Genomic DNA, 70567 nt, shown 5'->3' on the forward strand with positions numbered 1-70567 from the left:
TTTATTAATATTATTAATTTTTCTGATTTAATAATTTATTTTTATAAAAATAATAGTTAAAAAAATTTATTCTTTAAATACATATTTATAGTTTAAAATTTAAAATTTTAATCTAATAAAATAGATTTTTTACACTATATGGATTCAAAATTATTTTATATCTAAAAAAGAAATTTATGCCTTCAATAAAAATATAAAAAATTAAAAACATAATATATATATATATATATATATATATATATTAAATCTATAGAATTTTTTTATATTGTAAAATATAATATTGTTGTTAATGTTAATAATTCCTATACAAGCATATAAGCAATCAAACAATACATCTACTAAATATCTCTTATATATATTTTTTATTCTCTTTTCTTTCTTTGGATCTGGATTCTCAATTTGTACAAGTAGCGATGGATGCAAATATTAGTATATTAAAACAAATAAATAATAAATATAATTATTACAAAGACTTAAATAAATCAAATTTATATAAATAAGATAAATAATTAATATAAGTATTTTTAGAAAAAAAATTGAGAATAGATTTTACTAAAAATTACCTTAAAATATCAAGAATTCATATCCAGAGAGGACCAGTTGTGAATCAAGGTCGAAATCAAACTCCAAGGCATAAAACTATACAATTACAAAGACTAGAGTTTTTTGGTTAATTAGAGAGTGGAATTTGAGATCAAACTTGTGAGAGGATTTTTGAGAGTTGATTTCATATGATTTGAAGGCATATTGAGGTTTTGAGGGCTTTTCAAAATAAGAAATGTATTTAGTAGATTTGGATTTTGAAAAATAAAAAAAAAAAATACAAATTTGAAGATTGTGTGAATGTTGTAGTATATTTATAGGTGAAAATTTTTCACTTTGTAATTATGCTTTTTTTGAATGTGTATAAAAAATTTGATAAAAATTGAGTGGTTAAATTGAAGGTTGTGAAAGTTTTTGTGGATTATGGTCTTGGATAATTGAAATCTAGAATCAATAAGGGCTTTTTTTAATCTTGTAATATTTTTTGGTTTAATTAAAGAAATTTTTTTGAAAGACATTAAGACTTAGAAATCTATACACCAATGAAATTGTGAAGCAATTTAATGATTTAGCAAAGAGAAATCATTGTTGGAAGATCAACATTTAAGTTGGAAAAGAAGGGCAATCAATATCCAAGAGGTTTTGGGAGCTTTGCTTTCAATTGATGACTTCAATTCTACTCAAATTTTGTATGCTTATTAATTACATATAGATTGAAATTTGAGTAAAATTTTAATGAAGATCAATAGTTCAATTAATATTTATTGAAGTTTTAAAACAGCTATAGTAATTAATTAATATTTAGTTAGGATTTTCTTAAAATTATTTAGGATTTGATTAGAATTTGGTTAGACTTTGATCAAGATTTGATTAAGATAGAATAAGATTTAAAATTTGGTCAATATTTGATTAGTATTTTATTAGGATTTTTTAAGATTCCATTAGAATATCATTAGCATTTGGTTTAGAATTTAATTAAGATTTGTGTAGTATTGTTAGAATTTCATTAAGATTTTATTGAAGCTACATCAAGATTTGATTAAAATTTATCTAGAATTTACCTAAAAATTATTTAAGATTTATATTTTTAGTATTTAAAAGTATTCTTTATTATTTTTTTAAAAATTTATATTTTTAATATTTCTTTAAATTTATAGATATTTCTTTAAATATTTTATTTTTAAATTTATTTAGGATTTTTTTATAATTTAAAAAAATTGGTTTTTATATGTTTCTTTGTAATTTCTTTTAAATTTCTTTTGAATTTGTTAAAGTTTAATTAAGGTTGTTAAGGATTATTTAGAGTTTATTTAATATTCTATTAGACTTGATAGGATCTTATTGTTGTATCTTCTATTTATCTTCTAAAATTAGGTGTCTAATGCATTCTTAAGTAAGAATTCATGTTATGTAATATAATTAATAAATTTGATATGAAAGCTTGAGGTGGAAGGTGTTAGAGTTTGTTAATTTTTTTTTTAATTTAATAGAAAAAGAGAGCAAGAAATTTGATTGAGCTATAGAAAGAGCTTCAATTAGAGCTTCAAATGGAGTTGCAAGTAGAAGTTCAAGTGGAGTTTTAATTGAAGAAAAAAGTATATATAGATCCAGCCATTGTAAGTATGTTTCAAGCTTTTATATTGTCTATAGAGCAATAGAAAAGCAATGATTGCAAAGAAGATTTGGCAACCAAAGTATTGCAAGCACTTGTGAACAAAGTTAATCAATTTGATGAAAGAGACATTTCAAAATATTTTGAATGTTATGTGTAGAAAATGGAATTAAATCATATTTTTGAAAAGAAGATAATTGAGCTATTTAAACTTGCCATGGTACCGGAGATAAGAAAACATGCTACATTAATTATAAAGTATTATAAAAGTTTATGGAAGACATTTTTATATGCATTAATAGATAAATATTTCTTAGAAGATATTGATTGTATTACTAAAAAATTATTTCTAAAGTAGATTGAGTAGTTTAAGAAAAATATACCATCAATAGAGCTATTAAGAGAATTAAATTTTGAAGTACAAAGGAGATATATTTCTACATGATTTAGGTGCCTTTGATGCAAGCTTTATTGATATTTTTGAAAATAGAAATATTATATATAAAAAATTAAAGATTTAAAATGTATATATATATATATAATATTAAAAAATAATTATATAAATTAGAAATATTAGAAGATGATTAGAGGATTTTCGGTATTTATGAAGAAAATAGATTGGAAGATTTTTTAGAATTAATTGCATCTATTGGATTAGGAGATAATAATAAGGTTGTAGAAATTTACTCAAGAAAGATTTATTCTATACTTGAATCTTTTGAAGTACTAGAAGTTATTGTAGAAATAAAATATACAATAATAGATAAGAAAATAAAACATGTTATCTGACCATTACTAAAAGTTTTTATAGAAAAAATAAAAGAAGCATCAAAGAAAGAAAATTTAATAGATTCAAAGAATATTGGATATTATCTTATAAAAGACTTTTAAAGAATTAAAGATTGGATGTGATAGTTCCTTGTTTCCAACAAAAATTGAATATTTTAAAGAAATGCTTGCAAAATAAGATAAATCAATTGCCTTTGGACATCATGAAATATAATGTGTGAATCCTAATATTTTTTCTTTTATGGTTATCTTCACAATAATACATGTGCCTTAAAACTTAAAGCCAATTCTTGTATTAAGAGCATACTTGCCTAAATTGGTCGAATTATTGAAAAAAAAGATATAAATGAAGATTTTTGATCCTTCTTTTTATCTATATTTTATTCATTAATTTATAATACCTAAGAAAAATGGACTATTATGTATTATTCAAGATATAAAGTTAGTCAATGCAATAACTATTAGAAATGTAGGTTCAGGATTTTTAGTAGATAAATTTAAAAAAGCATTTCTAAGAAGGAAATTTATTCAATAGTTGATTTTTATTCAAGTTATAATCAATTTCAACTTGCTCATAAAAATAGAAATTTAATAACAATGAGAATTATACTTAGACTATTTAAAATGTGTAGTCGTCTATAAGGTGCTGTTAACTTAATTGCTCATATGATAAATAGGATGAACAAGGCATTGAGAAACTTCATTTCTAAAAAAACTATGTCTTTTTTAGTTGATTTTTTTATCAAAGGATGTAAAGAAGGAAAAAAAATATGAAACTTTAGTTAAAAGGGGGTGCCACAAGTATATTAATAATTATATACAAGATTATAAAAAGATTTTAATTCAACTTGAAGAAGTTTATTTTATACTTTTGGGAGTAAAATCTATGTTTAAAGCATAAGAAGTTATTATTGTTGGACATTTTTTTATATTTTATGAAAAAAATCCAAATCCAAGCAAAGTTGATGTAATTGAAATAAAGAAGAATATATGTGATTTTTTAACAAAAATATGCAGGTTTTTAGATGCTTGTATATTTTATTATGTATAGATTCTTCATTATGCTTATATAGCAAATCCATTGTATAAATTATTACATAAAATTTATCAATTTAAATAAAAAAAAGAAGCATATTGAAGAAAAACAAAGGCTAAAGGTATTATTGTTGATACGTCTAATTTTAAGAAGAATTGATTATGAGTATAATAGATAAATAATTCTTATTGTAGATACTACTCCTATTGCTATTGGATGGTTTGTAGATCAAGTTGATTCAAAAGAAAATAGATTTGCAATTCAATTTAGAGCTAAAGTTTTAAGTACTTATCAATGTACATATTTACAAGTCAAAAGAGATCTATAAAAAATTATTTTGGCTATGAAAGTTAAAAAAGATTATTTGATTGGTGTAGTGGTAGTAATTGAAATAGATTTCTTACCATTTCTTAAAATGATTACTAATTATTCAACACCAAATATTGCAATGCTAAGATACATTATGTATATCAAATTATTAAATCCAAAATTTAGATATGTTGCTAAAAAGATAATTTAGTGGCAGATATATTGTTTTGAATAAGATATAAAAGAAAAGTCAAGATAGTTGAAGACATTGATGATATTGGAATAAAATTCCTTTTAATATCAAATCTTAACAAGAAAGAGAATTTATTTTTTGAAGATCTTTATGAAGGATAATTATTGGATATTGTTTATTATTTGAATACCTTAACTAAATATTAAAATATTAATAAAAACATTAATTAAAATTTATAATAGAAAGATTAGAGAATGGCCTTGACTTTTGTTATTTATATTATAGACTGATCAAAAAACTTATAGTTTAATAATAAGATATATGCTTATTGAGCTTATGATAAATCAAAAAATTATTATACCAATTAAAGAGAAAGTACTCATTTAGAGTATATTACCATAGGAAGATGAATTAATAAGAGAAATTTTAGCTATTAGGATTCAATAACTTGAGTAAAAATCAAAATATGTACAAATAGTATTAGAAAGGTTAAAAAAATAATATTATAAAATAAGGCATAATTAATTAAGACCTAAAGCAATTAAAAAAAGTGATTGGATTTTATTCTATGATAGTAGTTTAAATAATTAACATAATATTTTAAGAAAGTTTTTTAAATGATGGTTTAGATCATATGTAGTGATAATTATTCATGATAAAAAAATTCCATTCATTATAAGAGTTAGATAGAATAAGGTTGACAAAATCAATTTTAGAGAAGCGAGTAAAGATATTCAAAGAAAGAAATATAAAAATAAATATAGAAGACCTTACAAAAGATATAAATCTTCCAAGATAAAAAGAAGATTTTAATTTAGATAGAAAAATAATGAAGAAGATTTAGATGAAAACATAAAAAGCATAGTATAAATCAAACAAGATTTGGATTATTTGGCGCATACCAAAAGATGCATAGATTTAGACATGATGGATGTCATATGGTAATATCACAATATGATAAAAGAAGAAAGAAAAGATTATAATGTAGAAGAGCTTTAATAAAAAAATTTTAGAAAATTATCTTAAAAATATAGATAATTGACAAGGAGATAATAAAAATGAAATAAATACTAATATTGCCTTTTCAAATCAGAGACTTATATTTACTTTGTAAGGGCTTAAGTGAATCAAATCTAAATAAATAAAATAAATAATTGATATAAGTATTTTTAAGAGAGAATTGAGAATATTTTTTATCAAAAACTACATAAAATATCAAAAATTCATATCCAAAGAAGACTAGTTGTGAATCAAGATCAAAATCAGACTCTAAGGCACAAAACCATGCAACTATGAAGACTTCAAAGTTCTTTGATTAGTCAAAGAGTGGGATTTTAGATCAAACTTATAAGAGGATTTTTGAGAGTTGATTTCATATGATTTAAAAGCATATTGAGGTTTTGAGGGCTTTTCATAGTGATAGATGTATTTGGTAGATTTGGATTTTGATAAATAAAAAGAAATTTACAAATTTAAAGATTATAAGAGTATCAAAGCATATTTGTAGTTGAAAATTTGTCAATTTGTCATTGTACTTGTTTTGAATATATGTGAGAAATTTAATGTCAATTTAGTGGTTAGATTGAAGGCTGTAAAATATTTTATGGATTATGGCCTTGGATAATTAAAATTTAGGATCGATGAGGATAATTGTGATCTTGCAACATTTTCTGATTTGATTAAAGAAAAATTGATAAGAACCATTTAGACTTAGAAATTTATACAACAATAAAATTTTAAAGCAATTTAATGGTTTAGCATAGAAAAATCACTATTAAAAGATCAACTTTTAAGTTGGAGAAGGAGGGCAGTCAATATGTAAGAGGTTTTAGGAGCTTTGCTTTCAAATGGTGAATTTGATTCTTTTCAATTTTTTTATACTTATTAATTATGTATGGATTGAAATTTGAATAAAATTTTAGTCAAGATTAATAATTTAATTAATATTTATTTAATTTTTAAAACAACAATGATAACTAATTAATATTTATTTAGAATTTTTTTGAGGTTTTTTAAGATTTGGTTAGGATTTGGTCTAAAATTTGGTTAAATTTCATTAGGATTTCATTAGAATTTGGTCTAAGATTTAATTAGGATTTGATTAGGATTTTATTAGGATTTTGCAATAAGATTTTATTAGAACTACATCAAGATTTTATTAGGATTCACCAAAGATTTATTTAGGATTTATCTATGATTTATTTAGAATTTATTTAATATTTTTTTAGAATTTATTATCATTTTTTTAAAGGTTTTATTTTTAATACTTCTTTTTAGTTGTTATTCCTTTAAGGATTTTATTTAAGACATCTTTATTATTATCTTTTGAAATTAATTTATAACTTCTTTTATGTTTTTTGTATAATTTCTTTTAAAATTTCTTTTGGATTAGTTAAAGTTTCATTTAGGTTATTAAAGATTACTTAGAATTTACTTAAGTTTCTATTAAACTTGGCAGGATCTTCTTATTGCATTTTCTATTTATCTTTTGTAGTTAATTATTTGGTACATTCTCAAGTAAGAATTCACGTTATACAATAATGTATTGAGTGCCTCAAAATAGATTCTGATAGAGAACATTTTTCTATTGCATTCATCAACTATTTACTCAGTTGTAGGATACAACCACAATTTACTATGGCTCAAAGTCTCAACAAAATAATATCAATGAATGCAAGAATAGAATTGTAATTAAAATAGCTCAATTAGTGGTAGCCATAATCAAGTACCTAAGCTTTTTTTTAAATAAATTAGTCAATACCACAAAATATCTAGATAATATTAATTATACAAGAATAAAGAATTAAATCACACTAAAATAGAAGTACTTGAATTAAAAATCTTTAATAGAATACCTTTGCATTTTTGAATCTATAGCTTATTTATATACATCAAAAGAAGAGCATTCTAAATTACAAAGAAAAATTACCTAATGTTACTTCTTGGGCTATGTCAACAAAAAAAAAGCATGGCAAGTATTCAAATTGTTCACAAATCAAGCATACATAGGCCATGATATAAGCTTTGACAAAAATCAAGTGAGATTCAAGTTGGTACAACTATATACTACAACCTTTAATAGCTTAGAAATACTTCGAGCGGCACACATTACCTTAGGAGATGACAAAACAATAATACAACCACAAGAATTGCCTACACAACAAATTTCATAATCTGAAATATTTACCAATATCAACAATCTTGCATCTTTTGCATTAATTACAAACAATGACATCCAACTTAAGCAATTTGGTATTATTGCAAAGATTTGCATAACTCCAAATAAAATGAGACAATCCATCATCAAATATAGAAAAAAATTTATGCTCAATACAAAATATACCATTGAATCTAAATTATATTTAAAAGCCATCGAATACTTAAAATAGAAATATGTGATTTGATAAAAAAAAAAATAGATTTTATTTGTAAGAATAAAACCTAGATACTTATAGACCTACATGTAAAAAAAGTAATAGTAACTTTTACATCTAGGTATAGAAATTATATTCTTAAATAAAAAAATCATAAAAGATAAATACATTAATTTACTTCCTTGATTTGATAATAAACACAATAATGGAAAGATGTGCAAATTACATTGAGTCTTTTATGGATTGTAGCAAGTACTTTAAACTAGGAATAATAGAATAGATGGCTTTGTTAATGAATGAGATTTCTGGCAAAGCAAAGAAGATCCAAACTTGTATTTCAACATCAAAGCTAAAATATATATTATAGTATTTCTATGCTTTGACATCATAGTCACTAGTAATAATTTTGACAACATTACAAAATTCAAGTACAACATAATAAACACCTTTTAAATGATTGACTTCAACAATGCCAAAATCTACCTTAAAGTTGAATTGCATTGTAACAAGACTAGAATCTATTTTGACCAAAAATAATATATAAATTGATTTTTTAAAAGTATCAATTTCATACACTATAATTCATCAAAGGTATTCTTGAATCCAAAAATAAAATGTCAAAAAGATATTCTAACATCTTTCATAGACCCCACTATGTACAAAAGCTTAGTAGGAGGCCTTATATATACTATTAATAGTCAATAGAATATACAATACGATGGTAGCAAAAAAAATCTTAGATATTTGAAAGAAACCAAGGAGTTCGGCATCTTCTATTTCACCAAAGACATCAGAGGACTGCATAATCTTTTCAAAGGCAAATTGAGCAAGAGATGTAGATTCCTAAAAATGTACATCTGGGATACTCTATAAGCTGGGCTCCTCTCCTATAGCCTAGTCAAGCAAGCTGCAATCAACAATTGCCCTTTCCTCCACCAAAGCGCAGCATTGTATACTCTCTGAAGCAGCCCAAAACATAACATACTACAGGAGGTTGCTGAAAGACCTACAGTTCAACCAAGACAAACCAACCCCACTTTTATGCAATAACATGAGTAGCATCAAACTAGCAAGGAACCTAGTAATGCATAACAGCACCAAACACATTGAACTTGACCACCATTATTATATGCAAGAGAAACATCAGAATGGAAGTCTCCAAGTTGGATACATTCCATCCCAAGCACAACAACAAGACATCTTTACAAAACCCTTGAGAACATTAGCCTTTATTCAAAACAGAGAGGCAGCGGGACTCAAGAAATTACCAGCAGAGATACAAAATTTTGCAAAGCTGCATTCTTTCGTTCTACAAGAACAACAATAACTACGGAACACAAACCTGTAACATAATAACGGGAGAAACAAAACAACGACAAAACTAGGGGGGGCTGTCTTGGGTAGACTGACTGACTGACTCCATGAATGACCCAGGATGCTAGCAGCAGTAGCAGCAGCCCTCCAAGGGTACAGTGTTCACTCGAGCTCGAGCATGCGGTGACTGGAGGGTGGCACCGCAGATGAGATCAATGCACCCTGCTTGCTTAAGACACTACGCGACGGGCTCGGGAGGCGCTCAGCGCCTGACAACGCTAAACCTTGTCGGTTGTCATAGAGAAGGGTTGAATTTGCCCGGTGGAATGGTAGCGTGCACCTGAAGTCAATGAGACTCTACAAAAGAGAGAGAAAGAGAAGGAGAGAGAGTGTGTGTGAATGAGTGAGAGAATGATAGCGAGAGTAAAGTCCAGGTGAGGAACCTGAAAATGAGTGGACGAGAGGAGGATCTAGGCATAAAGAGGTTGGACATGTTTTGTTTGCGGGCACCTGCATCGATTGCACATCAAGTAGAGGAAGACGAGAGAGGAGGAGAAAAGACGGCGGGCTCCTGCCTGCATCCTGTTGTTGTAGTTGATTCGGAGTGTAGGAGGTATTCTGGCATGGCTTGACGAGTGTTTGATTACGCTAACTGTTGCAGCTGTGCCTCTATGAGAATTTCTGGTCCCTTTGACCGAGGTTTGATTGTAAGAAAATTTCTGAACTTGAGTCCGATCTATTCGTAGCAACACTGGTTTCACTGTGTTACCAGACCTGTAGCCGTCGCCAGCTAGTCCACACAAGAAGATAAGATCGAGAGAATTTTCTGGTTGTTGGGAATACCCAAAGCTGTCATCCTTATGATGTTGTAATCATTCGTGCTGAGTGACAAAGCTGAGGAACTCTTCCGAATCTGTTCAACATAGTATACGCCCCACCGACACTGCCCTTCATGGTCCTTGGTAGGCCGTTTTATTCAAAGAATCTATTACGACCTCGGATAAGAACTGCACGCCCGTCCTTTCTTTTACGTAGTTATTTGCAGTTATCTGCAGCTATTGAGACAGCCACAACGTTGGCGTACGTGAACCGGCTGGTGCGAAAGATTCGTGAAACTTGAAGAATGCCAACCCTCAGTTGTAGGATTTTGCTATTTCTGACAATGGTTCCTTACCTGGCTGCTGCTGGTCGCCCCATACCCGGTGAGTTCTACAGCCAAGTCTCGAAAACTCACATCACTTACCTGGTTTCACGTTTTGAGAGAGATTTCAAGGAAGACATTCCATAAGTGTTTACAATGAAGTTGGGGTGATCCAAATTTTTGGCACCGTACTGTGGAATGTAGTGTGTTTACGCGTTTGATAAATATGATGGACACCGTTCGTCTGATACAATTGTCCTCGAACATGATTTCAGCTCCACCATTGATTGCAAGCTCCACAACCACACCTCAAGTCAAGTTAACTTGGGGTTTAACGTCTGGAGAAGATCTGGGAATTGCAGAACTGACCTGGAAATATGGTAGCCAATATCAGGTACGTTTCGGTGCTGATATAGGAGACAATTTTGGATCCTATCAACCAACGATGATTGAGCCTGCGACATTATTCACAAATTGTATGTGCTGGGAGATGTCTACTTAGCAAGAAGCAAGAATAATATGCATGATGAATTTTAGTGAAATTTGATGTTTCTTGAATGTTTTCAATTAACGAGATGTAACGATTGCAAATCTAAGTTTTTTAGTTGGGCCGTCATGCAGGATTCAAGTCCACCATCTCCTCGTGTAGCCAGTTTCCGCGGCAATGTGAAGAAGATCTACAGAGACGGTTCGATCTTTGGTCACCGAATATTGCTTGGCTCAGCTCCTCCTTCTTGTCAAGGGAAATGCGGATTATGTGTTCCATGCAACCCAATTCATTTTTCCCTCGGCGGTCCGCACGGGTCAATATCGCAGCAAGAATACTATCCGGAGGTCTGGAGATGCAAATGTGGCAACCACTTCTTTATGCCGTAGCGCCATTCCCTGATTGCAGTCCTCCGGTTTCAAGTCCCACGGAAGGACGGCTTTCGAAGAAAAACTTAAAATAATTACATGGAAGAGAAGACACACAAATATCGCGCTTACTTCTAGGCTAATTCCAATGAAATCTAGTCATTTGGAGCATTACTTGGAACCAAACTTGATCCCAGATTATGGAAACAAACCAAAAAAAAAAAAAGGTTCCCTGGGACGGTACCACTGATTGGATCTCTTGGTACGACCTCTCAACATGAACAAGCTGAAGCAGCTCTTTAGACTTGGCCTGTTACAAAGTCGAACTGGATCTTAACTTCTCGTGTACAGCTAATTTTGAGGGTTTACCAGTATATGCACTGATTTGTTTTCACTACTTGCTACTACGATATGGTGGCAATGTAGACGATTAACTTGGAAGATGTAGGTGTCGAGCTCCAAAGGATTCATGTAGAGCATTGTATTGTAATGACTTTGATAGGATTTATATAGTAGAGGAGTTGAGATTGAAGCTGTAAGATGCATCAACGCACAACCTGCCGGTGCAAGTGTTGAATAATTTTAAGCCAAGATTGGTCCCTCACACCATATTCTCTGTTGATACGTAGAAGGTATGTACAGACTCTGAAGTATTTTCCAGATACACATGTTTGGGGTGCCGGATACAGCATTATATGTAATAATGCCCATATTGTGGCTGGCCAATTATATCAGTGTGGATTAACTCCCACCTATTAGAATTGGTAAAGATTATCTGTATTTTTTTTTTTATTTTATGCTCGTTTTTAGAAACGGCCTTGTTGTCTTGCATGTGCAGTGGGGTGTACTGTTTGAACAATGATCATTGCTATTGCTAATGAGCGGAGGAAAGATTCGATTCAATTCAAGCGTGGCAAACTATTTACTTCATAGAAGTTAACTTAAAGATTTTCAATGAGCTGCTTGTATGCAGTGAACAGACCCAGGCAGTAAGTGGCTTCAAGACATGCACAAGACACGAACTGTACTTCCAAGCATTCATTGCAGCTTGCGACAACCCCAACCACGCAACAGAGCGACACCGCAGGAACTGCACAGTATTGACCTGGTCAACAATTTTTTTTAAAAATTGTGTGTGTCACTGTGTACATGAATACACCTTAGGCCATCATTTACTGTGTTCAGCTGGGCGATGTGTTTGTCCAGCAGTTGTGTGCCGGGGAAATTTTGTCAAAGAACCAGCTGAGATCTTCTGTTCATGATTAATCAGTTACATAAATCTGGTAACTTACCGAAGTTAACCACTTAAAAGCTGATGCCATCACGCTTGCAGCTTCAGTGAATTCCCACAACGATTGCTTCCATCCCCGAACCGAACTAGAAGGTAGAAAAATTGAATTTACACTGCGACTCTAATCAAGCAAAGTGCCTGAAATCTAATCACTATCTAATCACTATGAAGTCTATTCATTTACCACCCTTGAAATAGCACGGAGAAGCCAAATCTACCGGCTACCTATTTTCCAGTTTCTTTCCCGCTGCTGAAGCCGACAATGGTCAAGCCAATGACAAAGCGCAGAGCTCAACACTGACACCATGCATGACAGCTGAAGCGGAACGTACCTACTCTTCAAGGATCATGGGCTTATCAGACTAGATAGCGTGATTTAGCAGAGGATGCCCCAAGTCAAGCATCGTCCTTGCCGGTACAACGACTTGGGTCATAAATAATTCCTCCTGAATCTGCCCCACGCATTAAACACGGTCTCAACTGGTTGCTGCTTCTGCTGCTGCTCCCACTTCCAGGGTGCAAACCAGACTGCATGACCCCGTTGGACCTGTATAAGTTAACTCCGTTGCGGACCGAGCTCAAAGTTGGATCAGGCTTTATTGCAGCTCTCAACCCAGTTCGCCGCAAGCAGATAGAAAGAAGGACCTCGGCAGCTGTACCCCACTTTCCACTGCTCAGTGCCAGGTAGTAAGAAAGTCATGTTTCATCAATTGTGCGCAGAGCAAACTGTGGGTCCATCTATAAAGCAAAGGCAGGCACTGTGTAGCATGATCCTCCCAGTCACGACTACCAGTGATAGTGCGATGCACGCCACGGTGACCGTAAGATCGCCCCTGAGTCTGCTGTGAAAGAGAGAGAGAGACTTGCTGTGCTTTGACGAGGTGGGAGGGGGAGTTTTGCTCGCAGCATCTGCTTCCAGGCTTGTCAGTACCAGCAGCAGCAACAACAACAACAACAACAACATCACCGCCATTTTCTGAGCCACATTCGGCCTGGCTTCAATCTCTGCCTCTGCCTCTGCCTCTGCCTTACTTTACTTTGCCTCGCATTCCATTCCATATCCCATTCCATCTTCTGCATGAAGTTCTGATCTTCGCCTTCCTTGCTCAGCAAAATCTGATTTGTCCGCACGCCATCAGGTCCTTCCTCCCTCCCTCCCAACTCATTCCTTCCCATTCTTTTTGGTAAAACAGCAGTGACTACTTTACTATCCTTTTTCATGAACTATAAAAATCGGTTCATGTCCATCTTTCTGTCTGTCTGTCCGTTTGTCTGTCTGTTTGTGTATCTAGCTGGATCGTTAGATTCTTAGTTTACAAATACGAACTTAGTAGATGTCGCTTCTGTTGGAGCCGACGAGGATTATTTTCATTACATCGTTTGTTTGTATGGCTGAGTTGTGAAGGTTTATTTTTATTTATATGAACATGATAACATTCTTAGATTATACATGCTGCGCTTACACCTTTTTTTTCTTTTTCTGTTTTTTTTTTTCTTTTTTTTTGTTTCCGGTGATATTTAATCATATTTCAAAATTTCCATACTATGGTATATTATCAAAAATGTAAAATGATATGGAAAAGATTAAAAGGCATTATCTTTATGAAGTGATAGTTAATACATTAAAATTAAAAGGTTTTAGGCTTTTTGGATGTGTGTACTCATTGGATCTTTTAGATTTATAATATTAACGAGTCATTGCTGTTGAATATTTTATTTTAAAAATATAATTTTGAATTACATAGTATCAAATGAAATCAGATCAATGAGTTGTTGGGTGTTTATATAGAAAACATATTTGGAACTTTTACTTACTAAATGAAATAAATAAATTTATATTAATATTTATATAAGAAAAATTAATGTTATTGCAATAGATTTTATAAAAATCTACAATTTTGAAATTATATTCCAATAATATCAAATTTATTTGTATTAGATTTTACTTTATTACAAAAACCATATGGAAGTTAATGTTGGTGTTGGCAGTATATAATAACATTGTAAAACTGTTGTAATGGTAGTATAAATAAAACTAAGATTTTAGTTCGATTAATAATTATTTTAATTATGAAATATCAATCCAGAAGATCGGATAAAAAACAAAACAAAACATAAAAATTGGTTTTAGATGCATTCATGGTTGATACATTAATGTAAAAAATATTGATTGAAATATTATTATAATTATTATTATGGTGATTTATTTTAAATATATAATAAATAAATAAAATCCTAAACCTATTAGTTAATGATACATCTATGAATATTGATAGAATAAAAGCAACAATTTAATTTGAAATACAATAACAAAATCTATATCAAATAGAGGCAAGGACTTCTTGTAAGATCTAGAGATAATAAGTAATATATATATATATATATATATATATATATATTTCTCATTTACCAAAAAAATAAACATCATAAATATTTGGAATATGAATAAAATGATTATAAGTAAATTATTTTAAACTTTTTGATTTTTTAAATATAAAGATATAATCTATCTTTAATTAATGATGATAATAAAAATATTTTTGAATTAATTTTTGTACAAATCAAAACATATAAAATAAATATTTTATTGTTAGAAGGTATAAGTATTTAATTTTTTTTCTTGTTAATTTACTTATCTCCTTATTTTAATATCTAACTCAAAATATAGATTGCAGTATATTTTTTACCCATATTTGAGAGTCCAACCTTATATACTTAATACACAATCCAAATACTAATTTCAAAAAATAAATAAAAAATAAAAAATAACATACACATACACATACATATATTAATTAATTAAAGATAGATTATCATCATTAATTAAATATTTTATTATTAATGATGATAATAACATAAAGATATTTTATTCTTTTAAGCTATTGTTTTTTTATTGCATTACTATCTAAATTAATTTTTCAAATAATGAACAATTAATTTTTTTGTAGATATTCCTACAAGCACAATAAAAAAAATTATGTATCTTTGAAATTATAAATTAAGAATAGTAACAATAATACTTTTAGTTATTTCCATATGTGATACTTTTCCACTTATGATAATACATTTCAAGTTTCATTATTAAAAATTATACAAAATCTTGGACATATGTAATTCTGCTCAAAACACCTACTTTTAAAAAACTATGAACAAGGAAACACGTACAAGATAATGCCATTTTACAACACAGCCTTATCAATTAAAAAAATTGAACAAATTTTGACTCCCATAAGTTCTTTGTTGAATAGTAAATCATCTATCAAAGACTTCTAAGAATTCATCGTTTTCATCTTTACTCAACTCCAAATATGCTTATATTTGAAAGTTTTATTCTTTGGAAAAAAAAAACTTAGTCGAAATAAAATTACTATCATTCATTCTGTAAAAAATCTTCAAAATTCGATTCTTACTACTCTTCTACTATTGGCTGTGGTCAATTACCTTGAATCACTAAATCATAAATAATATTCTTTCAGAACATGTAATTGCAGCCACCTCAATCTTCTTCATTTTTAAACCAATTAAACATCTTTTATTTTGTGTCATCAACACTTCAGAAAATCGATTCCGCTGTCATCCTCATCAAGAACTGATGCAACTCTTTCTTCCGTATCGAATTGGTTTTTTAAAAGTCTCTGAAAGAATCCCAAATTTTTTGAATAGGATTGAATGTTTTGGAACTATTTTAAATCCAGTGAAATGTTCTGCACGGTGACTTTTTTACCAATGTCTCTCAGATCATACACAACTTTCTGTACACAGTTATCATTGTTGCAATGTCAACTAAAACCTAAGCAGATGAACATGGATAGCAGTGTCCAACGAAGTATGATGTTTGGCTTGTAAGGCAATTCAAGCCTGGCATGAATTAGGCAAAAGATATAGCGATTGCAACTCGTACCACAATGAAGTTCATGTAGACTGGGCCCTGGAGAAGTTAACTGAATATTGATTCGTACTTCAATCCATTGCAACAAAGAAAGAGTCTGATTGATGAAGAAACTCAATTGAAGAAGCTAATCATTTGATGGAGAAGCAAATGCAGCTGCTCCAAGTGTTCCGTCTCTTGGCCATGGCTGGTTCTGGGCTTTTGGGGCTGGGTGCTTTTGGAGAGTTTCCTCTTATTTTTGACATGATCTGTTGCATGAAATGGCCACCAGTGGGTGACCTCATTCCCGAGCCCAATGCTTTGCTATGCCCATCATCGCTCAACAAGCTCCTCAGTGGTGTTCGAGGTGATCTGCCCCTTTTCTTCCCCTTCTTGCGTCGCTCTTTTGCACCGGGAACTGTGGAGGGATGTCTCCCGTTTGTGTCAATGTGGCCTTTTCTCAAAGCGTTCGGTGCAGAAGAAACTTGATAATGCTCTGAACTGATTGCTGTAGCTACAGTTGATAGAGAATGAAGCATGGCATTCGCTGCTGATGGGTCATCTTCACGGCCTGGAGTTCCGCGCCCTCCGCTGGAATAGATCTCTGCTTGCTCCTCCCAAATTCTGTCTTGGCACTGAGAGCTTGAGTTGGATGGATTGGCCAGAATAGAGACGGAAGAAGGGACCAAACGGAATGTGTCCGCAGAGGATAATGTTCCAGTGGGTGCTTGAAGTCTAGATATAAAGCTTCGCGACCTCTCCTGAGTGATTCCGCCGCTGTTAGTATTGTTCATGGGAGGTTGCTCATGTGCTCCATTGCTAGAATTCGTCGTTTGAAGACCCTCTGCGAAAATGCAAATATCTAAATTTTTAAAATTTATTGTTCAGCTCCACCTCTTCCACCTGAGCTTGGGTATTTTAAATTCAATGAGATGCATAGGGCAAACAATAAGATGTCAGTTTTGGAGAATCACCTGCTGAGTCCAAGACGTAGGAGTTTCTTCCTCTACTGTTCGACTCCTTGCCTGGAGCACGTCTTCCATCGAATTTATCATCGGCTGCTAATGTGTTGGCACCAGCACTGCTTAAAACATCAGGCTTGGGTATGCTTACAAATTTGTCATAAACCGCATGATCCCCCTCTACCAACGTAAGGGTCGGCCTTTCATGTGTACTAGTGTGTTCTTTGTTTACATTGCCCAGATCAGGAAGACGACTTGGAACCATCTCTGGGTGGCACTCTATTGCGGTCTGCTGATCTATGCTCTCAGTCTCACGGGTAGAAGCTACTCCAAAGCCTTCATGATCCGTCACAACATGCGTACATGCCAAAAAAAGCTGTAAAAGGTTAAAAAGTAACTTCCTCAAGCCTAAAATCTATCGTAAACCAGAAAAAAGTTTAAAAAAAAACCGAGAATACATCAGCTAAGTGGACAAGTTGTTACATGAGCAATCTACCTTTTTTACTTCCTTCGAGATAACTATCTAATGCCTTAATAATCCCTTCTCCAACGTTATTATTGAAAAGTTTAGCACCCTTCGGTTCAGCTGGTTGAGCAGGTGACCCTTTCTCTACTAATTGGCTTTTACATTCAGATGTTATGACAAATCCAACTCCTCCACGAACACAGTCTTGAACATCTTCGGAATGTTGCACAAGCTCAACACAGTCGCCTCCAGAGTCTGTCTCAATGACGATAATGTTGCAGCACGTTGATTTGGCCTATTCGATCACCAAGAACCAAAGTAAAAAAAATTAACTAATTCTGTCCATGAATACCTCATTTGAGTTAAAGTCTTCTTAAAATCTCCTAGAAAAGGGACATTGAGCAGAAATTTAGCATATTAGAAGTCGAGAGAACCTGACAAAAAGATGATTAATATGGCACGTACAGAATCCTTCGTTGGACTTGGACATTTAGTAGTAGCAGAGGCGGGAAATGTTGACTGAGAAGGAGCTGGCTCCACTGAAATTTGAGCAGTTTTTTGAAGTAGATACTGTCTAGCTCGTATTGCATCCACCCCAGACATCATTTCATGTCCAGCCGCAGACGCTTTTCTCAATACCATTTTTCCAGAATCTGGCACCCCTACAACTTTCAGTAACATGGCTCCAAGTCCTGAAGCTGAGGCACTTCGTGTTCTATTTCGTTTAAACATCAGTCTACTCCCTGTTCCATTCTCAAAGCTAAAGCTTTTTGTCAGACATGCATTAGAACTGCAGGTCACCTCCGGACCTGTTTCATTTACCCTACCACTTGATATTGTGTGGATGTTTCTTTCATCACTTGAGGTCATCGATCCTTCGCTCTCAGGGCTGGATAGTATAGCAGTCTCGGTTAGTTCTTCCTCAGCCACTTCACCAGTGACAAATTGAGGGCTCAACTGGATGTCTTTGACGATATCCCTTGCTGAAATTGCAGCAGTTTCATGGTTGTCACATTCCAGCAATAAGATTCTATTTGTCTCGGAATCGAAAGAGCCATATTGAACGATTCCATCTCTGTTGATTGAGATTGTACTTTCAGCAGCATTCTGGAACACTAGAGAACAGATTGAATGCAGCTCTGGATCTCCGGGAAAAGGGAAAGGGACTTCAATCGCAGTAGTTAGCCGATCTGTCTCACCCTCACTCTTCATCATATCCATGGTGCCATGAACATCCCGTCGAAGAGATGACGCCTTTGAGATCAACATATTAGAGGAATCTGAGAAGTCACAGAACACCTCAGCGGATTACAAAACATTTAGCAAAAGATTTAGGCATACTGCTGATGAAATGTAAAAACCGCCATCAGATGATAATACACAGGAAATTTGCTTGGTGCATATTTACAACATATGACTACACTATTAGCAGTGCTGTGCTGTTCCTGCCCTTGTTGCTGCATTGCCATTTATCCTTGAAGCTATAAGAAACACTTGGATCTGCGACAGTACATGCAGATAGAGAATTGTAGGATACCTTCCATGTGCATACTCTGAGAGCTCGAACAACCTTGGTTGTCTCCCACATCTTCAGTCATTCGTGGTTCATCATCCGGTTTAAAGAGAGAATTTTGTTGCAGGGATAACGATTCTTCCTGCTTCCCGCAAAGGCTGCGTTCTATAACTGGAAGGGGTCCGGAATAATGTTTGTTTCCCGCTTCTAGATTGACTTTCTGAGCCACCCTTGACATTGACAAAGAGCGCTCAAGCGTCGTGGAAGTGTGGAAAATCGAGGCTGCTAGTCTTTCGACTGCGTATTTGTCAAGCTGTCTTGGAGCTGAATTTGTCCCTTTAGGCTGCAGTACCTCTAAATCTTTAAAAAGTGTGAGGATATTTCCAGAAGCAGCCCTCCTGTGATCTGAAAGGACACATGCAACTTTATACTTCAGGCACTACGATGTTAAATACGAGAGTATCTTTGCATCTTGCAAAATCACCATACGATCAACGACTAACTGCTCTGAACACGAGGTTATAGGTAAATTCTAATCTGAGAAAGATAGGTGAAGACAACTTCCACCTCGGAATGCATTGGCGCTTGTGGGTTTCCTGTGTGAATCCATCGATGACGACCTACCAACAAGGTCAAGACTTTTTGCATAATCATCGGTGCCTCTGAGAGACGATGCAAGAGACCTCTGCTCGGTGGCCTCTGGGCTATTGAGAGCTCTCACTGACGAGCTCTTCTCATAGTTGATGCTTCCAAGCTGCCCCGGCTGCTCGAGTCGAAGTGGGGTCATTGAGAGAGACTGCAGTTGTTTCTCCTTCAAGGAAGACAGGCGCGCCTGAACTGTGCAATTAGAGGTAGGATTCCCCATTATTTAAGCCTCAGGAACCTTCATTGGAGACAGCAACACTTCTTGGCATTCAGGTAATGAGCTCATTCTACTGCTGGAGCTCCGTTTTGCAGCTTACTTAAAATCTTTCTCTTACAGCACAGCTGTGCTTACCTCCCTGACCCTCAGCAAACCCTGAACAGCCTCTTTCTGCACTGGAGTATCTAAACAAGTGCACACTAGAGCCATTTTCTAGCACAGAAACACTGTTGACTGATCACTCTCAGTATCGCTTTGTCCAGGTGTTACCCAAATCATCCAACAATGGAAGCTGCATAGTTCTACAACGAGCGCTCCCAGGAATTTGGGCTGTTCCTCCGAGTGTCCTCAGCCCCCAACCCTCTGCGACCTGCTTCTCAGCCGCGTCTTTCATCGTGTGAACCAAGTCATCTTCTTCTTGAAGCAACTTCAGCTGTGAAACATTTAGTTTCGTCGAACACTTGCTGCGTTAAATATTAAAACCAGGAATTAGATGTAACCTCGACTGCCACTAAGCCTGAATTAGATAAGCCTTGCCTAAATATGTCATAAGTTCAAATTAATTTCTGCTCCATAATTTTCCGCAGTAAAGTTCTCACAAGTTAAAAAACTGAGTGAACTAGGGTGCCAAGAGACTCAAGTTCGATTGATCAATTGTAGTACATGCTCCCTTCGATGGGTTCAACCGGCTACTTTAACTGCTTGGATCAAAATATGGAGCGACATGACGAGGTCGGCGAAGAACGCATTGACAAATTAAGCTGCAAGTTCCAGCTTAAAGCTACCAAACTCCTAGGAAGTAAATAACCAAACAGAAAAGACAAGTAAACAAAATTAGAGGTGAGAAGGCATTGCAACGCAAACCAACTGGGTACGGTGATTATACATGCGTCATAGCTCTGCAACTAACAACTCGCTCTCAATCTCAGCACAGAGACAGCCTTGGAACCGACTCTTCGTCCAAGCAGGGGTCAAGGCTGCAAGCTGAAAACAGAGCAGCAAACAACAACTGATCTGACCCCAGAAAACAATGAGGAATTCCAGTGGGAATCCCAGTGGGCATGAGGAATCCCAGTGGGAAAGGAGGAGTGGCTTGTGATGATGATCAGCAAAGACTGGGAGGAGCTGAGCAAAAGGGATGGTGAAGCTCACAGCTGCTGTACTTATGGGTCCTGGAGAAGGAGGAGGAGAAGGAGGTTTGAGGCAACGCCCTTAGCCTCCCTCCCTCGCCGACACACAATCTGGAGACGACAAAGAGAGACAGCAACCTCAAAGAATAGAAGAGGGAAGTGTTGGTGTTGTGTGTACCCACATGCCCAGTCTCTCTCCCTCTCCCTGTAGCAGCAGCGGCATTGCTTGCATAGTCTGTCATGCCGCAAACTAGGCATAGCCATGGTCAGTCAGAGTCAAGAAACCCAGTCAGACACACTCACACTCACACTCCCACCGAGAAACACACACACACACACAACGCAACACAACAGATCACAACATAACAACACACACAGAAACAGAGATAGAGGAAGACGGAGAAGAAGATGAAGGTCATAAATGAGTGAATGAATGAATGCATGATCTCTATTCAAATAGATAAATCAAATAAATAAATAAAATTTGGGATCCAATTTAATGATGATTGTAAGCGATGTACAGATAATTTTTTGAAAACGCGATATTAACTGGCAATAATATTTTTTAGTCCTTTGAACAGTTATAAAAATAAAATAAAAAATCAACATCATTTTTTTGTGTTTAGAGTGTTAAGAAGTTTACTGTGTTCTTTGAATTACTTTAATTATCCTTTAAATAGATTCGTAGTTTTTCATACTCTATGTGATCTTTTGAAAGTTCCCAAAAAGTTATAAGGATTTGTGTAGTCTTTTAAAAACTTTTTATGATATTTTATAATGTCATATATTCTTCCAAAAAATAAAATAAAATAAATAAATAAAAATCCTTTCTTGTAAGCCTCTTTAATTTTCTAAAAAGTTCACAAGTTTTATAAAAGCTCCTAAAAACACTTAAAAGTTTTCATATGAGTTTGTCAGTCCATGGCACATCAGCTACATAAATTAGCCAAAAAAAGGAAAAATTGAAGATTAATTCAAAAAAAAATCATATACTTACTTTTTATACACTTTTTATGTGCATATCCATTATAAAATTTGAACAGGATAAATTTAAAGTTTTAAAATTTCAATGTATATATATATATATATATATATATATATATACTCTACCTTTTGTAAAAAAACTTGACTTAAAATATATTTTTTAAAAGTATAAGTTATCTACTGTTACATTATTATGTTATCATATGTTAAATTAAATTAAATTGAAACAATTTATCAGTGAGAGAATAAAGAGGAAGTTACAAAAATTGCATTATGCAAATCCACAATCAATTTTTCTTCTACTATTCTTTATAAAATCTCTTCCAAACACCATTGTATATCATGATGTTTGCCTCAACTCTCACCTAAGTACCCACATCTCATTGTATTCTCATTTTTTTTTAAAAAATAATTTATTTTTAAAAAAATCCAACTTTTAATTATGTTTCAATCATTTTTTAGGTAAAACAATCCACCACCACTTTCACCTCCTTAATTATTATCTTTAAAAAAACCATGAAAAGAATGATTTGCAATATATATACATAATACAAATGGGGCTGTACTACTACTACTAATATATCACAACTACTTTTTTCTCTTTTCTAGAGTGCAATCCATATTGGATGTGTAGGGTTTGGGTGGTTGGCTGGTCTGCACCCCCATCATCATCCCCCTCCCCCTTCTCCCAATACAAATAACCATAACACATCCATCCCATTCTATAAAATGGCATTAAAAGAACTGACTCAAGCCTTGATAACCAGTATCTCCTGATTCTTCTTTCCTACTTTTTTCCCAATCAGAGTAAAAGAGTGTTGGAAGTGGGCAAAGGTGGTGTGCATGGAAGGAAGGAAGGAAGGAAGGAAGGAAGGTGTGCGTGTGTGTGTGTGTTTGTGTTGGGGTTATTTATTTATGTGTATGGCTGGGCTGCTGTACAAGGCACAGTCCCCCACCCCACCAAAAAGAGCCTTGGGTAATACTACTCCACAGAATGAGATCCAGAAGCAGAAGAAGCAGCAGCACAAATTTCACATGTGGATGACAGCAGGACAATGATCAAATTGGGAGGGGGGGGGGGTGCTTAGAACTAATTACAATGCCAATTTCTCAAACAGAGATAAATTAACAGTAAGTGAGTGAGTGGGACCACTAACTTAGACTGCAAGGAGAGAGAGAGAGATGGGAAGGGAATAGTGGGAGGGGGGAAGTCAGAGGAGGCATTGAGTTCTCAATCATTAGCTTAACAATAACTGCCCACCATTAATTACCATTAACATTACCACCACCACCAGCAGCACCATCAACACTGCTCCTCCTGCACAGTTGTCTCCATTAGCAAAGCATTCACATGAATGAACTGGCCTTTTGAATGGACGTTTCCTGTCTGGGACACATATCAAGCCTCTGGACAAATCCACTTGCTCTTTATGTCAAGCTCACAGTCATGCCCACAGATGTGCTGATATATATATATATGTATATGTATAGATATTCACATACACGGAGAGAGAGTGATAGAGACAGACAGAGACAAATAGAGAGTGAACTAAGGGCATCCGCACCGGTTGGAGCCAACGCTCGCGCCAGGGAGGCCCTTGCGCGGTCCCTACCGGTTGACGCAATCCGGCGTCTTGAAAATTGGTGGGTCCGTGAATGGAGCCCTGGCCAATCCGTAAGGGGCGGCTCCGCGCCACGTTGCGGCAGCACACGAGCTACCGAATGGGCCCCACTTCGAGGACGGGCCCGGCCAAACCAGATTGTTTGCACGGCAGGTTGGCGGCCAAACACCCAAATCGGGCGTGGCCTCTCTTGCCCCCGCCCTCGAGCGGGCGTTGGTGGGGAACTTTTTGATGGCGGGGGAGCGTGGCCGCCCGATGGCGCGAGCGTTGGCGCCACTGGTGGCCCTGCTCTAAGATGGGTAACTGCAACTATCATTTTTTTAAAGGGTCCAATGCAATGATATTGTACTTAATCCACTGGATTAATGATGAACCCTTGAATGGCGAAGCATGCTTCTCATTGATTGTGGTTATTATGGGTGGACAGTATCTCCCTATCTAATCCCCCCTGCGGAACATAAAGTGGCAGTCAACATTGAGAGATGGGAGACACTGTTTTTATGGTATTGTACTGTGATCCACAGTTGAAATGGGGAGGGGGGTGTGAGTTATGGAAAAATCCAGAGACCACATGGTAAAACAGTAACACAAAAATTGCAGGTGCCATTACGTGCACAGTACACTTGTGTTAATTTTTGTAATTTGGTTTTTTGATTTTTTTAAATTTTAATAATCCCTGCCTGCCTCTGGATGGGTAGCAGAATTTGTTGTCTTGCTGGATTAAAACTGAATGCGATGTCGAGGACAGATTCACAAGCCCCTGCCTCTGATTTGCATAGCAAGGCTCTTCGGACAGTAGGTTAACAGTGTCTTAATGCGAATTTAATTTTGTGATTTCGCACCACTGTCAATGAGAACAGATTGAATTGGAATGAAACAGGACTATCCATATTTCCTCAACAAAATGCAGAAACCCCATATGAATCTTCCACTGTATACAAATTGACACTGCACTCTGTGTGCCTCAGAGCTGCCGCTGTATGCAATCAATCCATCCAAGGCACCAGTGGTAAGAGCTGCATATTGAAAATTCGAAACACCCAGAATACCACGCAACGGAACAAATAGGACACTGATAGACCTGGGTATGTTTTATATAAAATAGCTCCTAGGCTGTTCAAACTAACCAGTGCTGCTTGTAAAAATCAAAGAGCTCATATAACGCACCTCTTCACACCAAGTCCTGTATTTTCTGAGACCTTCTTCTGTAGCTTTTTTGAACTCAGCTTGAAGCTCCTCGGTCTTGCTCTTCAAGTTCTTGGCGATATCGTCAATATTTGGAACATTATCCAGGCCTGTCGAAGGCAACGCTGTTCACGTCAGTGTGAGGAGACAGAGCAGTCCGGATTATTGAATGTGAGGCCAGCACGACAGGACTCTTCAATGCACATCACAAAGGAATGCCATTGCGTCCGTAGATTCTTTTGTTCTGTGAAGAAGCTCATATCGAGTACATCGCAATGTCCCCACTCACAAACACTTGTAAAAATGAAAGAGGAATTGAAGGGATGAGAAATTACTCAAACCAAGTGCCGTTATCCTTGATGACGAAGAGGAAATTACCCACCAGTCTCCTAACACTCCCACTACAGTCGCATCAAATGCAGGGTAGGTGACTTTTGCAAGGCAAAAGAACATACAATCTCGAACTTCTACGTGCATGATCGTCGCTGGAGAAATTAACTGCAAAACAACGAGGATCTTCAGGATGTACCATCAAGTCCTGAAGAGAATTATTGAAAATAATCGACACAATCCTCCAGTCATGTAAATTTGCAGAGGCAATCCACTTCTGTAGTCAGCTTCATTATCCACATTATTTTGTCTCAGGTTTTCGAATTTTGGGAGGTTTAAAATATCATTTAATAATCATAGTGAAAGTCTCGGAGTGTAGACAATTGACCTTCGCCTTCATTTCATCCTCTTCCCATTGCATGACTCGTGGATTGTGTCTCATCTAGCAAGGCATGGGAGAGTATTCACATAAAAATGACGTCAGGCCTCAACATTTGTTCAATTCCCAACGAAAGCAACGTCAGCATTGCCATCAATGGCCGTGTAACTGCCATTAGTGCTCAAGTTACAACGACACAATTTGCGAACCCGAACCTTTTCCAGCCAAAGATGGATTGATGTAGGATTTGGCTTTGTGGTCCACAGCAGCAACAAGGAATTCGGGAGCAACGACATAGGGTATGGATATCCCACAATTACAGTTAGAAGAAATGCAGTTGGCCACCAATATCTTTTTATTAAGGTCACCAATTTATGTTCCTTTCCCAAGTCAAAGGAGCCCTCTGCAATGATTTCAGAAATGACTGGTCCCTGTTGCTCTGCAAATGAAGTTCCACTTCAGCATTTGAAATAGAGAAAGTTTGCCTTGCATCGATAGAAAGCTTCATGAGTTCGTATGCGGCAGTCTCATACCAAGAGATTGCGAATTCAACTCCAAAACAGCACACATTTGGATCTATGAATAGGAGGGTAATGCTACAATTTGCGGAAGGTGTATTTACATTACTGATTGGTGATGGAAATCATTGGAACTCACTTGCTTGAAACTCGTCGTGAATCTCACATTGGACGGCTCCCTGCTCTGTCGCCAAGGAGCTCGTTGCAACTGCTAAACCTAAAAACGATCTTATGTACGATTTGAATTCTGCGACGATCGTAACTTGCTATCACAATGGCTTCTATCCACTAGGAACAAGAAATCGATGTGGACACTGTCAACAACGGTTAGAGAAAATCCAACTACAATTCTCTGAGAATGCCGCCACCTGTGCACACTCGTCACTTGTATGCTATAATTTCCGCACTTAGAAGTAATGATCAATGGAAAAAAAAACCAAAAAAAAAAAAAAAAAAAAAAAAAAAACCCCGACAACTGATAGCACAATAGTTAAGCAATTAAGCAGCCTTAGAAAGCAAACACTCATTTGATTGCAAAGTTCTCACCGAACAGCGTGAAGGCTCGTTGCAAGTGTTTTAATGACTTGGGATAATACTCCCAATAAACAGGTCGAGAACCGATGTTTTGGAAAAACCATGAAGAGGGCGCTATAATTGTCTGATAAGGGTCGTGCCCTAATCCACAGCATAAACAATCCGATCATATTCAGGCGAGTCATTCAAACTTTGTCGATCCGCACGCACCATTTTGAATTAGGGAAATCCATAATAGAAACGTTCACAGGAATACCGCTCGACACTACTACGGATACATTTGACGTCAATCAACAATTTAAGCCCACTTCCCCTCCCTCAAAAAACAGAAGGGATATCCAACAGCTCAGAGATAGACCTCTCATGTGGGGCGCGGAGCGTAATGAACTAGCCTCATGACAGGTCGAGAATGTCGAAACCCTCATCCGCGAACACAGCAATCTTCGACCAACGCGCATCGAATACATCTATCCTTACCTGCAATGCAGAATCACGACAAGCTTGTGCAGCGGTCATGTGATCAGGAGCCTCTGCGACAACGTGATGCCGCATGGGTAAGCACATTATTGTTGGCAGAACCCACATTGACGCCAGGGTGGAGTACCACCACCACCACCACCCCCACACCACTTAAGCAACCCAACTACCATATCTGAGGTCTCCAGTTTGAAGGCTGCAACGTAAACAATGACATTAACATCCAAATCATAGCTAGAACACTCACCAACTACACAATGACTCATATTCTGACCAATGTCCACAAACTTAGGTCAATGGCTGTGAAGGACGCAACTCCATACATCAATTTGTGTGGTACCTGGTGTGCACTGCAACAAAAACGAAAATAAACAATGTTAGGGCTCTGCTGATGCTCCAGTACCTTGTAATGACTCTAAAGAGCACGCAAAGACGATGTGAGACCATTGTGACCATGGAGTGTAGCAGATTGCGCCATCGACACCATCCAGGAGGTTAAAAACGTTCATGAGAGATATCTGCTACACAGAGAAAAACAAAAAAAACAAAGAAAAAACGTCTCAAATCTTGCCCAAAAACCACCCTAATCTCTCGAAATTCTCTCTTTTTGCACAAGCCTGCAGGTGGGTCTTCAGCAACCTCGACAGGTCTTGAAACAGTTTGTTTTTGTTTTCTGTTATTTCTCCAATCCCTGATTATTCTCCTCTCACAATCCCATTGTAAAATACAAATGCTTTTTAAAAGTGGGTTCATCTGCTGTTGTAAGGTATTTCTTTTTTGCATTTAATTGTGAAACTGTTTGTTCAATATTTGAGTCAAAAGTAGGGTTGAGTAAAGGATTAACCCTATATCATGTACAATTAACTCTATGATTTTGTGTTAATCGAGGCCATTGATGTTGTGGGTGAATGCAGGGAATTGTGCATGAGCTAAGAATCTGAAATGGATGAGGATGAGGATGAAATGATTTGAGCAGAGCTAGTTTGGTAACGCTGGTGTTTGTTTGTGAGTGAGACAGAGCCTTTTTTAACACTTAAAACTATTGAAATTCAAATTGAAGTTGATCAATTCGTCCACATGAAGAACTTTCACTGTAAAAATCAAAATAAAATTTGAAATTTGGAACAATAGGGTAATTAGGAAAAAAATTATGGTATTAATTGTGGGCGTGATAAATTAATATATGAATGGGATTGCATGAAACAATGTTTGCCAATATTGGTTATATTTTCCTCTCTGATTGAATGTGTTTGTGCGTGTCAATATATGTGTATATATATATATATACACACACACAAACACATCACTAATGATACTGTGTTAATAATAAGAAAATTAGGTGATTACATAGTTATCACACAGATGCAGGACTGGTACAACTATTAATCATCAATTTCTTTAAGGCTTTTGTGGTGCTTCATGACTAATATTTTAAGAAATTACCAATATGCTTTATAATTTTAAAACATCAAATATTTGAATTTTATTCATTTGCTTACATGATTAGTAGCATTTTTATACACAGGTAGGTTACTTTCATATTAATGAGTGATGAAGCTTTTGTCTTTTGGTATTACATTCTGGTATTGCATAAATCTGGTCCGAAAACAATGTTAGTATTGAAACAAAGAATATTTGTGCCTCAAGTTTTTATAGGATTTTTTTAAAAATGTTTCTGAATAAAAAGTGTGTGCATTGTTATTTATTAAATTATGATGTCAATTTGACATACTATTGTTGTTGCCATTCTTTATATGTGTGTATATATATATATATATATATATAGATATATATACTCTTTTAATGCATGTTCTCTTGCCTTGCCAATACAAGTAATTATTAAGTGTTGGTTGATATTTTATCTTGACATATTAACTGAAATATAATTAATAAAAAAAATTGTTAAGAACTGTAAGTTGTGTTTTGTGGTACCGATTTTGACAATTTCTTGCTTGCATGGACTAACAATCAAAAACCTGTCCATTTGAATCGTTCATTGACAAAGTGCATTTAATGACAAACTCTGAATAAATTTTGTAGAGAAATTTCAAAACTCTTGCTTTTGGACCAAATTGACTTTAAAAACAAGTGTATCTACTTGATCTTAAAGGACGTGTAGGATCCAACTTTTAATTCCTCAAAATTTGTAAGAGATGGTCCACAATCAGCAGATTTGAAATCCCAAAAGAGGACCAATAGGTTTTCAATTTATTGGCTTAAGCGCAAAGAAATGACTCTGGAACAAAAAGAAGACTAGTATTTCAAAAATAAAGTTAATGTTGTGTTTAAGAAAATAAATTTATAAAAAAATATCAATAACAAATGTGTGTATATACAATTTTATAATTTTATATTTATGATAGTAGTATAATATAAGGAATAATATTTTATATTATAATGTATCATAATAGTTTTAATGGTAAAACCTATAATTTTTTGTTTGGTTATTTATAAAATAATGGTTATTTTTGAAAAATGATAAAATTTATAAATATACAAATTCCGAAATTATATCATAAAACTACATAGTTTATGTAAAGTGAGTTTTTATTATGATTATTATGATTATTATTATTATTTTGTGTACATGTTTTTATTTTATGATATCAATGAAATAAATAAGTGTTTATTTTTTTACTTTTTTTGCATAGTGATTTTTTATTGTATTGTACATTACTATATACCAACATCTCCTTTTAACTTATTACTTGTAAAGCATTGTAAGGACCTCCAATTCTAATATTAATTATTATTATCATTATTTTTCAATCAAAATATTTTATTATTAAAAAAAAGTGGCTAAACAAACATAGTGGAGAGACCATCCTATTCAACATTTTGGACCATGGAATGGCATCCTTCTATCACACATCTACTCATTGTTTGTAGTGCCAACATTGTGCAATGTATGATGTTTGCCAACCCTTTCAAGTATTTTGGATAACATTCATTTATTTTTGTATGTATGTATGTATGTATGTATGTATATATACAATGCTTGCATGCATCCATTCATCTATTGCGCAATATAGGGTATGTTGATTGTAAATATATTTTTGTGATAAAGAGCAAGAGTGTAAATCAAAGCCATGTTTTCTTAACAAAAATCTCTCAATATTAAACATCATTTGTAAAACATTACAAGAGTTTAAAATAATAAAATCTAGAATATCAAGTGGAAAAATAAAAAGTGATGTGGAAGTATTTATGAAGTAATTCTTCTTCATCTTCTCAACTTTCTTGGTGCAAGCAATTCTTTTCTCTACACCTTCTTCACATGTGTTTCTATTGATTGGATATAGTTCATCTATCCAAGCACTCAAACTCTACCCATTGGCAAACTCAACAAAGTCAAAGAGACTTGGTCCACAATTCAAATATATGAACCAAATAGAACATTGTCCCAAAGACTTGATTTGTTTGCATGGATACGCTACTTATTTGTTTAACAAACTTATTTCATTTCATATCATAACAAGGGCAAATGAGTATCATGCAAGTTCACCTACTAATAGAATTATACCATGTGTCACTCATTTTTTTGGCTTAGTGACAATGGGAGTTGAATGGGACATCCATCCAACAAAATGAATCACACGTGGCACCATATCCCTTTTTAGTTTAGAATATTTACAAACTATAATGTCAATGATTAGAACTTTGGAAAATGGATCAATGCTTTGAAAATGTGTTGGTATGTTTTGAATCAAAGAAGGATTTTGATCCCATGGACAAAACTACTTGCCTAATGGTGGGTTCAATATAAATGTTATACAAAAAGCTACTCCCATGTAAGTAGTTGTTCCATTTTACTGCTCATTTTCAATAATCTTAGCATGCAGCTTTTTACACGGTAGTGCAAAGCACAGGTACATGAATTATTGCAGAAGTTTTTATAACTTTGTTTTGTTCAATTTTTACCACATTTGGTTTATTTATTTATTCAATATGATTATAACCTCTTATTGTTTTGTAATGTGGAACTAGGTACAACTTGATCTTACAAGGATTCACAATAAAATAAATAAATAATTAAAAAAAATTATGCAGGCAATTAATTTTCCTTAGCAGTTGTCGATTATGAATTCTATGATCTCAATGCTGCAGCTGATCAATTAAACCTTGGAAATCACTTCAATTTTGAGGTTAACAAAAAGTGTATGGACAACAAGTATAATCTCTCAAATTACAATTTTTCCATATTAGGCAGGAATTTTAGACCCTATCACTTCAGTTTTCCAAGACTCTTCTATGTTGCAGGAAGCAAGTGCCAAAAACAAAACAAAACAAAACAAAAAAAATCATCCAAAAATGGATCACTTCTAACTTAGGATTAAAGTAATTTTTTTCTAACTTTGAAGAAGTCAAGAATTTACATGAGCTTGTAGATTAAAATCAACCGATATTTTCACCATCAGAAGGAATAAAGGTGACGAGGAGCTTTGAAAAGTATGAAGCCTCGAGACACCACATCATGTGATTCACAAGAGTTCAATACTTGGAACCAACCAAGAATCAAGGGTCTCAGAGAATGGGCTTCAAGCCAAGTGTCAACAGCAAAGCCTGTAGACATCTCCTCACTATATTTTTAGAATGATCTGAAAGGTGCCCATGGATGGAAAAATTGAGGGTGTGCGTTTCCTTCTCCACCTTCTTTATGAGTATGGCTTTTGGGATCACCCAAATAGAATCCAGCAAGAATCAGACGTAACAGTTGGTTGGTTAATTTTAGGTTGTTATAACTTCTAGTCAACGAATATTGGCATTGTAACCGTGCTGTGAAATAGAGAAGCCAAACTGGTGACTGAGATTGGAAAGAACAAGATTCGTAGATTGTAAAATCCTGGATCAAACTCGTGGTACAGTGTCTTCTGAATATGCGAAGACAATGGACGCAACTGGTGGGAAAATCCTGTGGAGAAATCCAACGTTCTGGCTTGTGATGTGGAGTATTGGAAATAGTACTAGACAATTCAGGGAAACTCCCTGTTCAATATTAGAAAGTGAACTGCGAAAATGTGTATTTTAGCCAAAGGTGCAAAGTGTTTGGGCAGAGATTCTTGAAAACAGCATTGTTTTCTGGCTTTTCAGATATGTTTCTTGAGAATAATACTTCAAACACGCGTATCAAATGTTCATCATTGATGTTGGTCCAATAGCAGTAGAATTGAAAGAAATTCAAAAGAACCCACCCTGACTGGCCATCTGCTGCGACACCTTGAAGTACAGGAGATCTAGACTAGAGTGCCTCTAGAATACTGCAGCCCTAGATGCATGTACACGCAAGAACTAAACTACAATTTTGAAAGGCTGTTTCAGCACTCCACAAGAGGAAGAACGCCTCCCTTGGCCACAATTTGGTTCTCCAGCTGCATCAACAAATTCATCAAGACAAACCTTAGGGCATATAAAATCATTGGAAGTAACATGTCATGCAGAACTTTACACACACTCTCCGGCATGTGTACTACGACTATGCAGATGATGATCCTTAAATCAACACAGATAGGAAAAGAATGCATTGCACTTTCTTGAAAAACAAGAAAGTCAATCGGATCACAAGACATATCTTTTACAAAGGTAGACATCACCAATAACAAATAACACGGACAAGAATGATTACGATTGTTATCAATATAACAGTTTATTTATTAAAAATAAGTCCTCAAGCATTTTTGCAGAATAAGAAATACCTCAAGAATTTTCCCGAGTTTAGTCCGGACAGTGTTGAACTCTTCTTTCACCTTCACTAGGTGGCCGAGACACCTAAAAAGCAAAACGCAGACAGTCATGTCCCATCCACAAAGAGATTCATGATGTAGGGAGTATGTTTGAAAAGATGAAGGCTTAGGAGATAGAAGGCAGGAGCATAGACTATGCCTGGCCTCAAGCAAAGGAAATGAAAATTCGGATGAATTAACTTGCTCAAGGTTGATAAGAAACAATTACCCTTGCTTGTCTCCATTTTCACAACAAATCCGGAACTTTATGCACAATTCCTTCACTCGTTGTGCACCAATGCTGATATATCAGGTCATATCCAAGTCAAAATATTAACAACCACTCAGTAGAGTCCCGAAACTTTATGATGCAATGGCAATGCAGGCGATGGTGTCAATTGCAATGGTATCTACCAACCCAGACATTCGTGCACTGAACAACCATGTAGGCATACCTGGAGCTGCTCCCTTTAAATTGATGAACATGACCATCCACAGTCTTGTAATCTATGGGATCTGTCTTCCTGCAATCGAATGGTAAAACATCCAACTATCATTCAAATGTATCCCAAGGAACCATACAGAAAATAAGTTGATAAAACACATGAACGATCTGTATATTCGAAAATTTAAGTGCAATCTTCGACTGATACGACGCGGGTTCATGCAAACAAAAAATAGACAGCCTCGTCAGAGGCGCCTGCAACAACCAGAATCAAGCACGGGAAAGACGGTATAGTGCCATGTCTGGTTCACAATCAAAAGCGGAACATCTCTAGGCCAAGAATTACATACAGAGAGTCCGTAAGGTTGTTGAGGAGCTTCTCAGAATCATCAAAAAACAGAGTCACCACCTCTTCCACAAATCCTGGATTACTCTCATCTTGCAACATCTGGAGCTGGGTGAACTGATCGTCCAAAATACCCTGTAAAGACAGATACAATCAACACCCTCGCCTGAGCGCCGCAGCAAGCTTCCACCCATCTCATGCAATTAAACCATCGCAACGACCTACGGTAAAAACAGCCCTAGTCCCGATCACATCAACCCTAAAGCATCACTTTACCTCAAAATCCACAGACTCCGCTCCGGGAACTTCCCAAAAACTCCGCGGGCGTTACCTCAGCAAGCAAACTATCAACCAAGTCCTGATGCTGCGCAAGAAGCTCGTCCACGCTGTAGTCAACCTGTTCCTCCTCCACCTTCTTCTCCGGCTCCGGTGGGGGGAGAGCGACAGGAGCGGCAGCCGCAGCAGGAGCAGCAGAAGGCTGCACTACAGCACTCCCCCCAGGTCCGTCCACCACCGGGGCCACCAACTTCGCCTTCTTCGCGTCCTCCGCCATCACTGGCTGCTTCTGCTCACACCCTCCGCGCCCACGACGAGCACATGTAGCCAGGTGGCTCACACCACCAACAACTGCTCTCGCAAACCCCGCCAGACTTCCCTGCTTCTCTTCACCCTCTCGAATCCTAACTGCCCAATAAGAAAACCAAACACCAGAAAGGAAAATCCAAGCAGCACGGAAACGCTCCGAAACCGAATGAAACATCCACAGACACCCGAACCGCTCACCCGCTGGCTTCAAATACCACGCATAACCACGCACCAAACCAGGAGGGAGAGGAGAGAAGAGAAGAGGGGATTCCCAGAGAAAACAATACGAGACAAAAGCTCTCAGAACTGTCCCAGGCCACGACGCTACGACAACAGCAGGCCAGAAGAAGAAGAAGAGGAAGAGAGCGAGCAGGGAAGGAGAGAGAAGGAGAGAGAGAAAGCGATGGTGGTGGAGAGGGGAGGGGAGGGGAGGGGAGGGAGAGGGATGGTGGGGATGGGAGAAGAAGAGCAAGAGGAATGTGGAAGAAGAAAAGGAAGAAGAGGAAGAGGGCAAAACGCAGCGGGAGGGGGAGGGAGGGAGGGGGAAGGGGTTGCTAAAGCTACTGTTAATGCTGACAAGTTCCAAGCGAAACAGTCTTTCCCTCTTCGGAGCATCCCACCCCATCCCAGCCCCCTCCTCGCCATTTCCCCTACGGAATGGACAAGAGCATAGGGCCCTACTGCCGGAAAATCCGAGCTAAGGAGAGGCGCATGTCAACCCACTTCATCCTTCCTCTTCCCTTCCTGGCCCTAGCCTAGCCTGGTCTGGGCTCGGCCATAGGGGTGGGAGGGGAGGGAACTGGGACCAGCCCTGCCCTGCCTTGTCTGCATTGCTTGCCTTGCCTGGCCCTGGCGCGCCTCCTCGCATTCCCGGCATGTGTAGCGCCGTGGGTGGCCTACCCCATCCCCGGCCCACCTCCCTCCCACGGAGGCACCCACGTCTCCGACATTGCTCCCCCCACCCCCATTGTGGTTGGCTGCCTCTCTCGCCCCCTGCCCGCTATGCCCGTGTTGTGTTGGTTCTTGTCCTTTTCTGCGCATGGGTGGGTGGCAGGCAGCCCCGCCGCGTGCTGTTGGACCAGCATGAGAGTGAGCTGGAAACCAAGCAAACGAGAGCGTGAAGGTCAATCCCTCCCCCCCCCTTCTCCCTTCTATTGGAGTGGACTGGAGTGAGTTTAAGTTTAGGGTGGGTGAGTTCCAGCTAGTTATCTTTTCTTGTGCTCGAATTGTGAAGTATAGTTGTTGTTTTGTAAAGTTCTATTTTGGTTCTGGTGTCTGTAATTTGTAGTTGTGGAAGGGAGAGCCATTGTCCTTCACTGCCACGTGGCTATTTATTTATTTATTTATACATATATATTTTTGGTTTGCTGTCATGCTTTTGTGATAGCATAAGAAGAATCTTGAAGAGTGGGGAGGGAGAATCGATTTATATCTCCCATTGGAAGAAAAATACATTCTCTACGACGCCTCACTTTGGCTGCTTGTGTGGCTTTTGATGCCTTTTAATCATGAAAAAACTCATTCTCATGTTTCAATAAAAGTGGAATATCTATATATATATATATATATAGATAGACACATGAATGGTATGTATGGACCCCATAGGTACCATTGTTCTTGTTCTTGATGAATTGATTGACTTGAACATTACAAATAATGTTTTTTAATATACATTAAATGTTTCTATAATAAGATTGTAACTATTTGGAATAAATAATTGTTTAATTTTCTAAATTAGTTATTTTTAGTGATTCGTGTTGGACAAGATATGGTCCTTTCATTATAAAATTTGAGGATTTAACCATCAAATATTACAGAAATCCTACTATCTTCCAAAATAGGTAGATTCATATAATACTTGTTCTTAAGATTTGTCAACAGTTAAGTAGAGTTTTGCAATGTTCTTTTAATAAATGAATCAATTTAATTCTTAAGGAATTTTTTGGAGGCAATATTTTTATGTTTTGATGAAATAAAATATTTTAGATTTTTGTGGCAAAAATCAGTATATTTTAGTTTTGAATTTGAATAAAAATACTTTACCAAAGAAATACCTAACAGATTTAATTCTGTAGTAGTAAAGCAATATACTACCTAGAAAGATAAATAACAAGATTATAATTTGTATTGCTTTATCAATTTTTATTCTAAGATTTGGTAGATCAACAAATATAAAAATTAATATAAAAATTAATATGATTTTTTATTTCTATGTTGTGGTACACAATTGTTTACAAATAATATAAAATTATTGAGATCATTAAATGTAGCCGACGCTCTCCATAATATTTACTATAGACTATAGTAAATACTGTAGCTACAGTATTTAGAGTCTAGTAGAGAAATATTGTTTATCCTCTCCCCTTTTCTCTTCTCGTATATGAGACACAACCAAATCAATAGAATTTTATGTGTGAAGCTCTCTTTCCTAGGAAACTCTCTTCTGTGTATGATTTACTATTACTCTTGTGTCTTTCTAAACATTCTCAACACGTTATCAGCACGACTTTTTTCTACACACTATCATAATTTTTTTACTCTAGTCTTAACTCTTCAAACCTATTGCTACTCTTGCTCAGTGTCTGCCTCATGATCTTGTTGCTATTCTTGCTGGCCCCTCATACATTAGTTGCTTGCTTAAAGCACTTGTTCCACCCTTTGCCTAGCTTGCTTAGAATACTTATTTAGAATACTTGATCTAGCCCAGCTCTACCCTAGTTTGCTCCCTACTACGCCCCGAGTTGTCGCTGAGTTGCCGCGAAACTACTGCTGAGCTGCCTTCAAACTGCCGCTAAGCTACCGCCAAACTACCACCAAATTGTTGTCAAACTACTGCCAAATTGTCGCCAAACTCGCTGCTGCCACCCTATTGCCATTGATGTTGTCACTAACCATTGCCGCTATCGCTCGTCGCTATTGTTGTTGCCCATCGCTGCCACCCTGCCGCCCTACCACTGCCTGCTGCTGCCATCTTATTATTGTTTTGCTACCTTAATCCACAATCCTTTTAAAAATAATAATAATAATAATAATAATAATAATTTTATTTTTTAAATTCAAGTTTATCATTTTATTTGACTTTATATTTTAAGGTACGTTTTATTCAACTTTTCTACTTAATCTTATATTTTCTTTATAGATTTATTTATAATGAGTGCTTCAACATCTTCAACTGCTTCTACTATGGTTCCAACTATTACCAATGCATTCCAATATTTTCAAGCTCATTTATTTTCTAAATTTTCCAAATTTAAATGCTTTCAATAGTGAAATGTATAGTATTATCTCACAATTATAATTATGTGAATAAAGCATCTCTGAAGAAGAAATGATTGAGAAAATTCTCTCTACATTTCCTCCTCTATCTGCTGTACTTGTACAACAATACAGGAACATGAAATTTCGGAGTCATTCTGATCTCATGTCCTATCTATTTCTTGTGGAGAAGCAAAATGAGGTACTTTTGTGCAATGCAGAAGCTCATCCTATTGGAACTTCAGTTCCACAATCTCATGCTTTTAATATTTCAAAGTCTAAGAAGAAATTATATAAACATGAAAAACGTGCTCATAAGTATCAAGGTAGTCATAGTCATAACCATTTCTACCTATAAGGAAAGAATAAAAATTCTATTACTAATTATAGTAGAAAATAAAAATCAAAGATGCGTTCTTGCCATAAGTGTGGAATGATTGGATATTTAGTACATGTGTACTATACTTCAAAATATTTTATTAAAATGTTCAAAAAAAATAAGAAACTGCGAGCTCAGGCTCATGAAGTTCATACCATGGATGCGTCGATAGATTCAATTGGTGTTGATGACTTAGAGGCTTATATGAATGACAAAACCTCTAATAATGAATCAAATGATATGCTCATTGATTCTACAACAACACATACTATCTTGTGAGATAGACAATTTTTTATTGAAAAATCTTCAACTTGGCAAACTAAAAATATGATGATCATAGTTGGAGCAAATGAATTTTGTTTCCAAGAGGGCACAACGATGGTAAAATTACCTGCAGGTTCCATCATAAAATGTAAACATGCGATGTTTGTACCCTTAGCACCTCGGAGTGTGACCAGCTACCGAGATGTGCGTATTAATGGTTATCACCTCTCGATCGCTACTTTAAATAGAAAAGAGGTTTTGGTTCTTGCGAAGAATATTAAAGTTGTCAAAAAAGCTTTTGCTACAGAAAATGGTTTATACCGAATTATGATTCGGCCTCCCATTATATTTAATTTCGCATCATCTATCATAAAGAGTCATGTTTCTTTCTAGCATGGACGATTTAGACATCCAGGATCCACATTATTTAGAAAGATCATTCCATGTATAACTGGACACAATTTAAAGCCTGCAAATGTAGACTCTATGGAATTATGTCCTGAATGTGTGCAAGGTAAAATGATTACTCGACCTTCAATTCAAAAACTTCTATAAGAATTATCACCAATGCTTGAAAGATTGCATGGTAATATTTGTGGTCCTATTAATCCAATATCAGGACCATTTCATTATGTTTTGGTTGTTGTTGATGTATTAGGTAAACAATCACATATTTCATTATTATCAAGTTGAAACATAGTGTTTGCTAATCTTATATCTATGCTTATGTCACGGACAGAGAAATACAAACTCGAGATCTAATAAGAAGTTCAAGAAGAACTGATAAGAACTAGATTAATCAGATGAATACAACACCAAAGAGGTGAACTAGAGCTCTAAGAGATGTGTTGTCGAGACTGAAGAACTCTTCAGCCTTGATTCCAATATATACTCCTATTTAGGAAGCTTCTCAAGCAACTTCTACCAAGTAAGAAGCTTCTAGAAGGTTCCAGAGACTTGCTTCTAGAAGGTTCTAGAAACTTGTCTCTAGAAGGTTCTAAGGACTATGTCCCTAACATCTTTTATCAACTAAGAAGCTTCTAGAAGGTTCCAGAGACTTGCTTCTAGAAGGTTTTAAAGACAATGTCCCTAACATCACCCCTTCCTTTAGCTTAGAGGTCTCTGAGAAGCAATGTTGTTGTTAAATAGTATCAACGTAAGAAAATGAAGATCTCTCACATAACGTCTGCTATGAACTCCAACTATTGTTCATGAGACAAGTGGTTCATTGGCCCTTGAAGCCAACGGTATTGGTCCACTCCTTCGACTTCTGACCAAGTATGAACTTCTGTGTCCTCATTGTGAAATTGTCCTGCAAATACGCCTTCTGGTTGACCATCATAAGCAAGCTTGAACTCAAATACAATCACTAGTGATCGGTTACTCGGTATTCTCTGTCGTCATCGTGGTGTAGGTGGTTCTTCATCTCGGGGTCTCCTTTGTGAGCTAGTCGGTTGAGATAATCTGACTGGCATAGTATCTATATCTTGGCTATCCATATCAGAAGACCAAACTATGGCTACTGAAAAAATTCTACTTTATCTTGGAAAAAATAACTATATCAACTTCGAATTTTGGTGGTACCCTCCTCCTTTCTTATATTCTTGAGTGAGCAAGCTTTAGAAGGAAGTTATCGTCGAATTGGCTTAGGTTTATGAGGATGTTGTTGATGAAATTCCTGTACCTTTTGTGGCGCATTGGCGAGATTTTCAGCTGGCTCCCACATTCGCTCATTAATGTCGTAGCCGCTCCAATAAACAAGATACTCCAACTTGCCCCACCTTCGCCATGAATCTAACACCTTTTCAACCTCATATTCCTCGTGGTTCTTGATCTCAATACTAGGTGACGGACATTGCACTCTTCCAAGAAAAGACGACTCTCGATAAGGCTCTAGCAGAGAAACATGAAAGACTGAATGTACCTTCATAGAAACTGGTAATTCTAGAAGGTAAGCCACTGGATTGATTTGCTTCTGAATGATAAATGGTTCCAATCTTTAATAGTCCAACTTATCACATGGTCGCTTGGTCTTGATATTTCGTCGAAGAAGCCATGCTTTATCTCTAATTTTGAAAGTAGGTGCTTAATTCCGAAATCTATCTGAAGGTGCCTTGTAGGATTCTTGAACGGATTGTAATTGAAGCTTTAACGTATTTTGAAGCTTTGATAGTTGTTTTGCAAATCCTTCAGCTGATGGATTGTTATTTGTTGACGGACTCAATAAATCAAGCTTCGGATGATACCCATAGTTCGAAAAGAACGGTGAGTATTGAGTCAACGCATGGAGGGTGTTGTTATATGCAAACTCGGCTAGCAGTAGATATGTAGTCCAATTGTCTTGTTGATAGTTGATACTGCATCGTAAGTATTGTTCCAAGATTTAGTTCACTTGTTTCGTTCGGCCGTCAGTTTGAGGATGAAAAGCCAAAGAAAGCTTGATATCTACCTTCAGTATCTCAAAGAGAGATCTCCAAAACTTTGATACGAATTAGGTTCCTTGATATAATACGATATCATCTAGTAGTCCATGATATCAATACATATTATCGAGAAAGAGCCTTGCTGTGACTTCACTGGATGATGTCTTCTTGCAAGGGACAAAGTTCGCCATCTTTGTAAGCTGATCTACTACGACAAAGATGCTGTCAAATGAGTTCGATGATGGCAAGTCCGTGATGAAGTCCATAGAAACTAAAGACAATGGTCGACATGGAATCAGCAATGGCTGTAGGAGTCCATAAGGGCGATGCCGAGGATTCTTGGATCTTGAACAGATATCGCAAGAGAGGACAAAATCTTTCACATCCTTCCACATTTGGGACCACCAAAAATCTCGAGAAATAAGCTCCAAGGTCTTGTTGAATCTAAAATATCCCGCAGCTGGAAAATTGTGGCGAGATTGAAAAACTCGTAGTTGTGCTGGTCCTTTTGGGGTATACAACCGCTCCTCAAAGTATAAAAGATCTTCCTTCACCTTGAACTTGTCATCATTGACACACTGCTTGATATCAATGGCTACTGAATCTTCAATGGTCACGGCACGTACTTGATTTAGGAAGTCAACATCAATGGGCACAATAGTAGCGCAAAGGTGAAATTACTCTAGCTTCAACAACATCGTACATTGTTGATCAAACGCTACTTTTCTAGCCTTTGGTACAAGATACAATCTTATTGAGAAGGCATCAGATAGTCCTTGCTATTTTTTTGGTCGATAAGTGATAACAAAATTGAACCTAAATAGCGACATACTCCACTAAGCTTGACATTAATTTAGAACTCGAGCCGACATAAAATACTCCAAATTCTTGTGGTCTGTGTATACGATCACTGGGTGTACAACTCCATCAAGAAAGTGATGCCATTCTTCGAAAGAATCTACTATAGCAAGAAGTTTCTTATTGTGGATCTTATAATTGATTTCAGCAACAGAGAACTTTCGAGAATAGAATGCAACTAGATGGAGCTTCTTGTCTTCTCCCATTTGTGAAAGTACAGCTCTCAAAGCAAAATCCGAAGCATTAGTTTCTAAATAAAAGGCCTTTGTAAAGTTTGGATGTACCAAGATTGGAGCCGTAGTAAATGCGATCTTCAAGTCTTGAAACGCCTTCTCCGCTAGAGGTCCCTATTCCAGCTTATCCTTGCATGTCAACCGAGTGAGAGGAGCAACGACTTGAGAGTAATTCTTGATAAAGATTCGATAGAAGTTGATAAAATCAAGAAAGCATTGTACGTCTCTAACCGTCTTCGAAACCTCTCGGGACACGATTGCTTCTACCTTCTTGGGATCCATCTTCAAGCCTTCCGTAGTCACAACGAATCCCAAAAACTCCATCTCTATTTGGTGAAATAGATACTTCTCCAACTTGGCATATAGTCCCCTCTTGCATAGTTTCTCCAAGACCAAATGAACGTGCTTTTCATGCTCTTCCTCATTTTTGGAAAATATCAGAATATCATCCAAATAGATGACAACAAAATTGTCAAGGTGCTCTCGAAAAATATCATTGATCATATGTTGAAAGACCGCTGGAGCGTTAGTAAGACCAAAGGGCATGACATTATACTCAAAATGGCCATACCTTGTATGGAACGCTGTCTTCCACTCATCTCCTTCGTTGATTCGTATGAGGTTGTAAGCTCCCCTTAGATCAATTTTCGTAAAGACCCTTACACGTCCAAGTTGTTCTAAGAGACTAAAAATCAAGGATAACAGGTAACGATTCTTCTTTGTTACCTTGTTGAGGCCTCGATAGTCCACGCACATCTACAACGAGTCATCTTTCTTCTTCACAAATAAGATGGGTGCTCCAGTTGATAATTTTGAATGACAAATGAAGTTCTTGGCTTGATTCTCGTCGATGTACTTTTACAACTCCGCCAACTCCATCTGCAATAGATTGTAGATTGAGCCAAAAGGCGGTTGTGCTCTTTCCTACAAGTCTATGGCGCAATCATATGGTCGGTGTTCCGGTAGCATGTCGGCATTCTTTTTTTAAAATTTGTCTTTAAAATCCTTATATTGCTCAGGTATACTTGCTGTCGAGATCTTCTCCCCGGTAGTTGGAGCCGCATAAATGACAAACAGTGTGCCCTCCTTAGACGATCTTATAAACGCTCTTGCTCCAATAAATAAGGATTTCTCTATTCGGGATTTTCTACTAGACTTGCTCTTGGGTGGTTTTGTGGGAAAGGTCATCTTCCGCAACCTCCAATCTATGGATGGATTATACTTTTTCAACCAGGAAAGACCAAGAATAACAGGATTTGATGGGGTTCTAATAATATTGAAAATAATTTGACTACTATAGTTCTTAAACGTCACTTCTATAGGTTCTGATTCATGGGTGATACTACCAAACAATAAAGGTCAGCCATCTATGACATCAACGTGAACATGTTTGGATTTTTGTACTAAAAGGATCTTATGACGCTTTGCAAATTCTTCGTCTAAGAAACAAGCAGATGCTCTTGAATCTAATAATGCTACGATTCTCGGTTTCTGAGGATCAATAAGCAAAGCGATTGTAAAGCAAAGGGCAGGTTGAGCGAAAAGAAAGGAACCTAATTGTTGTTGCGATATTTCATTGTCCAGCAGCACAGTTCTTATTGTGGTTGGACATCCTCGTTTTCTTAAACAAACGTGCCCCTAGTCTTGATAATACGTCGATTTTGGTTCTTGGGACAGTTTTCAACTTTGTGGCCTTCTTCACGGCATTACAAGTATAGACCTTCCTCCATACGTCACTTTTTTTCTTCTAAAGTAAGGGATTTGATACATACCGCATCAATTTGTATACTTTCTACCTCTGAATGCGAATTCATACTGCTTGTCGACATAATTGGGGTGTGGTGAACCGTATGTTGTCTTGATCGTTGGTCTTGGCAACGTTGGAATAGGCGATTATCGCACTTCACAGCTTGGCTAATAGCTTCATTGAGCGTTTACGGATCAGGAAGAGTTAACAACAAATCCTTCACATCGTCCCTTAAACCCCAATAGAATTGACTCATCAACGCTTCTTCATCCCAATAGAATTGATTCATCAACGCTTCTTCATCCCAATAGAATTGACTCATCAACGCTTCTTCATCCCAATTGATGTTGCATGCTAATTCCCTGAAGTCCGATGCATAGACTGATGTATAGCGCATCTCTTGTCGTAGTGACTGGATCTTTGTTGTAGCCCATCGAACCTTGTCGTGTTCACCAAATGCTTCCGCAATTGTCTCCAAAAAGGTTTCAAAGTTGTTTAGTATAGACGATCATTTCTCAAAGAAAGGAACAAATCATGATAGAGCTTGCCCTGTAAGTAAGGTTCCAACAAGCCCAACACGTGACTCCTCTGTTAGATAGTGTTCGGGCTATAAAACTGTTATCAACCTGATTTGATTGACGAATCTTTGAAATTTGGAACGCGTACCATTGAACTTGTCTGGAAGGCTAATTCAGGACTCTTTATGTTGTAGAACCAGCGGTGCTTGTCGAACTTGAGGCAAAGTTGCTTCTCCAAGTGCAGAAGTTTGAGGCTAGTGCAACCTAGATTGTGCCATCCCAGATGCTCCATCATTATGAAGCCTTGCCACGACTCCTTTAATCTCTGCAGTTCTTTGCAATAACATAGCGAGGGCATTTATGATAGCATCCAACTTGGACTCCAAACTTTCCATCATACTAATGTCTTCGCCTTTGGCCATTCTAAGAGAAGGACAGAAATGACTCTATCAGAAGACAATATTGGTTTAGAAGAGGGTACTTTGCAACCTCTAAAATTCCTTAAGAGCTTCAAGAAAAGGGATAATCCACTCTCTCCAAGAAGAATAAGACTCCAATATTTTAACAAAAGAAGTATCAGTTTAGAAGAGGGTAATCCGCAACGTCTAAAATGCTAGTATACTTCTAAGCAGAGATATAATCCACATTCTAACAAAGAAGAAACTAGCTATGATATTTGAGGTGAGTGCAGTCTCGACAAACTGTCACGGACACAGAAATACAGGCTCGAGATCTAACAAGAAGTTCAGAAAGAACTAGCAAGAATTAGATTAATCAGATGAGAACAACACCAGAGAGGTGAGTTAAAGCTCCAAGAGATGTGTTGTCGAGACTGAAGAACTCTTCAGCTTCGATTCCAATATATACTCCTATTTAGAAAGCTTCTCAAGCAACTTCTACCAACTAGGAAGCATCTAGAAGGTTCTATTGACTTGCTTCTAGAAGATTCTAGAAACTTGTCTCTAGAAGGTTCTAAGGACTATGTCACTAACATCTTCTACCAACTAAGAAGCTTCTAGAAGGTTCTAGAAACTTGTTTCTAAAAGGTTCTAAGAACTATGTCCCTAATAGCTTATTTGTTTTCTGACATATTTTCCTGATTATCTTATAAAACTATTACTTATGGATAATGCAAAAAAATTTGCATCAAAGTCTTTTAAACACTATTGTACTGCAATAGGAATTGAGTTGACATATTGTGTATCATATAAAGATGTTCAAAATGGACTTGCAGAGTCATTTATAAAGCGTATACAACTCATTACTCCGCCACTCTTCCTTCATGTAAATTTACCTGCATCTATGTAGGTTCAAGTAATTTTACATGCTACAACATTAATATGCCTCCGCCCTTCTTTTCTTGAAATCATTTCACCACATGAGCTCATTTCGGATCATATTCCAAATGTATCTCACTTACGAGTATTTGGTTGCTGTGCTTGGATTCTAGTACCAAAACCTCAACGACGTACCATTGGAGCTCATTGACAAGAAGGCATATATGTTGGTTTTGAATCACGAAGCATTATTTTTATTATTGATCCATCAACTGGCACATTATTACGTACACGTTTGTAAAATTTCCGTTTTGAAGAAAATGTATTCCCATCTCTTCAAGGAGGAGTATCCAATCAATAAAGAAATAAAGTGCTCATATTTGAAGCACCAGAAACATTTACAATGAATTTCGATCCTAAGACATCTTTGACAGAAACTAAAGTTGCTAAGATTTTATATCTAAAACAGATCACACATGAAATACCTGATGGCTTCAATGATGCACTTAGAATTACAAGAGTTCCTATTAATGAGGCAACAATTATTGATCTTACAAGATCATAGAAAATCTAACATCTAAGAATTTTATGTATGAAGCTCTCTCTCTTTAGAAACCCTCTTGTATGTATGACTTACTATTACTCTTGTGTCTTTCTAAACATTCTCAACAAAAAAAAATACATTACTAAGTTTTGTGCTTCCCATCCAAAATACGCAGAAAGAAAAAAAGAAAAGAAGAAGAAAAAGAAAAAGAAGAAGTCATTGTGACAGATATATATCTATTATAATTGTTACCTATGTAATATGAATAAGTAGAAGTAAGTAAAAGTAGATTAATTTCATAATACCTTCTAAAAAAAACTTTCTAGAAGCTTCTTAGATGTTATTTTGACTTTACATGTATTTGTAGTTGATTAGTAGGTTAAAAACTTGGTCAACAAGCTAAACTTGTTGTTGTGACATAAGAAAACTAATAAATGAAAGAGAGAAGAAAAAATCATATTATAATAGATCTTATTTTAAAACATTATATCAAATTATTATAATTATCATAATAATTGAATAATATTTATTATAAATATTAAATTTAATTTATAACATGAGCCATTGTATATTTTATTATTAGGTAGTTATTAGATATAGAAGATATATTTATGATATATGGTATTAAAGAATGCTTTTGATTAGTTTAGAAATTACATATTTAGTTAATTGAACAGTGTATCAATAGTCTTATAATCAATTTTTGAATAATTTAGATTAGTAATTTAATTTCTTATACAAGTTTTTTTATTTATCATATTTTTATCATATATTCTTTTTTTGTAAATTTGTAACTATTATTGATAATAGGATTAGAATGCTTCTTTGTACAAAAAATTTGCTTATTTAATTTTTATTTAGACTTATGGTGCAAGCCCTACACAAGTAGTTAAAAAATAAACTATATCAAATACAATAAATGAAAAAATAAATATAATATTTAAAAAGTTTTATAATTCTTACCTTCTTAAAATAATGGTAATTGATAAAAAAAATATTCTATAAATATTTTATATTAAAAATGTTTTCTATAATAATATGATATATTATATTATTTATTTATTGTCAAGATATTTGAATATAAAAACTTAATATAAATACTCATATTTTATTTTATATTGTAGCAATGAAATTAGTAGATAATACACTTCATTATATATTTATTGGTAGAAAGATTTCAAATAATAGTAATTTTGTAGTTGATATTTGTTACCTACCCAAAGTGATCACACCCTCCTATGGATTTGTTATCTATCTATAAAGTTTGTAGCTACCTATAGATAATATCCGCCAAAGTAACTTCACAACATAACATTAACAAAACAATAAGCAAGGAAATAAGAAGTTACAATGGTGCTGCCACAATTAACAAAGGTGCAAGAAGGTCAAAGAATATTTAAGAACTAAGATAAATACAATGGAGTAGTTGAAAGTTAGCACAATATTTATTAATCTTAGAAAGTAACATCACAAGATACAATAATATTGGGCTAAAAGCTAAATATTCTTGATTGAATTAATAAACAAAAACTTGATTTTTTAATCATCATGTATATTATGTCTAATTTTATAAGATATTATCTTGTACTTGTTTGTAATTTTAAAAGCTCAAATAACATCATTCATATAGAAAATAGAAATTTTTGTAATACTTTTAATTTAATTAATTTTTATAATAATTTTATAAAATTTTGAATTAAATTATATACAAAATTATTTATTGATAAAATAATTTAGATCTTATATATATATATATATATATATAAAGTGAACTCATATTGTTGTTATAAAATTAATTCAATTAAAGATAAAAAAAAATTAAAAAGGATGTCCTTCTAAAAACCTATAACAATCCAAGTATATAAGCAAATTAATTATGCAATGTGTTTGGTCGAATTTAAAGCATTTTATACGAAAAAAAAATCATGTATCAATAAGTCTAGAATTGATATCTATTAAATACCAAATTATGAATATAAGTTTGTCAAAAATAATTTTTTAAACATAAGATCTCCAACTACATAGCACAAATGCATACCACTAATATCTTAACCAAAATCCTTTATATCTGTAATTAGCAAGATCAAATCTAGAATATTCAAAATTCAAAATTCAAAAAGGACTTAATCTTGATAATTGGCTGCTTTCTATAGTAGGGTCATCTTTACTAAAAGACTTAAGATAGATGTTACAAGCATTGTTGCATAGATTATAACCACTGCCCTCTATAAACTTGCTCGCAGATGACATTTGAACCTTCAGTTTTATATACACCACCAACAAATATTTCTTTAAGCATTGCTTCAAATTATATTCTTATATGTCTGTCAACTTTATGAAAATAAATCATGTATAATGTTAAGATCCTATTGTCATGGACATATATATTTATCTAGATAAAAAGTATTACATAGAATATAAATATTGGTAGATTTGATATTATCTTATGGCAAAGCTTTATAGAAGCTATATAGATGCATATTGGTTTTTTTATATATTTTTAGTTGATGAATAGATTAGAAATTTAGCCAATAAGCTAGCCTTACATTGCATATATTTATAGTTTTTGATACAAGTTAACAATGTGGTGCACATATTGAAAACTTGCCTTGTAAGTTAAGATATGTATTTTGCAAAGTCAAAATGTGTTAGAGGTCTTATAAAACATTGCCATGTAGCTCCTAGTTAGATAGTATATATAAAGGCAAGAATGATGTCTCTTTTATTCTTGTCAATATCTTTCTAATTTTTAGTTTTATTTTAAGACTTTCTTATCTTTTTGCCTTTGGCAATAGCTATTCTAATTTAATATTATATCATATTTGACAAATTCTTCAATTTTTTTGAGTGACATAAGAGTGTATTGATCTTTTAATTTTTTAAGATTTATATCCTTTATAGTTTGATAAGAGTCTTAATTTATTATTATTTTTTATTTTAAAAATGACTAAATTATCTTACTTCTATTGAAGATTATAGACTACCCACTATTAATTTATTTTGTAATTTTTTAACACCAATTTTTTCTTAAAGAGAGTTAATTATACTTTTATGTAGAAATTTTTATTTAATATTATAAGATATATATTATATTCCTTTAATTTATATTTTTGAATTTATTTGAGTTTTCTATAGAAGAAAAAATTATAGATGCTAATCTTGACAGAAGTGAGAATAGATTTGTAACTATTACAGTTCTTAATGAATTTATTGATACTCTTAAGATAGAAATATCATGTATTTTTAATATGAATCATGGAGGTACTATTCCTATGTCCATATAAGAAGTCAACAACAAAGATTAAAGTTTAGACGAAAAAATTATGTAATTAAGAGAAACAAGTAGATCAAATTTATAACTAAATCTGAGGAGTGTTACTACTACAAGTATAAGAGAGACAAGGATAAGTATATCAGAGAAGTTTGAGGGAATTAGATCAAAGTTTTGAAGGTTTTTATAATAAGTACTTTAGTTCTATTTAAAGTTGCATCTTTTTCAATGTATTGATGGATTTAGTCAAGTTGGATCCATAGAACGACTTTTCTTTGTGAGTGTTTTTTTTTATTTGGACTTTTGATGAAAAAAGATTCACAACTACTCTATGATTTGAATTCATTCTTAGAAGTATTTATTTCTATGTTTAAAGAAAGTGATTGAGAAAAAATAGCAAAAATCAAGCTTGTATCTCTACAACAAGGATCACATTCAGCCACTATATATGTTGTTAAATTTCAAAATCTTGCTTGCAACAAAGATTGGAATGATAAAGCCCTTATCAATAAATTTTGATATGAATTGAAAGATAATGCCAAAGATTTATTGTTGACAATATCAAGAATAGATTTATTGAAATAATTTATTTCTCAAGCTATTGCATGCAACAATCAATTCTTTAAAAGATGCCTAGAACAAAGATTTGATTAAAGCGGTACAAGTTAAGCTATAGTGATATCTTCTAAGTTTTTCAAAGCTTGCTTGTTCAGGTTAGAGCCTATGCAAATTAAGACAATATGTTTTAAACCTCTTATTGAGCAAAAAAAGACTTGTTGTTGACAAAAAGGTTTGTGCATATATTATGAAAATCCAAGTATACTACTTAATATTCTCCAAAGAAACAATACAATCAAAAAAATAAGGAGCATGGTTGCCAAAGTGGAGGATGTATAAAAAAATAAATTTCTTTAGCTATAATAGAAACCATGTTGGTTAAATCTTATATAACATCTATTAAAGATCATTTTTTCTCTTCAAATCACTCATCTTATTTGATAATAGAAGTTTATTTAGGACTAAAAAATCATAAAGTCTTAGCCTTATTAGATTCAAGAGCCTCAACTTGTTTTATAGACAAGACTTTATGAAAAATTAAAAAATATCTTTAGTTAAGAAAACAAATTCTATGCATATAAAAGTAATAGATGGTTTTTTGTTGTCTTCATGAAATAATACATATGAAATTTTTCTTTTAAATGTAAAAATTAAAGATCATTATAGCTTGATAACATTTAATATGATTAAATCTCTTTTCAACTCAATTATTTTAAAATTATTGTAGTTAAAGAAGTATAATCCTTAAATAGATTAAATTTTTTGTAACCTTGATTTTTTCATAGATTAGCCTAAGATTTTGCTAAATAAGTAGAAATTCATAGGATCAATATATCCAAACTATTATTGATAGGTGCAAGAATTTTCATACTTGTTGCAAAAAAAAGATTAATTTTTGATATATATGCCATGCCTATTTTTAATAGAAAAAAGACTTTAAGTGATATTCTAAGCCAATACCAAGATTATTAAGTTATTTTTTTTTTAAAAAAAAAAATATAGATATTCTTTCAAAGCATTGTCTTTATGATTGTTCCATTGTTTTTCAAGACAGAGTTCAATTACTATTTAGATAAATATATAGCCTATTATAAAATAAGTTGGTTGCACTTAAGAAATATATTGATGAGAATTTTACTAAAAATTCTACATGCCATTCTAAAATTCTAGTTGGTACTTTTATCTTGTTTGTACAAAACTAAGATAGATTACTACAGATGGATGTCGACTATCAAGGAGTAAAGAAGATCATTATGAAGAATAAGTACCCTTTATATTTGATTTCAAGATTTTTCGATCAATTCAATCAAGCAAAGATCTATACCAAATTAGATCTATGATGAACATACAACTTGGTATATATTAAAGAAAGATATGAATGAAAAATTATATTTCAAATCAAATACATACATTTTGAATACAATATCATGCCTTTTAGACTTACAAATATACCAACTATTATTTAATATTTAATAAATGATATCTTTTGTGATTTTCTTGATGACTATTAAGGATAAGAACTTGATGAAAGATAATAAATAAGTGAGGCTCTCTCAAAGAAATATGACAAAATAAAAATATAGAAGTATGCATATTAAAAAAAAAAAAAATTGGAATGGCTATTGCCTAAAGACAAGAAAATTAGAGACTCTTGAAACTAGATTAGAAGAAAAAAAATGAATTGAAAAGAGTGAAGAAGACTTCACTCTTATCTTTATACATACTATCTTCCTAAGATATATGTGGCAACATTCCATTGGACCTCAAAAAACTTGTTGACTTTATATGACACGTATCTTAACTTGTAAGATAAGTTTTCTATATAGGTACCACATAATTAGCTTATTTTATAAGATATCAATATATATGGCATGTGATTAGCTTGTTGACCAAGTTTCTAACTTATCAATCAACTACAAAAATATACCATCTAAAAGGCTTTTAGAAAGTTTTTCTCAAAGATATTATGAAATTTATTTATTTTTATCTACTTATATTTATTTATATTATCTAGGGAATAAATATAATAGATATATATATATATATATATATATATATATATATATATATATATATCCATGGTATTATCTCCCCTTCTAGGATAGAATTCTACAAGAAGTGATAATCACATGAAGAAGTTTAAGATGCGACAAATTATATTTGCCACATACTTTGTGAGTGTAAATTTTACTCCTCAATCCCAATTACAAGATGGCTTCAATTAATAGTTGCTTGTAATTTGTGATATGAAGTAAAGTAAGAAATTGGAAAAAACCAAGAAGAACAACCATAATACAAATGAAAGAAATGAAATCAAGTAATCACAACACCCAAAACTAAGTCAAGTCTATTCATTGAATTTTCATCCAAAAAAATAAAAGTAAAAAGTAAAAATTATGTTTTTAGATAGATAAGTTTTTTATCTTTTCAATGACATAAAAAATCATGTAATTCCAAATTATTATGAGCAAGTTATGATAGATTAAAGATAGAATGTAAACAATAGAATTTTACGTCAAGGATAACTTGTTTAAGAAATCAGAAGTTCGAACCTCACCAAGGCTCACAAGTAGTATATATTAGTTGTCCAAAGAGGCCTTGAGGCCTTAGTCTTATCTTCCTACCTATATTCAAGGTGCTACAACCCATATGGGAATTGTGCACCTCTCTTCCTACAAGGACTACACTAGCTGCTAGTCCTCCTATTTTCTACTAGTAAAATTACTTTTTTTGTATTTTCGACTTCACTGTGGTATTCAAAAACACCCAATTAGCCTACAAATCTTGTATAGTCTTCAAATCTTGCTTCATTTCTTCATAGTGGCTCTCAAGGTGGTAAAACTTAATTTTATCAAGGTTTTGAAATTTTCTCTAAAAAATCCTAAATAAATTCTAAAAAATCTTATAATATTTCTATAATTTTAATATTTTTCTATCTTGGTGATTTTTTTATAGTGGTAAAATCAATTTAAATCCACTAAAAATCATATTTTCTACATACATAACTTAAAAGACATGAAGTTCTTTTTCATGCTTCTTTTAACTATTAATTAATTATTGATAGGATTTTTGTAAGTAATACATGTAGATATGATACAAATATAGAAATTGGTCTCAATTACTAATCATTAATACTCAATAATGAATGAAAATACTAAATTAATTGCATAAATACTATAATTATATAAAACTACAAATAAGGATAAAAAATAGAATGTAATCTTTCTTAAATTGTTTTTTTTTATAGCAAAGATTTAATATCTTTTAACCTTGATTTTAATAGATTTTATTGATGAAAAGCTTTGATCTTCTCTACTATATTTGTAAGATTCTTTTGATGGCTTCCATGTACATTTGCTAATATCATATTTGAGCCAATGAATAATATATTCTAACTTACGTCAGTGCTGCCTTGAATCTAAGACTTCTTCTACTTCAAATTTTTGATTATTATTCACTTTTATAGAAGTCAATGGTATTTTTCTTCTTTTTAGAATATTCACTATCTTATATGGCTCTTAAAGAGACACTTAAAATACAAGATGGATTTTTATAGACTTTAATAGATGTAATAAATAAGTGATTGGATTGACTTATTCATAAATAGAAATAGATCTAAGTCTATAATAATCTAATTTATCATAAAAATAAATATTTTTAGTATTATGATAAAATAACCATATCTTATCACTAACATAGAAATGAAATTGTTTCTCATGATAAGCATCTACCTTGCTTTTTTATTTTTCTCAAGCCTCTTTTAGTCACACCTTCATTGTTGTATGTAGCTCAAATAAATGATTTTCCAAATATTTTGCCATAAGATTATCAACTTTTAAAAATTCAAAAGCATCAAATTATAGATAATAACCATAATTAGCAAAAAAATATATTTATTGTATAAAAAAATATATCATGTTATTATAAGCAAACTTTGTCAATGGAAAAAAAGTTGTTTAATTTTCTTGTTGATAGTTGATGGTATATCTCAAATATTATTCCAAAACTTGATTTACATGCTCGGTTTATCCATCAATTTGAGGATGAAAAGTCAAAGATAGTTTTATATCCACTTCTTGAATCTTAAAAATCATTCTCTAAAATCTTGATATAAATTAAATTTCTCTATCTGATATAATATCTTTAGAAAATCTCTAATAGCAATAGATATTGTCAAAAAAAAAACTTGGTTGTTTCTTCACTTATGATAGATTTTGTACATTATACAAAATATGCCATCTTAGTGAAATGATCTACTATCACAAATATAGAGTCATAAAAACCTAAGACTAGAAGATTTGTAATAAAATCTATAAAAATACAAGACCATGGTTTTTTAAAAATAGATAATGGTTAGAAAAGTTTATAGGATCGATAACAAGGAGTTTTTGATCTTAAAAAAAGATCACATGATTGAAAAAAGTCTTTCATTGCCTTCCACATTTGTAGGGACCAAAAATCTTTAGATGTAAATTCTAAAGTCTTATTGCATCCAAAATATCTAACCACTAAAAAGCCATGACATGCTTGAAGAACAAGTAAATGTGCATCTCTTTCTAGAATATATAAACATCTTTTGATATAGAGTATGTTATTTTTTAATTCAAACTTGAAAGAACTATGAGATTTAAAAAAAAATTCTTAATATCATGAATAAAAAAATTAAAAGACATATTTGATTGAATTTGTTTGAAAATGATTGAATCAACAATCAATATTGATTTTATTGCTCAAAGATGAAAATCCTTTGACTTCAAGAGAATAATTCTTTATTGATCAAAAGATACATTTTCTTCTTTTAATGCAAGATAAGAATGTCTAAAAAGGATATCTAACAAATCTTATTATTTTTTAGATCAATAAATGATCTTAAAATGAAATCTTGACAAAAACATACTTCAATGAGCTTGATAATAATTCAAAATACATGTAGATATAAAGTATTCAAGATTCTTATAGTTGATATAAATAGTGATTAGATTAGAAGTACCTTTTAGACAATAGTGCTATTCTTGAAATAAATCTATGATTACAAGAAGTTTTTTTATCATGAATCTTTTAGTTAATATTAACTATTGAAAATTTTCTTGAATAAAAAGCCATTAGATGAATTTTATCATCTATTTCTATTTTTCATAATACGACATTTAAAACAAAGTTCAATGAATTTGTTTCTATAAAGAATGGCTTATAAAACTTCATACAATAGAAGATTGGTGCAAAAATAAAGATTGTCTTCAAAACTTCAAATACTGCTTCTACTTCTTGATTCTATTGTAGTTAGTCTTTATAAGTCAAATAAGTAAGTGGAGCTACAACTTGAGAGAAGTTCTTGATGAAGATTCAATAGTAGTTGGAAAATTCTAAAAAATATTAAACGTCTCTAATTATTTTTGAGATCTTCTAATTCATAATAATTTGAACTTTCTAATGATCTATCATAAGTCTATCATTTGAAATAATATATCTTAAAAAATTAATTCGAGTAGTATAGAAAATATATATATATATATATATATATATATTTTATCTTAGTATAGTATCTTGCATCTCTTAGTTTTTGTAATACACAACAAATATGAAATTTATATTTTTACCTATTCTTGATGGTGATTTTATTGAATCGTCAATAATCAACATAAATCCGCAATGATCCATTTTTTTTTATACAAATAAAATTGGAGATCTATTGGAGATTTGGAATGGCATATGAAATTCTTGGCCAAATTTTTTTCAATATACTCTTTGAATTTAGGTAGTTTATTTTGTGATAAAATATAAATTGGTCCAAATGACAATTGAGTTTTTTCTTGAAGGTAAAATGAGCAATATTTTGATAGAATATATAATAAAAAAAATATATATTTTTTTATATTATCTTATGGCAAAGATTTATAGAAGCTATATAGATGCATATTTGACTTTATATATATTTATAATTGATGAACAAATTAGAAACTTTGCCAATAAACTAGCCTTGTATTGCATGTGTTTGTAGTTTTTGATATAAGCTAATAATATAGTGTGCACATAGAAAACTTGCCTTACAAGTTAAGACATATGTCTTGTAAAGTCAATATGTATCAAAGGTCTTATAGAATATTACCTTCTAGCTTCTAATTAGATAGTATACATAGAAGCATTAATGATGCATTTTTCACTCTTATCAATATCTTTCTAATCTTTAGTCTTGTTTCAAAACTTTTTTGTCTTTTCTCTTTGACAATAGCTATTCTAGTTTAGTATTATATCATCTTTGAATGATTCTTCAATCTTTTTGAGTGATATAAGAGTATTGATCTTTTAGTTTTCTAAAATTCATGTCCTTGATACTTGTAAATTTGTAAACTTAATTATTTTAAGGCCATATGAATTGCTATACAACTTAATTTTTGCTTCATTTTTGATAAAAGAAATAAAATATGCAATCAATTAGAATTTTTTTTTTTTTCTTTTTTATTCCATTGATTTATTTTTTAATTTTTTTTTTTGTATAAAATATATATAAATATTATTAATATAATATTAATTTTTAATTAATCTAAAATTATTGTATATAATTTTTTATTTTTCTAAAATTAATCATATTAAATATTATCATATTTTTTACAAAAAACTTCAACTAATTCTAAGTAATTAGATTGTACATTAAAAAATTAAACAAACCTTCTTTAATAGATACAATTGCAACTCTAATTAGTTAATATGTTGTTGGTAATCATATGATTGTTTAGATATACATACACATACAAATATAGACATACACATATACATATGATGGATAATCAAGACAACAATTGGTGAATTTAGCTTTCAAAATAAAATTATAGACTTATATCTATAAAAAAATATAAATAGAATAAATATTTCAATAAATTGAAACTTCTTAAGATACATAAGTTTAACCAAATTTCTTGATATTCTATAATAGATTTTTTCTTTTTTTTTTAATTGTAACTTCTTTTTTTTTAACATCAAAACATTGCAGTATTATAAAAATTTCTATCAATGCTGAACTAACATCACAAAATATTATAATTTTTAAAAAATTATAGATAATAAATGAAAAAAATGTATTATAGTTCAAGATCACAATTTTTTTTTGAAATTAAATGGATAAAAATAACCAAATTTTTCTTACAAAAAAATTAAAAAATATCATTGTTTTAATATTGGTTTATATTAATATTTTCGTTATATGCATTTTGTTTTTGCCTTTACAGTTGTTTAATGTAATTTTACTCTTCTTATTAAAGTATAAAAGAATCTTATAAACAAATGTCATTAATATGTGCATATTTGTTTTTTTTGTAAACTTCAACAAATGAATCTTCTAAAATATGTATTTTAATTCTTAGAGTTATATATATATATATATATATATATATACATATTTTGAAGGAAATATGTCCAGTTCCTTAACTTCAATCCTTATCGATTCTAGTAAGAAATTATTAAAATGAAAATAAAAACTGAATATTCTAGCTGATAAGAATTTATGTTAAGAAAGTGGATAGAGCAAAAATAAGGAATGAATATATCACCTTCAATGTATGTGTGGATGTATATATATATATATATACCTTCCTCTCTCTCTCTCTCTCTCTCTCTCTCTCTATATATATATATATATAGAAACATCCTCATCCATTTTGCCACATGAGAGGACTTGCCACCCCAACATGAGAGTATATAACAGTGCAAACCTAATGTGTCCATGCAGCTGCCCAAGGCAGCAAGCGAAGCAAACTCCGGAGGATGGAACATGACCACAGAGCAATACAATGCAATGCAAGTAGAAGAAGAATGGGCTTCATTTCTGCAAACATACAAGTCATGGAGATACTCTCATTCCAAGATTAAATAGAACAAAACAAAAAGATATATAAAAAGAAAAGTATACAAATCGACACATCCAGTTTGTGCTAGTAGCCTGTACCCGTGAATTCCTTTCGGAAGGTTGCAGACAGACAGACAGACCATGTAGAAGGTTGCAACATCTCAAACCCTGTGAGCTCCACCACTGGAAGTATCGACAACCGAAACGGCCCGAAAAATGGTAGCATGATGTACACTAGAAACCCAATTGATGTCACAACAGCAACGCAGCCTTCTTCACATTGCAGGCAAAGTAACCACACCACTGAGCTACCAAACCTCTACACATGCCAGCGAAGTACACTTGCAGGGTCGGAGAGAGGGTTCATAACGGCGATCTGTGTGCCCCTTCCGAGCTCCAAGAAGCTGTCTAGATTGTGATAAGCTTGTGCAAAAACTGCACATCCCGAACTTGTCTGGTTTGGCAGAAGCTTTGCTGTTTTGTACTCATTCGGCGCATCATGCCGTAGATTACTGCAGGTCGCCACCTTCACTGCTCTGTCGAAAGCCATGAACCAGGCTACTACTTTAAAACTCGGTGGTGGTGGTGGTGGTTTGTGGTGATGTGTTTTATGACCAACATGGTGAGCATATCGGATTATTTCGATGGCTTTTGTTTCGATCGCTCATTTTACAAGCACGACTTTCAAACACGTTTCTTGTCTTTACTCACTTTTGAATATATCAGGTAGTAATTATACTAAGTAAAATGACTTGATAAATGCTTACAAGTGAGCTTCGGGTAGTTTAGATTAGAAAGGGTGAAGACAACGCTTCAAAAGAAGCCTTTTTCAAAGTCATTCCTTTGATGTTTAGCGCCAAAAGGGATGCTGAAGTTCATAGCTGATGTTGTAGTGGGATGGGTACCCGTCATTTTTCCAATTTGAGAAGTTTAACGATGAATATGAAAACTGAGTGTAATTTGATGGAATGAGTTTGTAGGAATTGATGTATGAATTTTTGAACGTTTGTTGCACATGGATTGGAAGATATTGATAATGAAACAATGTATTTTACTTCAATGAGAATGAGTATAGATGGATGTAGTAAAAACTTGTATTTTCTTCACCAAAGTTTCAATATATTTAAGTGGTGGTTCACTTGAGAAATGAATTGGTATATATAGGCATACAATTATATGAAAAATCAGAAGGTGTAGTTCTTTCTTTTTAAATTCAATCAGTAAACATAATTTAGAAAAATTTAAAATAAAATAATTATGACATTACTAGTAATTGTCTTCACTTGTCACCTATTTTTTTTCCTTAAAAACATAAATAAAAGTCATTATCTTAACTTAAAATTCCAATTCAAATAAATTCCTTTCAGCCCCCATGTTCACATTTGAAGTTAGAGTCTATGTGGCTCCAACAACTCTTAAGGGTCACACCGCAATTTAGAATAGTGCTACAATCTTGTGTTACTACAAAATTCATCATTGTTATCTCTAAGGGAGTTGACCTTTGCATTGAGCTTCTTAATCAAACTCCAACTCATTCAAATCTAATCACCTTGCTTTTACTTGGATCTTTACGAACTTATGAATCAAAGACAAAATCTTGATTTTTCAATACTTGGGACCTTGGAGGTTGGACTTGGCGTGCTTTGGAGCATCTAAGATCAACTCCACAAGTTTTTTAGATTTGCTCCATCTTGGACCATATCTATGTGCAGTTGAAATTTGGAATGAGGAATGGCCATCTCAATCTTTTCTATTACCATTATACCATAGCGTGCCTATAGGCTTCAAATGCGCCTATACTCAAACTTTGGTTTTTTTTTTTCTCCAAGGCAGTGAAGTAGAATAAAGGTTGATTTTTTCAACCCTTACATCTTCTTTCACTTTCAAGAATCAATATCCTCATTGATACTTTGGATTCTTAACTTTTCTTCTTAGAAAGAATACTTATTTTCTTAGAAATTTTCTTTTACAACTTTCTAAGATGGTGTTTGCACTATGTTATTTTTTTAGATGAGATAAAGACTTTTTTTTATCTAATTTTAAATTCACATCAGTAAGACTTGAAGAGATTCCAACTCAAAGGGACTTTGCACAACTTCTACATCTTAGTCTCTCAAAAAACTTCTAGACTTTCTCTAAGTGCATTTCCTTTCCTTCACAAATATATCTTGGTCTATTTGGTGTATTTTTTGAAAAAAGATTTTTACACATTAAAATTAAAAAGATATATTAGAAAATATTAATAATATTGAAAATACATTCATAAAAAAAGAAAAAGAAAAAAGAAAAAATATAAAAATATTTAGAAGTCACATCTTACATGTAAAAGTTAATTATTTTTTCTGAATAAATTATAAAATTAAAATTTTAAAATAAAAAAGAAAAAATTATAATTATAAATTATTTATATTTCGAGTAATGCTTTTGCAATTGAGATTTCAGAAAAGCAATTTGAAAATGAATTTAGCTTTAGATCTATCATCTAGTCTAAAAAAACTATTTAAATTTTAAATTTTATTTTAATGTATTTTCTTTTATTCTGTATTCATTGCAATTAATAAATCTTGTTAATGAATTAATACCTTTAAATCAACATATATTTGAATGATTTATTCTCTACTAAAATATTTAAAATACCAAAGAAAAAAAAGCAATGAAAGAAAAAAGTACTAAATAACATATTTTAATATTTTAAAATTATATATTTATAAAAAAATTATATATTTATTTATAATAACTTTTTAGATAAGAAAAAAAGAAAAAAAATACTATAATTTAAAAAAAAAATGCTATATTCTATAATTTTTTGACAATATGTATAATGTATTTAAAACACATTTACAACATTATGTAATAATTTAGTGACTTACACATATCTTAGTCTTATTTGTTTTACAATTATAATATGTTATTTTTTAAAAAAATCACATGAATGCATTTGTTGAATCTGTAAATAATTTGAGTAATAGAATTTGGTATATAATTATTTTATTTATTATTTTTTAAATTTAAATTTTATATTATTACTTAAAACTAATATATATATATATATATATATATATATGAATATTTTGATTTTCTAAAATGATAACATTGTTGAGTATTGATTCAAAGAGTAACTCTAAAGAAGTAGCATCATTGGGTCATACATCTCAACCATCGGTCAAAAGGGAACTTAAATAGCAATAACAAGAAGATTCATAAAGAAGTGGTGTGTTTTCTTATATTATTAACTCCCCCACTTCAGATGCCGTAACCATCACTTTTCTTTCTTTGGGCTTGTTTAAAGTCTTTTATTTATTTATTTATTTATTTATTTTTTAACAAACATGGAGAAATTTCAATGCCTTAAGATTAGTAAAAATACACCCAGCTGAACAGTAAGCGGCCTAAGTAGAAATTGGATTGACTTTCTAAGACACCATAAGGACTAAGTAAAAATTACTTTTACTTGAACTAGTATTGAATCCCATTGGAAAACATTGGATGGGATGTACACAAATGTGAATAACGCATTATGAGGGATTGTAAACAAAACTAGTACTAAGGTCCAATAGAATCCATCGAAGCTAGCTACCTATCATTGTGGAAAAGATACCATAGCAATACCAATATTGCATGAAATATTGTAGAAGTTTTGAAACTATAGAGGAGCTGATTTTTTTGCACATAACAAAAAATAACCCATTTAACTCTATTATAAATAAGTATTCTTAGCAATATGTGTTGAATTAGCTTTGTAGGATGCCACTTAATTTTATTAAATATCACATCATTTTGCTCCAATTAAATTGATTACAACACCATAGAGCAAATTTGGACCCATAAGAGGCTAAATTGCTTCAATTTCCTTAAAATTTGCTTCAAAAAAAGATCTTAATACCATGAAAGAGATTGCCATATACTATTAGCAATGAGGCTTCCTTGACATGTCAAACCTCACTGAGTATAGGATCATTTAAGGTACAATAATATTTGACATATTTTTTTCTTATAGTCAAGATGAAGGGGGCAAAGATTAGAGTATCCCACTATTGGGTGAATTCAATGACCGTTGCATTCTATGCTCTTAATTTTGTTTGCTTAGGTTCAAATATATCCATTACCTCTTATGTGGAGAAGAAGTGACCTTTTCTTAATACATCTTAAATACATCAAAGGCCAACCTTGTGAAGTTAAGAAGAGTGAATCTTTGAAAACTCAACCCTTTTTACTGAGGGCCATGAAGACTATCAGAGGAATTTAAATACCACATCTTTTGCTTGCCTTAGTTGTATTAGTTGTAGGTTTTTCACCATTTTGCACTATATGGAGCAAGTTGGAGACTACCCCTCAGATTTGTGTTATGCTTAACATTGTGGTAGGATAAAGAATTCTAAGCTTAGGCTCTAATGGCTTCTTGAATATGGTTGGAAACTACTAAATCTAAATCTCACGATCATGTAAAGATTTGACATATTGGCTCACATGCTTTCAAGATCCATTTAATCATAAGAACAACCAATGAATCAATTGAATTAGTCATGTTAATACTTCTATGTTCTTTGAGCTGGCAACATTATAACCAAGATACCTTTGATCTTACTTGATGGATAGTGCTAGATTACATATAGTTTTAGACTTATAAATGTGTTTTAGATATTTCTCCCTTAGAACCACCTCAAATAGCAGCAAATAAAAACATAGAAGAGAAGAGGATTTTCTTAACAATGATTATCCATCCCATAAAATTTACCGTAGGTGTATTTCAATAGTTAAATTTCTTATCAATTTAAAATTCTAAAAAGTCATCAATAACCAAAGATGATATGTTAAGCTCAAAAAGAGTGCCTAAGAGCTTACTCATTCCTCCATCATCTAACCAAAAGACATTTAGGGAGTTTGTCCAATCTTACCTAGGATTTCCATCTTACTAATAACTACAAGACTTTTATCAACCAAGTATTAGGCTAGAACTCATACAAAAAAAGTTTAGTATTTGAAAAAGTTCTCTTATTGAATCTTCTTCTCTTTTCAAGGTGAATGAAGTATCATCAACAAATTTAGCTATAATTTTTTTCTTGTCTTCAATGGAAAGAATTATTCTTAGTACTCTTCCAAAGTCAATGCCTTCTTTTACTATGTAATTCAAGACTTCTACTACTATAATGAAGAAATATAGATGTAGAAAGCACCCTTGATGCATCTCTCTTTCAATACAAAATGAAGGTGATTGAGACTCATTAACTTTTATTCTTACAAAAGTATTTATAAATAGTAATTTTGTCATAGATATAAATTCACCAAAGAGGTCGAATTTCAATATTAATTAGAAAAAGAAGCTCTAGTCTACCATATCATAGGCCTTAGAAAAATTGAGCTTGAGAAAAATAATAGGTTGCTTTCAATGGGTAGCCTATTCCATTATTTCATAATAGAAATCCTATAGAATTCTATAATTATATTATCTAGACTTGGGGCTTTTCCAAATGTCATATCTTGCACTTCACAATTAAGCTTCCTTATCAAAATCAAGGCTTGAAGATCAACTTTCATGGTCTTAGATAAATAATCGATTATGTTGTCTAGCACATTGACAGGGGAGGCTGCTACTGTACTTTTTAAAAGAGCTATAATATAGAAACTCAAATAGAATTTAGAGCAGATAGTCTTAATGGATGCTTGGTCCAAATGAATTTTTCCCGACTCATTTACAAGAGAAGTAATGGTTGAAGTACATGATTGTTGTTTTGTGGCTTTAAAAAAACTCCTTTGTACTAGCATCCTCAAACATCTTGCACTTCACCCTACTATGAACTTTCTAGCCTTCACCTTTATGGTATTCAAGGTCCTAAAGATTGTCTATCATAGCCTCCAATCTAACTTGAAAAATTGGGTTCATAGGATTAGAATGAAAATCGATCAAGGCTTCTATCGACTGCAATTGCTAGCAGGTTTCTTTGTGGTAGACATTTTGAGATTTTTGAATCCAATATCCCTAGTAATACTTTTCAACTTTGCAAATCTTACTAAAAAAACTCTAGCCTTTGATTATCCTACTCCAAACTTTAGTGTCTTAAAGGAATGCCAAATTCATCTTAAAGGATGAGATGCATTTTTGTTGGACAACTAATTAGACTGAGCAGCTCATTAAGAGGTAATCTGCTTGGGCTTAGTTCCCCCATATGATATATTTCTTCACCCAACCTTTTCTACTCCTAACTAAGTTGAATACATAGATCTTACCAAGCTGGACAAGAATGCACTCTTAGTCTTGGTGGCAATTATTCTATAAAATCTTAATCTAGTTAGAAGTATTCTATAAAAGCTTAAACTAGTTAGAAGTAGGAAATCTATTCTTAATTTATAAGACCTCTGTAAACTCTAGAAAATGTACTTTTTTCTTCTTCCGAGATCAACTGCCCACACAAGGATAATTTGTCATACTGACGCACCACAAAGTTCCAATCTTTGCTCACAATCCACCAGTAGTCTAGGAAAAGAGCGGAGGTTAATTTTCTCACATTGTGATGCGTTCCAATGAGAGGGAGGAGGCATAAAGATTAAGCACCGCAATGTCACCTCTTGGCATATTGCTCGAACGTACTCAAACAACTTCGCCACATCAGAAGTATCATGAGTCAACCAGCAGATGCTGGATTTGAGGTGCAACCCAGGTACAAACGTCCCTTTTTCTAGCACCTACTTCGTTACAGTTGTGTCTGTAACCCGTAGAAGCTTTTCTACCAAAGGAGGCTTTGGGCCAAATAGTCTCTTTGAGAGCGAATGACCTATCTCCTTTGAGCCTATGCTCTTGAAAACGTAGAAAATCCACATTGCAGATCACCGATCAGTAGTAGTTGTGGACTAACTCGACCTTTGTTGGATCATTCAGACTCTAGAGATTGTGTAATAGTTGTGACAATTATATCTAGGTTGAGGGAGGGAAGAGCTAGGTTATTCTCAGGCTCGCAACAAAGCTTCTTTGCGGGGTTCTATAACCTTGTAGGATCGCGTCCCATTATTGTCTGGAGAGAGCGGTGATGTCCTGTCGTTGAAGCAAGTAGTGATCTGTAAGGCGACACGATTGCGGGATGAGGAAGCCCCTAGTAGTCTCGAGGATATTCATATCATTAAATCAATGATAGAATTGGAAATATAGTTGTTTTGAAATGCCATCTACAGCTCTAGCCAGTGTTTGCAGTGTAGAGGCTCCAGACCGTGGAGTGAATTGCCTACTTGTATTAATATGAAGGTTCGAGGAGAAGGCAATTGACATGTCCTCTATACTGCCTATATGACGGGATAATGACTTATATCCTGGCCTGTCAGGGGATGGGAGCTATAGATCACTTGCGCCTCATTTTGTCTCCGTTGCCTTCCATGCCCCACTTGCATTGTTGGTTGGTGATCAAGGAAATCAGTCTTGTTCTTGGCTCATAGAGGGCCCTCCTCGTGTAGCTTTCTAACGTCGATAGACCTTCTTCCAGCCATTCCATTTGTACTTTGGCATAAGTCGCAATTCGCCATTAGAGTAATGGTTGCCATATCTATCAGTACCTTGGTTGGAAGGTCTTGACTTGCTTTTGAGGCAGGTTGATGACAATCCCAAAGAATCTACCATGATAATCGGGTTGTACCCATCTAACAATGGAGGAGAGGGGAGACTAACATGCGGAGCATATAATGAGGGCGATGTGAGCACGGGAACCATATTTATGTTTGGAAATTCACAATCGTCTTTGGATGTTGCTCCTTCAACTTCCTCTGGTGACCCTTTTGTTGAGCGGATGCCTCTGCAGTCCTTGATGAGATGCGTAGTACTAAGAAAAAATGGACACCAAATGGGCAGCTTACAGTAATCCACCGAAATCTGCAAGTCATACCCTGTTGATTTGTTTGTAACAGAGAGAGTCATCTGAGTTGTTACCTTCATGAATTCTTCGGAAATGCTTCGCAATGTGATCTAAATTGGGACTTAGAGACCTCTAAGGCGTCTAGAGTTGAAGCCAGGGGTCCATATTTGTAAAATGCAGGTACCCCACCTTGACTTGTGGAGTGTTGGCATCAAGAACTTTTGGGTTGTGGTCGTACGTAAGCCGAGAACTTGGAAAAATCTACGACCACTATCGCGACCTAACACCACCGAAGCCCCTATTTGTAACATTATTGAATCAATCCATTTGGATAACACATGAGAGGGCTGCTTACCTCCTCCGAAATAGGTCACAATCGCATGTTTTTGGAGATGATCTGTTTTTCTTTTTGATGACCTCCTGATCAACCTTGACGGCCCACACTGTGGAATGAAGGAGAAACCTTGTCCTGCTGCAAGCGCATCCTTCAGGCAGGGTTTCTCCTGCCGTCAAAATTGTGGGGTGAAACTTTGTGTGTTTTTCCATACTTGTTACAGCTGCGACCAATTCGAGTTCTACAGCCACCACATTTCAGTAGTTTTTAGATAAGTCACGTATGGCATCTGATTGTGTCGGTTCCACCAGACATGCGGCAATTTTGCTTTGACAAAGTCCTTATATGACAGTGCTCCAGCCATTCTGAAGGAAAGAAAACCAACCCGAGTGACCTAATCCTAATCCTAAAAGTACAATTTTAGCTCTAAAAAGCTATTCTACTCTACCCTGACCCACATCCTTCGCAAGCGGAAGGATTGTAGTAGAAGATGCACCAATAGTGCACTCGTCAGAAAGGATTGAACCTAAAACATACTCAGTTGCAATGAATCAGAGATCTGCCGCGAAAGTTTGCAGCCCATACGAGCTGGTGTCTTTGCAGCTTCATTGTGCCCTTCCAACACTTCCCAGGCAACCGTATCTTGGCAGTTTGGAACAAGGCCATCTCTTTTTGAATGGTATATAAAGTTTCTCTTTTCAAACTCCTTTGACATACACCCCAAGTCAACCAATCCAAAGTAGGACTAAAATTACCACTCAAACAACCACCTTCGTTAAACTCTAGTAACTAACCTCAAATCGTATAATACAAAAGAAAAGTAAATAAATAAATAAATAACATAACATATACTCACGACCTACATCTCACAGTGTGCGGGGGGGAGGGGGGGTTCCATCCAGAACCGTCGTCCGAGTTCCCCCGGAATTGCCAGCCGCGGTCGGTGACTCCCGTAACCGACAGCGTGGCAAAGGGAGGAATCTGACCGCGTGGCTTCAGAATCAGGACTCGATCAGCCAAACCTGCTGCACATGTACTGGCGGGTATACGGAGGCGGATTCGAGGGTCTATCAACCGGAGAGTAGGAAGGGAACGCGAGGGGGAAGAGGGAGGAAACTTCAGCGCAGGAGGGGTGGAGAGAGTGAGAGAGTGAGTGAATGTGTTGCGGTGGGAGGAGGAGGAGGAGAGTAGGCAACCCTAGTTGACAGATTTTCCCTGTTCTCTTGATCAATAAACACTTGTTCGCTTGGTTACGTCGTGAAGTTGTGTTCGCCGTGGTCGGTTGTACTTGATCTCGCGGGTTTCGTGTGGATATTTGAGGTATTCTGAGAGCTGCTGCATCCAACAATTTGCTGGATGAGTTAGTGTGTTTTTTTAGTGCATTTTTCGGGTTTTGAAGGGAGTAGCGGAAGGGATTGGAAAAAGAATAGGTGCTCAGGAGAGCGCTGTTGAGGTTAGTGGTTCCCTGGTGTGGGATGAATTTCTAGGATAATTCGATTTTCTTCGTTTGCGGAGATCGTTGAATGTTTTTGTACGTCTTGAATTATTGCGTCGGTTTGGTGTTTTCGTGTTTTTTGTTTTTGTGTGTTTTGTTTTTGTGTGTTTTGATCGGAGGTGTGACGTGTAGCGGGAGTGGCAGGAAATATCACTTGTGTCGTATGATGGACTGGATTCTTGTTTGAATTTTGATTGACTGATAATATCTAAGTGATCAGTTGCTTTTGAGTGTGAATCTCGTGCAAGTGTCTTGGTTTTTCTAATTAGGATAACTCTTCACTTCATTATGTTTGGAGGCTGGACTAGCACTCTTCTGATAACATACTCTGTAATGATTTATGATTGTTGTATTGCAAATCTTGAGGATTATACCTTATGTGGAATTGATTCGGATCTCTGTGCTGGGCTGTGAATTGTGCTGGGGTCATCGATTTGTGTGGGATTACCTGGTTTGGGTTCTGTTGTTTAGTTAATTGCTGTACGCGCGAACTTTTGCACCAGAAGGGATCAGTTCAATAATGCATTTATTATCAACCTGACCAAGAGTGTCTTCCAAACCTGCCCCTCTCCCTCGCTCTCACTTTCATTTCTCATAGTGTGGAATCTGGTGGTTGATGCAAAGGATGCGCTACAATTTGCAGTTCAAGCTACAAATCTAATAATGAAATTTCCATCCTTCATTTACCACATCCCAAATGCGTTGATATGTATTAGAAGAATATTTGGGGCCAGCATCTTAAAGGCTTAGCTGGTTGGAGCTTCCGATCCGCTCAGTTCATATGTGATATTAGTATCCAAAGAGATTGCTTTTATACATTCAAGCATCGAACTGTACCAATTCGCGTTTGCGGCGCCTTTGTAGTAGGTCTAATTACAATCTTCTGATTTCAACTCGCAGTTGAACAATGATTTTGTCAATGTCATGGTGTTAAACTTGATATCCAAGTAACTAAACGCGAATATGGTTAATTCTTTATTGTAGCATTCTAGCATGAATTAAACTCTTCCTCTCTGACCACACTGAACATCATTTCTCTTAGGGTTTTAACGGGTCTTACGTTTTTTTTGCAAGTTACAGCTTGGATAAGCTTGTTGGACAGCGGAGGGTTGTCTTCTAGAATAAGTTCGTAAGTCATAACTAGCATCATGTGGGAATCGATGCTTGGAAAGGGTTTCAAAGCCCAGAAATGGTAAGTTTGCTATCCCTTTTAGACATAATTTGTGGGTGGTATATAACTTCTTTTGGAGCTAACGGGTCAGTCATTGTATTTCTCGATCATAAAGTCTTTCTTATTTGCTAAGATTACGTCGGTGTTGCTTATCTGGATTGTATTGGAGTCACCTCCCGCCGATGTCGTCGCATGTGATCCTAGTGTTTTTCTAGTGTGATTTTAATCACTATTCATTTTTTTGATTGAATGTAATTGTGCAGTAAGACGTTATTGAGGCTAGCAATGGCACGCATCAAGCTTCTTCGTAACAAGAGAGAAGCTCAGGTCAAGCAGATGCGTAGAGAGATTTCTCAGCTGCTTACTAGTGGGCAAGAGCCTAGTGCAAGAATTCGTGTACGTATTCCTTTTTTTTTCGATCTGTCGCTTGTCATCGTTTTAAAGGAATAAGCTCAAGAAATGTTGTGTTAACCAAGTCATGTAAAAAACTAACTACGAAGTCAGCACGTGGACCATCATGTCACGAATTAAGCAGACCAGTAGTGCGATCTATACAATGGCGTGTTTTGAAGTAACGGCACCAGGCAGTAATTTCATACAGATTTATTACACTTTTTTCTAAAAATCTTGCAGACAGACGTGCAAATTTTGTGATGGTTGAACGAGTTTATAGTAATTCAACTGGAGATCTCCAGGTCCTATTTGTTGAAACATTTAATGTTTATTTTTGTAACAGGTGGAGCACATCATTCGAGAACAAAACATTTTGGCGGCATACGACATACTCGAACTATTTTGTGAACTTGTGGTTGTTCGACTGCCCATAATAGAGTCTCAGAAGTAAGTAAATTTAATACCTATTCTATCCAGCCATTTCTACTTAGAAGTCTAATTGTAGTGGTAGTTCTGTCTTTCATCAGGATGATGAGTTTGGCAGGAAATATGAGTTTTGGTTTTTTTTTTTTTCACATTGCTGGCGTGCTGTATACGTAGGATTTGTCCTTTGGACTTGAAGGAGGCCATCTCCAGTTTGATATTTGCCTCTCCACGCTGTTCTGATTTGCCTGAGCTTCTACAAATTCGCCAACTTTTTGCTGCCAAATATGGAAAAGAGTTTGCTGCGGCTGCAGCAGAATTGCGTCCTGACTGTGGTGTTAATCGTCGGGTAGGTCTTCTATTATTGTACTGCTGGAATATACCTTTTTCTCTGGGTGTCAATTCATCCTGAATTCTTTTGCCCTGGTGATATGTGATTTATTTTCACACTTGAGTTTGAGTGGAATTATAGCTTGCACTAGGTTGGAATTCTCTGTATATCCAGAACCAGATCTTATATGCACCACGAACTAATTTCTTAGGATTGCTTGATTGCCAATATACCATTCATTATTCTACTTTTATATATATTTATAGTTAGTTAGTTAGTTAGTTGTGCGTGTATGTAGGTTTTTTTGTCTGATTTATCAGAAATTTGACTGTATGGGAGTTTACATTTGCCGGAATTGACCCTTCAATGATCACGCTCAGTTTCGTACATTCGGATGCTGACACATTTGTCTGCATGTTTGTTTGCTATACTGGAATGAGCAGATAATTGAGAAACTTTCAGTACGGGCTCCTTCTGGAGAGTTGAAATTAAAGTTGATGAAAGAGATCGCTGCGGAGCATGATGTGGACTGGGATCCTACTGCTACCGAAGAAGAACTATTGAAGGCTCCTGAAGATTTGCTTGTAAAGCCTCGAACCTCATTCAAGTTTTTTCAACCATGATCTGTATGAGTATCCATGGTTAGGCCGCTGCGATATGTAGGTTCAATGTTAAGATTGAATGTCTTCCCTTTTTCTCTTACCCAAGCTAAACGAATTGTTTAACATACAGGATGGACCAAATCATTTCGTTGCAGCCAGCGACCTACTGTCTCCTCAATTGGATGATTCACGAATAAACGCGACACCCGATGATTCTACAGAAGTTCCCACCATAACTATGTCCCAGATGCCTTCAAACTTGGTTGGATTATCTTCAACTGCATCTTCATCTGAGGACGAAGGGCAGCTTCGCGTCCCGGTGAAGAAAATCTCTTCACCAACTAAGAATGAACCGCCTTCATCGTTGTCTCCTCCGCGGAATGTTGAGTCTGGTGGTAGGAAAGTTGAGCAGATGTTACATACTCCCAAGCGG

General features: G+C 34.1%; 7 protein-coding genes and 1 long non-coding RNA gene across 29 annotated transcripts in view; 3 read left to right on the forward strand and 5 right to left on the reverse strand.

The window, feature by feature from the left end:
- The first annotated feature begins 9567 nt into the window (after window positions 1-9567).
- On the forward strand, window positions 9568-11775 carry LOC112273505 (EPIDERMAL PATTERNING FACTOR-like protein 5). Its single transcript, XM_024502401.3, has 3 exons — window positions 9568-10372; window positions 10587-10705; window positions 10933-11775. Exons 1-3 carry the CDS (start codon window positions 10294-10296, stop codon window positions 11185-11187), a joined length of 453 nt encoding a protein of 150 aa, XP_024358169.1. The 5' UTR covers window positions 9568-10293; the 3' UTR covers window positions 11188-11775.
- A 3859-nt stretch (window positions 11776-15634) lies between these two features.
- LOC112295893 (uncharacterized) lies at window positions 15635-22046 on the reverse strand. 4 transcript variants are annotated; one of them, XM_090245597.1, is made up of 7 exons: window positions 21441-22046; window positions 19834-20592; window positions 19291-19671; window positions 18219-19033; window positions 17784-18048; window positions 17300-17623; window positions 15635-17169 (listed from the first exon to the last, which is right to left on the reverse strand). In XM_090245597.1, exons 2-7 carry the CDS (start codon window positions 20129-20131, stop codon window positions 16478-16480), a joined length of 2775 nt encoding a protein of 924 aa, XP_090101723.1. In that variant the 5' UTR covers window positions 20132-20592; window positions 21441-22046; the 3' UTR covers window positions 15635-16477. The 4 variants fall into 4 exon arrangements, with proteins under 4 accessions (XP_090101723.1, XP_090101725.1, XP_090101719.1 ...); XM_090245599.1 differs by having other exon boundaries at window positions 21437-22046; XM_090245593.1 differs by having other exon boundaries at window positions 21281-22046.
- A 442-nt stretch (window positions 22047-22488) lies between these two features.
- Window positions 22489-24180, reverse strand: LOC141044861 (uncharacterized). 2 transcript variants are annotated; one of them, XM_073530758.2, is made up of 2 exons: window positions 23808-24180; window positions 22489-23551 (listed from the first exon to the last, which is right to left on the reverse strand). In XM_073530758.2, the coding sequence occupies exons 1-2, from the start codon at window positions 24178-24180 to the stop codon at window positions 23481-23483; spliced, it is 444 nt and encodes a 147-aa protein (XP_073386859.1). In that variant the 3' UTR covers window positions 22489-23480. The 2 variants fall into 2 exon arrangements, with proteins under 2 accessions (XP_073386859.1, XP_073386857.1); XM_073530756.2 differs by having other exon boundaries at window positions 22489-23560.
- LOC112273006 (uncharacterized) lies at window positions 24150-29635 on the reverse strand. Of its 12 annotated transcripts, none has more exons than XM_024501419.3 (11): window positions 29220-29635; window positions 28787-28883; window positions 27535-27637; window positions 27169-27340; window positions 26823-26951; window positions 26416-26484; window positions 25974-26197; window positions 25768-25821; window positions 25385-25547; window positions 25032-25159; window positions 24151-24312 (listed from the first exon to the last, which is right to left on the reverse strand). In XM_024501419.3, the coding sequence occupies exons 4-11, from the start codon at window positions 27275-27277 to the stop codon at window positions 24262-24264; spliced, it is 927 nt and encodes a 308-aa protein (XP_024357187.2). In that variant the 5' UTR covers window positions 27278-27340; window positions 27535-27637; window positions 28787-28883; window positions 29220-29635; the 3' UTR covers window positions 24151-24261. The 12 variants fall into 12 exon arrangements, with proteins under 12 accessions (XP_024357139.2, XP_090101741.1, XP_024357187.2 ...); XM_024501397.3 differs by having other exon boundaries at window positions 26416-26493; XM_073530714.2 differs by having other exon boundaries at window positions 26416-26523.
- On the forward strand, window positions 27771-28493 carry LOC149989728 (uncharacterized). Its single transcript, XR_016499662.1, has 2 exons — window positions 27771-27910; window positions 28202-28493. It is a non-coding gene; the product is annotated as an uncharacterized LOC149989728 (long non-coding RNA).
- Window positions 29636-32344: 2709 nt separating the features above from the next.
- Window positions 32345-35023, reverse strand: LOC112279199 (histidine-containing phosphotransfer protein 1). Of its 2 annotated transcripts, XM_024513405.3 has the most exons (6): window positions 34130-34849; window positions 33803-33933; window positions 33463-33531; window positions 33237-33308; window positions 32981-33053; window positions 32345-32656 (listed from the first exon to the last, which is right to left on the reverse strand). In XM_024513405.3, exons 1-6 carry the CDS (start codon window positions 34556-34558, stop codon window positions 32603-32605), a joined length of 828 nt encoding a protein of 275 aa, XP_024369173.2. In that variant the 5' UTR covers window positions 34559-34849; the 3' UTR covers window positions 32345-32602. The 2 variants fall into 2 exon arrangements, with proteins under 2 accessions (XP_024369173.2, XP_090101764.1); XM_090245638.1 differs by lacking the exons at window positions 32345-32656; window positions 32981-33053 and having other exon boundaries at window positions 33233-33308; window positions 34130-35023.
- A 29601-nt stretch (window positions 35024-64624) lies between these two features.
- On the reverse strand, window positions 64625-66526 carry LOC112274098 (uncharacterized). 2 transcript variants are annotated; one of them, XM_024503273.3, is made up of 3 exons: window positions 66257-66526; window positions 65741-65960; window positions 64625-65416 (listed from the first exon to the last, which is right to left on the reverse strand). In XM_024503273.3, the coding sequence occupies exons 1-3, from the start codon at window positions 66432-66434 to the stop codon at window positions 65410-65412; spliced, it is 405 nt and encodes a 134-aa protein (XP_024359041.1). In that variant the 5' UTR covers window positions 66435-66526; the 3' UTR covers window positions 64625-65409. The 2 variants fall into 2 exon arrangements, with proteins under 2 accessions (XP_024359041.1, XP_024359033.1); XM_024503265.3 differs by having other exon boundaries at window positions 64625-65402; window positions 66257-66515.
- Window positions 66527-66842: 316 nt separating this feature from the next.
- Window positions 66843-70567, forward strand: part of LOC112276900 (uncharacterized) — a 5295-nt gene continuing 1570 nt past the window's right edge. Inside the window, exons 1-8 of one of the 5 annotated variants that reach the window (XM_024508718.3) lie at window positions 66843-67172; window positions 67839-68081; window positions 68295-68406; window positions 68649-68781; window positions 69122-69225; window positions 69379-69550; window positions 69976-70116; window positions 70265-70567. The exon at window positions 70265-70567 is cut by the window's right edge and continues 1570 nt beyond it. In XM_024508718.3, coding sequence (XP_024364486.1) covers window positions 68363-68406; window positions 68649-68781; window positions 69122-69225; window positions 69379-69550; window positions 69976-70116; window positions 70265-70567 — 897 coding nt within the window. In that variant the 5' untranslated portion in view covers window positions 66843-67172; window positions 67839-68081; window positions 68295-68362. The remainder of the gene's footprint in view (window positions 67173-67838; window positions 68082-68294; window positions 68407-68648; window positions 68782-69121; window positions 69226-69378; window positions 69551-69975; window positions 70117-70264) is intronic. The other 4 variants (XM_024508727.3, XM_073532374.2, XM_024508709.3 and 1 more) reach the window with 4 other exon arrangements.

Source organism: Physcomitrium patens, chromosome 2 (assembly GCF_059467195.1).
Source record: "Physcomitrium patens ecotype Gransden chromosome 2, ASM5946719v1, whole genome shotgun sequence".
Lineage (NCBI taxonomy): Eukaryota > Viridiplantae > Streptophyta > Bryopsida > Funariales > Funariaceae > Physcomitrium > Physcomitrium patens.

What these genes read in the sequence shown, in the direction of transcription:
- LOC112279199 (XM_090245638.1), bottom strand. Translation starts at nt 35,008, where the DNA reads ATGGGGTGGGATGCTCCGAAGAGGGAAAGACTGTTTCGCTTGGAACTT. An exon ending in TTGATAGTTTGCTTGCTGAG is followed by an intron (nt 33,934 to 34,129) that starts GTAACGCCCGCG and finishes CTGTCTTTACAG; the next exon opens with GGTATTTTGGACGATCAGTT. An exon ending in TTTAAAGGGAGCAGCTCCAG is followed by an intron (nt 33,309 to 33,462) that starts GTATGCCTACAT and finishes CTGATATATCAG; the next exon opens with CATTGGTGCACAACGAGTGA.
- LOC112274098 (XM_024503265.3), bottom strand. Translation starts at nt 66,434, where the DNA reads ATGTCAAAGGAGTTTGAAAAGAGAAACTTTATATACCATTCAAAAAGA. An exon ending in CTCTGATTCATTGCAACTGA is followed by an intron (nt 65,961 to 66,256) that starts GTATGTTTTAGG and finishes TGGTGGCTGTAG; the next exon opens with AACTCGAATTGGTCGCAGCT. An exon ending in TGTGACCTATTTCGGAGGAG is followed by an intron (nt 65,403 to 65,740) that starts GTAAGCAGCCCT and finishes TATGACTTGCAG; the next exon opens with ATTTCGGTGGATTACTGTAA.
- LOC112273505 (XM_024502401.3), top strand. Translation starts at nt 10,294, where the DNA reads ATGCCAACCCTCAGTTGTAGGATTTTGCTATTTCTGACAATGGTTCCT. An exon ending in TGCTGGTCGCCCCATACCCG is followed by an intron (nt 10,373 to 10,586) that starts GTGAGTTCTACA and finishes ACATGATTTCAG; the next exon opens with CTCCACCATTGATTGCAAGC. An exon ending in AATATGGTAGCCAATATCAG is followed by an intron (nt 10,706 to 10,932) that starts GTACGTTTCGGT and finishes GCCGTCATGCAG; the next exon opens with GATTCAAGTCCACCATCTCC.
- LOC141044861 (XM_073530756.2), bottom strand. Translation starts at nt 24,180, where the DNA reads ATGATAGTTGCAGTTACCCATCTTAGAGCAGGGCCACCAGTGGCGCCA. An exon ending in GCGAGCGTTGGCTCCAACCG is followed by an intron (nt 23,561 to 23,807) that starts GTGCGGATGCCC and finishes ACAACTGTGCAG; the next exon opens with GAGGAGCAGTGTTGATGGTG.
- LOC112273006 (XM_024501371.3), bottom strand. Translation starts at nt 27,277, where the DNA reads ATGTATTCGATGCGCGTTGGTCGAAGATTGCTGTGTTCGCGGATGAGG. An exon ending in TCACGACGAGTTTCAAGCAA is followed by an intron (nt 26,198 to 26,415) that starts GTGAGTTCCAAT and finishes CTTCATTTGCAG; the next exon opens with AGCAACAGGGACCAGTCATT. An exon ending in AGGATGAAATGAAGGCGAAG is followed by an intron (nt 25,548 to 25,767) that starts GTCAATTGTCTA and finishes GTTGTTTTGCAG; the next exon opens with TTAATTTCTCCAGCGACGAT.
- LOC112295893 (XM_090245597.1), bottom strand. Translation starts at nt 20,131, where the DNA reads ATGGGGAATCCTACCTCTAATTGCACAGTTCAGGCGCGCCTGTCTTCC. An exon ending in CAAGTCCAACGAAGGATTCT is followed by an intron (nt 18,049 to 18,218) that starts GTACGTGCCATA and finishes GTGATCGAATAG; the next exon opens with GCCAAATCAACGTGCTGCAA. An exon ending in CTACGTCTTGGACTCAGCAG is followed by an intron (nt 17,170 to 17,299) that starts GTGATTCTCCAA and finishes GCATTTTCGCAG; the next exon opens with AGGGTCTTCAAACGACGAAT.